At 34.5% G+C, this 72089-nt stretch overlaps 6 protein-coding genes and 1 pseudogene across 8 annotated transcripts; 6 read left to right on the forward strand and 1 right to left on the reverse strand.

The window, feature by feature from the left end:
- The first annotated feature begins 5023 nt into the window (after positions 1-5023).
- On the forward strand, positions 5024-10416 carry LOC108480211 (transcription initiation factor TFIID subunit 12). Of its 3 annotated transcripts, XR_008283320.1 has the most exons (10): positions 5024-5714; positions 5809-5964; positions 6541-7053; positions 7629-7703; positions 8294-8372; positions 8472-8536; positions 8645-8680; positions 8853-9046; positions 9773-9900; positions 10172-10416. XR_008283320.1 is itself a non-coding variant. In XM_053028877.1 (8 exons), the coding sequence occupies exons 1-8, from the start codon at positions 5226-5228 to the stop codon at positions 8994-8996; spliced, it is 1557 nt and encodes a 518-aa protein (XP_052884837.1). In that variant the 5' UTR covers positions 5024-5225; the 3' UTR covers positions 8997-9350. The 3 variants fall into 3 exon arrangements, 1 of the variants encoding a protein (XP_052884837.1); XR_008283318.1 differs by having other exon boundaries at positions 9773-10416; XM_053028877.1 differs by lacking the exons at positions 9773-9900; positions 10172-10416 and having other exon boundaries at positions 8853-9350.
- Positions 10417-14590: 4174 nt separating this feature from the next.
- Positions 14591-17581, forward strand: LOC108482943 (uncharacterized). Its single transcript, XM_017786057.2, has 6 exons — positions 14591-14676; positions 14792-14899; positions 15696-15949; positions 16041-16252; positions 16420-16684; positions 16974-17581. Exons 2-6 carry the CDS (start codon positions 14818-14820, stop codon positions 17268-17270), a joined length of 1110 nt encoding a protein of 369 aa, XP_017641546.1. The 5' UTR covers positions 14591-14676; positions 14792-14817; the 3' UTR covers positions 17271-17581.
- LOC108482946 (cytochrome b-c1 complex subunit 9, mitochondrial-like) lies at positions 17297-28313 on the forward strand. The gene is made up of 3 exons (XM_017786061.2): positions 17297-18149; positions 27058-27105; positions 28015-28313. Exons 1-3 carry the CDS (start codon positions 18027-18029, stop codon positions 28063-28065), a joined length of 222 nt encoding a protein of 73 aa, XP_017641550.1. The 5' UTR covers positions 17297-18026; the 3' UTR covers positions 28066-28313.
- Positions 28314-28779: 466 nt separating this feature from the next.
- LOC108482944 (iron-sulfur assembly protein IscA-like 2, mitochondrial) lies at positions 28780-31472 on the reverse strand. Its single transcript, XM_017786058.2, has 4 exons — positions 31129-31472; positions 30287-30417; positions 30059-30167; positions 28780-29055 (listed from the first exon to the last, which is right to left on the reverse strand). Exons 1-4 carry the CDS (start codon positions 31324-31326, stop codon positions 28990-28992), a joined length of 504 nt encoding a protein of 167 aa, XP_017641547.1. The 5' UTR covers positions 31327-31472; the 3' UTR covers positions 28780-28989.
- A 17-nt stretch (positions 31473-31489) lies between these two features.
- Positions 31490-32320, forward strand: LOC108482945 (glucosamine 6-phosphate N-acetyltransferase). Its single transcript, XM_017786059.2, has 2 exons — positions 31490-31630; positions 31737-32320. The coding sequence occupies exon 2, from the start codon at positions 31754-31756 to the stop codon at positions 32225-32227; it is 474 nt and encodes a 157-aa protein (XP_017641548.1). The 5' UTR covers positions 31490-31630; positions 31737-31753; the 3' UTR covers positions 32228-32320.
- Positions 32321-61037: 28717 nt separating this feature from the next.
- Positions 61038-61736, forward strand: LOC128280408 (DNA-directed RNA polymerase subunit beta'-like; annotated as a pseudogene).
- Positions 61737-63491: 1755 nt separating this feature from the next.
- LOC108480682 (uncharacterized) lies at positions 63492-67118 on the forward strand. The gene is made up of 6 exons (XM_053028885.1): positions 63492-63930; positions 64337-64472; positions 64572-65246; positions 65538-65721; positions 66566-66636; positions 66760-67118. The coding sequence occupies exons 1-5, from the start codon at positions 63854-63856 to the stop codon at positions 66589-66591; spliced, it is 1098 nt and encodes a 365-aa protein (XP_052884845.1). The 5' UTR covers positions 63492-63853; the 3' UTR covers positions 66592-66636; positions 66760-67118.
- The last annotated feature ends 4971 nt before the right edge of the window (positions 67119-72089 follow it).

A 72089-nucleotide genomic window follows, 5' to 3' on the forward strand; every position in this document is an offset into this window, starting at 1 on the left:
TTCATTCATCTGGTACTTCGACCTAATCACATGAACCCATAATGCCTCCTTGGCAGACACAATATTAAAACCCAGTTTCAATAAAAATGAGATATTCTGATCATGTAATTTCCTTATTCCAAGACCATCGCACTATTTTGGTTAACAGATAGAGTCCCACCCCATAAGAGACATATTCTTTTTACTGTCTGAAGACCCCTAAATAAATTGCTTAACCAAACTTTCAATTTCTTCACAGATTTTCCTAAGTATCATCATGGATTGCATGAAATAGCTAAGAATGGATAAAAGGACCGACTGTGCTAGAATAACACGGCCAGCGATGGAGATCTATCTGGCGTCCCAACTTTGTAACTTCTCATGCACTTTTTTAACCACAAAGGACATAATACTATTCATCACCTTCTAACGGAAAAGGGGAACTCCTAGGTAATGCACAAGATTTTGTACTTTTTGGAAACCAAACAAAGTACTGATCATATCATCTATTGGCTCTTCCACCCCTTTAAAAAAATAAATTAGTCTTTCTAGTGTTAATTTTGTGCCTAGAAAACTCATAGAAGTTTTCTAATATTTCTTTGAGTACCTATCCATGCTTCAAATCCGCTTTGCTGAAGATGATTAAATCATCATCCAAGAACAAATGTGAGATATTCAGCCCTAAACGAGAAAGGCGTATAGGACTCCACTATCCAACGAAAATAGCCAATTGAATAGAATGACCAAGCCATTCCATACATAACACGAAAAGGTAGGGAGATAGCGAGCACCCCTATCGGATTCCTTTGGTAGGCCTGAACTTAGACAAAGGGATTCCATTCCACATAACCTGCATGGTAGAATTAGAAATAGATGACATTATAACGTTTCTGAGATAGTCTGGGATACCTGCCGCTTGGAGGGAAGTGTTAATGAAGTCACATCTCACGCAGTCATTAGCTTTCTCCAAATCTATTTTAATCATCATCTACTTCCTTTTGTTCTGACATCTCATAGAATAGATTACCTCTTGTGCGATAATAATATTATCGGTGATGTTTCTACCTGTAATAAAATCGACCTGCTCCTATGCAATAATTTTAGGAAAGATATACTTAAATCGGTTAGTGATTACCTTCATCACCAGCTTGTAGAGGACAGAGTAGAAACTTATTAGACGAAACTGGGCAAAGCCCTCCGGATTCGACACCTTGGGTATAAGAATTATCAGGGTATTATTCAATTCGGAATCAATAATACCTCCATTAAAGACCATTTTAACCCAATCACGAACTGTTTCTTCAATTGTACTCCACTGCTTTTGGAAGAAGAGGACATGAAACCCATCACTATCTAGTGCTTTGAAAGGTGCCATGTCAAAGAGAGCTCACTTAATTTTTTCACTCGTGAGCGGCTTCCTCGAAAATCAATGTCAACAGGATCAAGCTGAGAAAAACTACTTGGAGGTAAGCTTTCCATAGACCTAGAAACCTTTCCATACAAATTTTGGAAAAAATCATTCGCCTCAGATTTAATGGATTCCGAATCATAAATCCAATCACTGTCGCAATTGCGAATAGCAATTATGTGACTATTTTTCTTCTTCGCAGAGTAGGGGTATGAAAAAACTTAGTATCCAGACCCTTTAGATTTAACCAGTTGCATCTCACCTCGCCATTTCCAAAGAGGTTCTTCATGATGCAGTACATTCTCCAACTCCTGTTTAAGTCTCAAATCCATCCGAGCTAACTGATTTGAACCAGAGAGGCCTATTTTCCTCTGAATATTGGCAAGTTTATGAATTAGATATCTCTTTCAAGTGGTGATGTGCCCACAAATTGATTTATTCCACTCCTTTAGGCTATGAGTGAGCTTGGCTAAAGTATCAAACATATCCCTCTAAACTTCCAATTATCACACACAAAATACTCAAAATCAGGATGTTCTGCCCACTCAGCCAAAAATCGAAAAGGTTGACCTCTAGGTAGAATAACTTCCAGGTTTAGGGACAAGAGAAGAGGCTTATGGTTAACTTAATCTTTAGAAGGTGGGTGATCAAGTTGTTTGAAAATTTGTGGGCCCAAGCTTCATTACTTGACTCATAATCTAACCTCTCAAAAAGAGCACATCTATGCCAAGTAAAATGAGGTCCTTTAAATCCTAAATCATGTTCCTCGACCATATCCACAAAATCACCAAAATGGGGACATCTTCTTCCATTAGAAAGACCACCTGATTTCTCAGTAGAAAATAAGATTGCGTTGGAATCACCAATAACAGCAATACATGGAATTTGCCCTAATGGAATCGAAGATCTCAAATCCTTCCAAAGGTCCTTTCGTTTCTGTCGATTAGGGCTTTCATACATAAATAAGATGAAAACTGGTGTTGAGGAAGACATATGCCAAACCCGAGTCAGAATAAACTGATGGTGACTATGAACCACCTCAACATGAATTGAATCTTTCCATCCAAGCCAAATACCTCTGGAATATCTTATCACCTCCACTCAGTATGAACACTAGAACCCCAGATTAGCGATAATGCTATCTGCTTTGGTACCATCACTCTTGGCTCAAGCAGACTAATAATATCATGTTTATATTCCATGTTGTATTCTCTGAAAACTAGAGGAAATTTAACACTTGCACAAACCTAGAAATTCCAAGAAAAAATTGTAAAATTCATGTTGTATTCCTAGGCATCATTCGCTGCTTTACCAGACACCTGAGAATAAAGGAGCTCTACCACAACCTTCATGGATTTTGCTAAAGGAATCCGCAAATTCCTGAAAATTTTAAAGCAGCTCTTTCTACCTCGTAAAGCGTTAGAAAGCTTTAGACCACTACGACTAATGATATCTCTATTGCCACTCTTGCTATCTTTAGGGCCTAAGGTATCCGCATCTAATGTCTTTATATATCAGTTGACTGAAATACCCTGCTGGTTTGAGTGAAATTTTTTCTAGAATATCACTGCTAAATATTTTCTTGGATCAAGGACTCCATCGATTATTGGGACTTCAATTCCTTCTAATTCTTCAAATGTGGATTATAGTGTGCCTTAATTTCCTCAAAATTTCCAAAATTAATATTTGCCCAAACCCCTGTATCATATCACCTTGACCATATACTTCAAGATCTGAGCCATCACTAGTCGAATTATCCTGTGCCAAACCTGCATGTCCAGTGAAAAAATTTTGAGTTAGATTTGGATATATCCTTATTAGCAGACCCCTCATTATCCTGGCCAAGTTCAATTGCCAGCATGGGTCTCTTTCCCATTATTTTTTCTAATAAACCATTAAATTTACGGCCCAAATTAACAGTCCTTGTACTACCTAAACTGGGATGCATAGTAGGCCCCATAAAGGACTCAAGGCCTGCATTTCCCCCACGGCCTATACCCTTACTAGAACGTAAACCTTCTTTAGGCATTTCCTTAACATTAGCCTTATTACCACCTAAAGCCTTATTCACCTTCTCCTTATCCTTTCCTCCCGAAATTCCTTCATCAGCATCACCATTACTATTTCCCATCTCCCCATTTAGCTCCATAAATCTGGATCCTTACGGTTCTTTCCTAGTTTTCACCGTGTCATTAGCCCGTAAATCTATTTAACTACGTCGCGATTTCCTTTCCACCAACATCCACAGTCCGTACTTCGATCCTATCCTTCATTCTATCTTGGCGATGGCTTCGCCTAAGTTAGCAACCACTGCTTCTACATTACTTTCCTAGGTTAAATCTACCATTATTGATAGGCACAAATCTTTGACATGTCTATACTTACCGCAAGAAAAACATATTGTTGGAAGTGCATCATATTCCACTCGTTAGACGACGCCGTCGACCATAACCTGAGAAAGAAAATGCTTGTTAATGTTAATAAACACAACCAGGCGAGCAAACTGGCCTCTGGTTCTGCTATCAGTTTGAAAATCCAGTTTTGCCACTTTTTCGACAAGCCCCCCGATAACCTTTATGATCTTCCGTTTGTATATAAATCCAGGGATTCTTGATGGCCGGGTTCAAGCCATCACCACATTGGGATATGGTTGTAACAGACTAAAATCTTTAGTCCAAGGTTGAATAGTAATGTACTGGCTATAAATGATCTATGATCCCTGAGTCAATACTTGATTACAATCTTCATTGTTTTGAAACTTAACAAAAAAAAAATTATTTTCTATGTCCATGAGATGGAATGGTTTTGTAGGTTTCCATAAGCTACTTATTTGATTATAAATAGCGTTATAACCAATGCTTTGCCTTAAAAGCTTGAGTCGACCGTCAATTCCATCTCTTTGAAGAGAATTTCTTAAATACTGTTTGAGAAGACAATTGCTGGAATCCCATTGACCATGGTCGTACTCACATCACCTTCTAGCAACTCAAAATCACTTTCATTTCCCTCGCTAGGATCATTACAAACCATACTAGAAATGACTGCTCCTCCCCTCAAAAGCTTGTCCTTCCAAGATAGATTCAGGGTCAGATAAAAGTCCACACCCACAGTAGCAATTTCCCTTTCGATTCCTTCCTTGAATCTCACTTTCTTAGTGTTCCAATCCCTGTCAGATCTGGAATCACCAAAACCTCCTTCACTGGAATTTTGCATATTTTAAGAGCTTTTTTCTTTGACAATTCTTTATGCTTTCTCGTCAATCCACTTTTTAAAACCGTTGATAAATTTTTACTTTTAACCCTTAATAAAATGGTCGAAAGAAAATTTCTAAATGATGCAAATGAGAATATTTAAGGAATTAATAATATTAATTAAATAACTTAGTAGTATCTAAAATGATGATGCCTATTTTGATGCATTAAGTGTATTAAGCAATGGAGATTAGATGCAGAATGATAGTTTGATGAACTTAATAATTGAAAATAAATCCAATAAAAGCAGATTACAATTATCCAATTTAATACAGATAATAAATAAATTTGAAGATTACAACTATCCAATCCCCATAGAAAATTTGCAGATATTATAAGCAATATTTATTACCCTTTCCTTATATTTAGTGCAAACATTTTCATTCAAACCCCGAAACAAAGAAATAGGATTAAATTGACAAATTTTATAAAATTAAGATCTAAATTTGTAGTTTAGCCGATAGCTTATTTTAATGTATGTTTTAAAAGTTCAGGGAAGAAAAAGAGAGTTCGTCTACAGTGGGTAAAACAAATCACCTTCCTCTTCTATCCTTCCATCCTTCCATCCTTCCATCCTTGCACTCCTGATGGATCAACAGCAACCACCTCCGCCAACCCCTAATGCTCCTCCTCCTTCCTCCGCCGTCGACCCACCTCCGCAACCACAGCCGCAGCCACAAATTCAACAACAAACAACGCCAACGCCCCCGTCAACATCCTCTACCGCAATCCCTAACCCTATCCTGAAACCCTTACCTTCCGCCATACCACCACCGCAACAGCCGCCGCAGCCTAAACCAGCTCTCCCCTCTCATCAGCCAAGACCCGCCGCTGCATTCTCGAGGCCATGGCAACAACACTCTTCCCAGTTCACTCATTTCTCTTCCTCTTCTCCTTCCGCCTCATCGTCTCCTTCCCCTTCACTTTCCTCTCAGCCGCGAGGCAGCATTGCCCTCGGTGTTCCTTCGTCCCATTCTGGCCCCTTGCCTCCTTCTCCTTCACCTTCGCAATCCACTCCGTTTACCGGTTCCTTTGGCCATTCCTTCGGTGGAACCTCTAGTTCCAATGTTTCCCAGGTTGGATTTTAAGCTTGTGGGTTATTTTCATTCACGATTTTGAGCTTTTGATGCTGAAATTTCCTCTTCTTGTGATATATATATTTTTTCATAGGCAAGGCCGATGATGCGAGGAATAGGGATGGGATCATCAGTTGGTTCAAGTTCACAAATGAGACCAGGTGGGATTTCTGCTCAGCATCAACAAAGGCCTTTGCAATCATCTCTTAGACCAACATCTTCACCAACTAGCCAGTCCGCTTCTACCCAAGTTAGTATTATTTTTAAGGATTAATGTATATTATTTCTTTTTATTAATTTAAATGACATTGATTTTTTGTCAATAATGTTCTAATGATGCTAAAAAATGTTAGTTGAATTTAAATGGTCGCAGTAATAACAGTTTTAGCATATTTTAATAGAGTTTTTAATAATGTTTTAGAATTTTAAGAATGCTTAGAACTGTTGGTTGAATCTAGAAAATACTAATCCTTTCTCCCTCACTTTTATTATTATTTTAATCTTAGTTTGAATATAGTATTGGTAGGTTGAAGTAAGCTGCTTTAAGGAGTTCGTCAAGAGAGCTAAGGTGTTATTATCTACTATATAACACATTATTGTTGCCAACAGCCTCTTGGCTTCATGACCAGATTCTTGTATTGTGTGGCATGAGAAATAGGGTTCGATCCTTACATACCAATCCCCATTCTCCTATCATCGAATGTGAAAGAAAAGAACGCATTATTGTCATCATGATTATAAATGTGGGGTGAATTTGTGTTTGATGCCTTTCCTTGAATATTATGTGACCTTTTTTTTCCTTGTTTTATTTTTCATTTTTTTGTAGAATTTCCAAGGGCATGGCCTTATGAGAGTGTCAGCGGTTGGTTCCTCTTCTTCAACACCAAGTACTCCACAAACTCCACAATCCCCTAATCAGCCGTGGCTATCATCTGGAGCGCAAGGGAAGCCACCTTTGCCACCCCCTTGGCATAGACCACAGATTAATGCACCATCCTTGCAGCCGAGGGCACATATACCCCAGCAACATCATTCATTGCAAACAATTTCACAACAGCAGCATGTATCATCTCCACAGGTGCCACCACAAAATATATCGTCGATTCAGCAGCAGGAACCTTTTGAGCAACAGTTTTCGCAATCAAGGGCCTCACAATCTCTACCTCATCAACAACAAGATTCCAGATCCCAGGGCTCTGCAAATCAAAAGCCTTCTTCTCTCGCAATGGTACAACCAAGCACAGTCCAGGTGACCCAAAACAAAGCAGCAATTACAGAAAGTGATGATTCTGGTGGTCGGATTCTTAGCAAAAGAAGCATCCATGATATAGTTAACCAGGTGAACTATTCTAGAACTAGCTTACATTTAGGATCCTTGGGATTATACTGCTTATATTACTTTTCTCCAACTTATTCTACGTTTATCTACCAAAATCTGTACCTTTTATGAAAAGATATCTAGTATCTTATGCCATGTAAGGAAATGATTAAAATTCTCTAAAGCTGTACATGTACAGTATGTAAAAAGGTTAATGGTATTGAGCAAATTTCCTCCTCCACATTTCATACCCGTTAGTCTCTCTAAATGGCCTTCCATTTTTTGGTTTATATTCAAGGGGTATTGTGTTATTCCATTTCAGTGGTTGTATGTTAGTCACCAATATAAGCTTTTATGATAATCAACGAAGATTCTAGTGACACAGGGATGTTCAGCCTTTATGTTTTGGTGAATGTAATTTTTAAAATACACATTTTCTCAAGGAGTTCATTGAATGATTTTTACAAGATGGGTCTTTTTTAATTTGCATTTCCTCATACCCTGACTATTACGTATTTCTATTGTGGTTTTTGTAGAATTCTTATGGAGTTTCCATGATTCTGTATCTTCTAATATGACATTATATTTTTGTACAGATTGATCCATCTGAGAAATTGGATCCTGAAGTTGAAGATATTCTTGTGGATATTGCTGAAGACTTTGTGGATTCTGTAAGTTGTTGAACATTTTTTCGAAGAAATCGTTATACATACATTTTGAATTGGGCAGATTCCAAAATACTTAAGGGCTCTTCAACTATAGTTTTTATTCTTAGATTAAGCCTATTTTGCTTTATGCGAAAACAATGTAAGTTTGGCTTATGGATTTAAAATAAATTTAACAATGTAAATTATGAACTCGATCCAAATCATTTTTTTCTTGTCCTTTTATGATTTGTTGTGCCAAATAGGTTGATCAGCTAATAAAAAGGTGAAAAATGGACCTTGATGAATCTTGTAGAAAGTTTTCAAAATCTTAATGAAAATAAGCTTAATTCCACATCCTAAATAGGGACATTATATTCCGGGCTTTCTCTTTCCGAACTTGGTATGAAGAGTTCAATTTTATGTTATATAGGACCTTATATTTCCTTGATTAATTAGGATATTTTGATTTTCTGTCTGTTGTTGTGTTGTTTTTTCACTGCATTTATGTGGGTATGCCACTTAATAGTTAATATGGTACTTTGTGCTTTATAATATAAACTTTTCAATATCTGATATAAACATTATGCTATCCTTTTCTTTTTCCTTCTAAATAGATCACAACATTTGGTTGCTCACTGGCCAAGCATAGAAAGTCAGATACATTGGAAGCAAAAGACATTCTCCTACATCTTGGTTAGTTATTATGTAAAATTACCCTCTTTAGTTTCTCATTCTTATTTAAAAACATCTAGTACTGTAACTTATATTACTTTTTTTTATGGCTTGATACAGAGAGAAATTGGAATATGACGCTTCCGGGATTTAGTGGTGATGAGATTAAGACTTACAAAAAACCGGTAACTTATTTTCTTTTGTCCATAGGAGGGTGATGTTAGACGCACATTTGTTCTTTATAGATTGAGACTTATGACTTTTCAAATTTTGTGGCTTTGTGTGTATTGCAGCTTACAAATGAGGTTCACAAAGAGCGGCTTGCAGTGGTAAATTTTTGCTCCAGTATATTTTGCATTTCATAACATAATGAACTAATTAAGATGTTTATGTTTTCCCTTTTACATTTATGTATGAGGAGAGATAGTATTCCCTTGATGTTATGGTAAGCTATTTTCTTCTTGTAAATTTATGTATCTGGTGTCTGTTTCTCTTTGGCAGATAAAGAAATCAATCTTAGCGAGCGAGGCAGCCAATGCTAAGCACATCATTGGACAAACTGCTGTGAACACAAAGGGTAACGTTGGAAAAGTGGCTGCTAATATCTTGGGCTCTCCAAATGTTAAAATACGAGAAGTATCATGAGGCTCTATTTATTTTTTTGACAACATTCAAGCTCAGAATCCTTTTAGAAGGTATGCTAGTTATCATGCGAGCATATGTAACTAATATTCATATACTCAGCATCAGCATTTATTTAATTGAACAGTCAAATGGTGCTCAAATTAGGCCTCTAATAAGTCCTTGCTATGCTAAAACCAAGGATAAAAAACTGTTGGTAGATTCTGTTTCAGCAATTGAACAAGATTTCTTGTGTGCTCCTATTTGTTCACTTGTTTATAGTTTGTTTTAAGTCACATGTGCAACCTTCGTTTTTTTTTTGCGTGTAATGTAATGAACCCCTCTTATCCTGCTATCCGAGAAAGATTGGATTTGAAATCCTGGTCGTATTCTATTAAAAAGGAGAGATGAACACCTCTGCAATCAGCATTTATTTAATTGAACACTCGAATGGTTCTTGACCAAGGCCTCTAATGATTGTTAGCTATAGTAAAAACCATGAATAGAAAACTGTTGGCACGTTGTTTTAGCAATTCAACAAAATTTAATCCTTGTGCACCTGTTTATTCACTTGTTTATAATTCGTTTTAGGTCACAAATGTGCAACCTGCGTTTTTCTTTGCAAAATGTAATGAGCTCGTCGTATCTTTCTCTCTGAGACGATTGATGTTTTATTAAAAGAGAGATGAACCCAGCATGGAGTGTCATAATGATTTGTGTGCTGACTGCTGTGCATAATTCAAAGCTTTCTTTTAAAGGTATCCTTTTTGTTGATGTCCATACTCGCTCATTCTATGCAGGGATCGGTTGCCTGAGAAGCATTATCGTCGATGGGAAGAACAAACCAAACTTTTTCCCCTCCTACATTGAACAACAACTTAATGATGCTCTTATTGCGCTTTGCTGAAAATTCTTTGAAAATACCTTGGTATTGAAATCCCGCTCTTGAATCCAGGTTCTTGAATTTTGTCGATAAAAACTAACCTCAACTGCTAGCAACAGTTGCATGTAATGGTTGTATAGATCTTTCTCCCGGTCACCATGTCTGTATCAGGGTTGGTGTTGTAGTTGCTAAATTTTCTGTCTCCTTCCTTTTCTCGCAAACTTCTGTGGAGATATCTCCATAAAAAATGTCTTAACTCTTCTAGCTTCAATCTGATCGCTTATCATTCACAATTACTCTCTGTCCAATTATGTAGCCAGAAATCCTTGCTGTTGATGATGAGTCCAAGTGAAAGCAGGCATGATCCTAGATAAGACTCCAATCCCAGATAAACAGTCTCGAAACTCCATGATATCGCCAGTCATATTGTAGTGAAACTCTGCTGCTAGCATCGATGGGCTTCTTATGTTGCATGTCGTGAAGATGATCCTGTAACATCCATTTCTTATATATATATTAAATGTATAAAAGTATTAAATGAAATTTTGGTTGATTGCTAAATTAAGATTTTACTAATGTAGTTGCTGGTTAAAAAAATCTAACTTATGCATATTTTTATATTGTTTTTAAATAAAATATTAAAATACCCTTTAATAATATAATTTATTTTACATATGAAAGTATATATTTCTAATCAATAATAACACAATGTTTAAATTAAATTATTTTTATACAATTTGTATAATGTTATCAAAAAGCAAATTGTATTTTCTAATCAGTGAACGGTATTTTACTCATACCATACATGATTCATTTTGGTAGGCCTTTAATTTTGTGGAGTAATATAAAACTAAATTTCTTTTTGTACAAATTAAACTTACATGCTTGCTTCTTAAGAGTCAAAGGTTGAAAGAAAAATTTGTTTATTTTATAAATACCCATTTAATCTTGCATTGAATTTAAAAACAATAATTAATTCCATCATTATAAAAATTTAAAAAGTCTAATATATATAAGATTGATAATTGAAAGTTGAAAGTTTTAAGTAGAGAAATGAGATTTAAACTTTACCATATTATATTTAAAAATTAGTTAATAGCTGAATTTGAAACAAAATGAAAATTTTAATTTGTTGGATGAGTTATATGAAGGACAATTAGCAATATCGTAATCTACTCATGGAGTCCAAAGAATCCTTTACTGGTAGTTTTAAATTGATGTTTATTAACAAAACAAATTGCCTTCCATTTACTTTGCTTTTTTTTAGGTAAATAATACAAAAATAAAATAAAATGTTAAAAGAACATCATAAATGGTTTATGAAATTTTCTCAATATATCATGTTTTTGTTCATGTTAAAGAGTTAAAATGATTAACAACATTTAAGGAGAAATTTTAATACAGTAGTGAATATCTTTCTTCCTTTTTTTATAAATAAGGTTAATATATACATATACAAAAATGCATATAATTAACATACAAAATTTTAAAACCAGAATTATCCATCTATCTACCTATATTTATTTAACAAATATAATAAATTCATGTTCTGATTTTTTTTTAAATCATCAATGCAACTAAATTAAATTATAGTGATCCAGTTGATGATTATTATTTCTTCTCCCTCATTTGTTCAAATATAACTAATCACAAATTATAAGTGTAATGTTTTTTTTAGTTACAAAAGGAAGCTGAACTATAACACTAATCGACAATAATAGATTAGTTACTCAACATTACATCTTGCACCACCAAAGGTGGTTGTGAGAGAATAAAACTTGTTGTGTATAGTATCAGCAGCTCATTTCTAACTCATAAATAGGATGATAATGTATTTCGGCGTACTTAAACCTACATCTTCTTGTATTTATAACAATATCCATATTAATTGAACTAATACCTGATTGGCGAATTTATATAATTGATCAAAGTTGGAATCTGCTTTGTAACCTGCAATATGGAAAATCCAAAGTAATCAAACACAAAAAGAACTTATTTGGCTATGCAATTCACCAAGTAAATGTTGTGCAAAATAGCTTTATTTTTTCTCAATTTGAAAGATTGTTGCAAATCTAAATTTTGAGATAATAAACTAATTTTTAAAATTATATTAAAATGTACTATTTTTGTTTTCGGAAAACCAACTATGATAAATCAAAAAATATCTTACCATATTTTTCAGTAGCCTATACATGAATGACGTTAAAAAAATAGATTTTATTGTTATAGATATGATACATAACACTCTTAATAATACATTTCAACATTACATTTTAAAAGCTTTCGTTTGCCTTGCATGTTGCACATCTAAAACTTCAATCCCTAAAAAAATATTTGGTTTTTTTTAAAAACAACAATTTTCAAGTTTCTTTAGATAATTTTGTTGAAAAATATGAAATTAGTCTTTAAACACCCATTTCCCTTGGTGGTAATTTCCATATTTGATTATTGGCAATTTATTGAACGGTTTGAATGAGTTATATTGATTATTTGGAGGATATATAGTCCAACAATGAATGTCACATGACTTGGGGAACTCATGTTGTAGATTAGACCGAATTAAATCATCCAAGTTAATCCCTTGCAACATGGACATTTGGATTGAATTGAAACTTTATGAGATTAACTGCCAAGTGTCCATATGTGTATTACTTATTATTATTATATTCAGTCTATTGTATTACTATTTTAATGGGATTATTATAGATATTCTATTTAGTAAGTCTCAAACATAATCGATTTAAGGGAGTGACTTGTATAGGTTATTATATAGAGAGTTTTTAGCACTTATCTTGTTCAAGTAAGAAACTTTTCTTACTTAGCAAATTGTTAATAAAACTGTTTGTACTGTGGTCTTGCTTGATGAGTTCACATGGGTGAACTTAATGGTGAGAGTATTGATCTTCAAGGTTCGAATGTAAGGAGAATTATCACAGGATGTGTGATAGGTTAGTTTTACTTGTTGTAACTATTGAAAAGAGTGGATATTTCTCATTGAGTTAGGCTTTGCAGACGTAGGGATATAGAACTATGTAAATAATTCCTATGTGTTTATCTTATTTACTTTTTCTTAGTTTGGTGCTAGAGAAGTGCCCACTTCCCTATCACTCCTTCCAAGCATTTTGTTTAGTTTTCTAGCAGCGATTTCAAATTTTCAATTGGTATCAGAGCTTATCACTTAACGTAACTAGTGGAGATCCTAAAAGTTGCTAAAAATAAGCTATGGAAGGCTTTTCTACATCTCGTCATCCTATGCTCGAAGTTGGAAAATATGCTTACTGAAAAGTAAGGATAAAAGCATACATTAAATCCATTGATGAAAAGGCATGGCTTGTTGTGCTAATTGGTTGGGAACCTTTAAAGATGGACACTAAAAATGGGAGAGTAATCAAGCCTAATGTTCAATGGACCATTGAGGAAGGAAAATTGGCCAATGCTAATAATAAAGCTTTATATGCTATATTTTGTGGAGTTGATCTTTAAGAATTCAAACGAATTGCCAAATGTACTGTGGCAAAGTCAGGCTAGGATATATTGAAGACTACTCATGAAAGCACTACAGCTGTCAAACAATCGAAGATGCAAATGTTAACATCCAGATTTTAAAGTCTTAGAATGTAGGAATAAAAAACTATTGGTAAATTCTATGCTAAGTTGTGTGATCTCTCAAGTCAAGCATTCACATTAGGAGAAGAGTACTTTAATACAAAGCTAGTTACAAAGGTTATTAGGTCTTTGTCTAAGAGGTTCTCTATAAAGGTTACTATATTGTGGAGGTAAGGATATGGAGAGGTTGGCTATTGATGAACTTATTAGTTCATTATAGACTTTTGAAATGAATTTGACTGTAGTAATAAATAACGATTCTAATTCGTCTACTCATCTTCGCCAAAAAAACATGTTTCACATGTTTAATATAGAATTAAAACAAAAACATTAAACAGAAAAATCAATGCTCATTAACCAAATTCAAACAACACACCAAATTTACTTGAACTTACTTTTGTTGGGTTGATTTTTCAACTTAAGATTTTTAAAATAAAAAATCATTGCCTTAACATACAAATCTTTTGCTCGAAATTTAATTGTGAAAACCTTTCCATATCAATCTTCATTTTATAGGAAATTCTACCACCGAATATGAAACATATTTCAAAATGTTGAAAAAGATCAGACATGACAATTAAAAAAGCTGCTTCTAACAATAAGCATTTTTTCTAAAATGTTTTTAAGATAATTTTCCTATTTTGCCACGGAAAAGATGACACGTAAATTTTATCCTGGGATTCTTGGGTTTTCAGAAAACTTTATCCCGACATTTTCTACTTTTAAAAATTTAATCTAACCATTAATTTTATTTTATTTTTTTAACTTTATTTGGAGGGTGTGAAAAGCGTTTGAGTGACGTGAGGAGAGAGGATGAAAGCGTGCTTCCTGAAAACACTTCCTGATGAAAGCATTTTTACCACTTGTACCAAAATTGACCTATTTCCACCGCATGTATACTTAGATATATTTTTTAAAAGTGGCATACAGTGACGGAGACAAGAGGATGTTGGTAGGGGCCTCGAACCCCCTAAAATAAAAAAAATTTCATTTAAACATTTTATAATTTATAAAATTTTAAATTAATAATGATAAAATTTTATCTTAAACTCTTCAAACATACTAAAAATTTAATTTAACTTTTAAAAATTATAAAAATATAAACTATTAAAATAAAAAATTTATTATTATCAAAATATATAATTTAATTCTACTCCAAATATTCCGACTCCTCCAATGGCATGTATGGTTAATTTTGCCGGCTGAAACCATCTAGTAATAATAAAACAAAAAACCGAGCTTCTCTGTTTTAAGCAAGAGATTCTTTTGCAGATAGAGCCATTTGGTGGGTTTATTTATTTTGTGAATTGGGTGATTGTATTTATTGCAGGATTTTGTTTAAAGAGAGATCCAAAAATGGCAGGGAAAATATCGGCTGCATCAGCTCGGGCTCACACTAGAAAATCTAAGCAAAACACTTCCTTCAAGCTTCTCTCAGGTGGATTTCATTTCTTTTTTCTGTTTAAAAAATTATAAAAGATCTAACCTTTTTGTTTGACCTGATTTGGGTTATAAACCTTGTTGTAGCATCCACATTTCTTTAAAAATCTGGGTCTACTTTGTTTTTTTTTTCTTTGCTGTTATAATTCTTGGAAAATCATAAGAAAGTTAGGAATTTGAATCTTAGATCTTCTGTTCTTGCTGATTCCTGAAATATTGGTTCATTCCATTGTAGAGACTTTTTGGGATTTTCTTTCTCTTTTGTATGGATTATTAGTCTTAGTCTTTGTGTTAAGACTTCAGAGTTGAACTTCTAGCTTAGCTTGATGTAATTCTTTTAAAATACAAAGCATCTATGTTACTCGAACTCGGGTCTGATTTTCAGATATGGGTATGAATCTGATTACGATTATGGCTAGAAGTTTTCTCTTAGTTGGAGATTCCTAAGTCATATTTTCATATTCATGTGTTGGACACAAGTGTCGGACACGGGTACTTTAAGAGCAGTGAAGAGTCCGAGCAATATAGAAGAGGACTGAGTGTGAGTTGAAATGTTCATTTTGAAATGGATGACTTTTGCATCTTTTGAATGTAAAATAAGGGCTTTATTGTTGCATTTCATTGATGAAATGATTATATTGAGATTACATATTGGCTAACTAATTAATCAACTTTTCAATACAAGGTTGCTGATTAACAGGCTATAATGGTATCATCTTGTTTCATAGATTATGTGTTGTCATTTGCAATTTATTTCACATGGATTTGTTTGAATTATACCCCAAATATTGCAGGGATATTCACAAAGACACTATTGGTCTTGTTTGTGGGAGCTTTGGCATGGGCTTATCAGGCCATTCAGCCGCCGCCACCCAAGACTTGTGGCTCTCCTGATGGTCCACTCATCACAGCATCGAGAATAAAGCTCATGGATGGACGGCATTTGGCCTACAAAGAGCATGGCGTTCCACTAGAGGCAGCAAAGTATAAAATCGTCAAAGTCCATGGATTTGATTCTTGTAGGCTTGATGCTGTTCCTCTGTCCCCGGTATTTGTTTGTTAAGGTCATCTTAGCTTTCAGCTATAATATGTTGAAGAGAGTGTCATTCGACTTCGTTGTTGTTTCTGCTTTCTACCAGGAACTCGTTGAAAGGTTAGGGATCTATGTTGTGTCTTTCGACAGACCAGGCTACGGAGAGAGTGATCCTAATCCGAAACGAACAGTGAAGAGTATGGCTTTAGATATAGAAGAGCTTGCCGATCAATTGAGACTAGGATCCAAGTTTTATGTAATCGGAATTTCTATGGGGGGACAGGTGATTTGGAGCTGCCTCAAGTACATCCCTCATAGGTATTCCATCCTTTTACCAAACTAATCAGATGCAACTTATGAGAGAAACCGAGTGATTGCATATAATGTTTGAAACTGAGAGATTGCGTATAATGTTTGTTCTGCTACTGTGTATACTGCTTTTTTTCTCACTTCTCTCATACAAGTGATGTTTGCAACTCTGACAGGTTAGCAGGGGCGACATTGGTGGCTCCAGTGGTTAACTACTGGTGGTCCGGTTTTCCTACAAACTTATCGAACCAAGCATATCAGCAAATGTTACCACAAGACCAATGGGTGCTTCGTGTGTCTCACTATGCTCCATGGCTCACCTACTGGTGGAACAGTCAAAAATGGTTCCCTAGTTCTAGTGTTATCGCTCACAGTATCGATATTTTTTCTAGTGAGGACCGAAAACTCTTGATGAAGATCTCGTCTACTAGGAACCATGCGGTATGTATCTCTAGGCCAAAAAGTTGTCACACTTTTTGCTCTCTTAGCAGTTTAAATATTGTCTGCTGCACTTTTTTTGGGAAATCTTTTGACTTGCACTGTGATTAATTGTATTTATAAGTTGCGGTGGATTAGTCATCAAAATCCGTTGGCATTATAAGGATTTTGTGGTGGTAACTGTTGCAGTAGATTAATGGTGGGTTTTTGAAATGTCGGTCTGTGTCGGTCAACGCATGAACTTCATTCTTTGCTATTGCTGCAATCATAATCTCATCTGTTCTTTCTTCAGGCACAAGTAAGACAGCAAGGGGAATACGAGTCCCTGCATCGTGACCTGATAGTCGGATTTGGAGCTTGGGAATTCTCTCCGTTGGAACTGGACAACCCATTTCCTAACAATGAAGGCTCGGTGCATGTGTGGCATGGAGATGAGGATAGGCTTGTACCGGTTACGTTGCAACGCTACATTGCTGAACAACTCCCGTGGATTCGCTACCATGAACTACCTGGTGCCGGACATTTGTTTATGGTTGCAGATGGGATGTGGGATAATATAGTGAAGACACTTTTGGTGGGAGAAAAGTAGTCTTCAGTTCATTTATGGATTTTGCCGTTTGTCCCATTATCCCCCATTACAACCGAACTTGATGCCTGCAATATTTAGATGAGAAATGCTGGGGTTGTAGTCATTGAGTTTTAAAGAGGAGGGCTTATTCAATAGTTGAGATCTTAAACAATGGTAGTTACCCTTCAATATATTTGTGTTTAGCATGCTTGCTGATGGTTGACTGAGACTTAAACACATCTGTTAGACTCAGTTCCATGAATTTAGATCAATTTACAACTGACAATGGTTTCATTTGTTACTTTAATAACCATATAACTTGTATTGGAAAATTAGAGAATCGGTTTTAATTGTTGAAAATTGGGAAAACTAATTAAAAACCAGTAAAATTGCTTTTGTTTTTTATTAAGTTTGGAAAATTTTAAGTAATTTTCCCGGGAATTCATTTGAAGTTTACTTTTGATTGGTATAGGTTTTTAAAGCAATGCTAAACTTGCAGGAAAGAATTAAAACTTGGGTGACTATCTCCTAGTTTACCCAAAGAAAATGTAAAGCATAAAGGAATAAAATAATTCGTCAAATTACCATTGGAGCGTTGACCCAGAAAATCTACGTTCATATCATTCGGTTTGACCCGGTGATCATTGCCCATTTTGGAAGGTGTTCAATAACAACAATTACAAAGCAAAATTCAGCATCCCTTGGGCATACGGCATCTCTGCAAACTTTAATCGCAGATCCCAGTTAAATACTCTCTCTACATTAACGAAAAGCTTCATGGATTACACATCTAGAAGGCGAGGTCAAGGTGGCCTTTTTGAATGTCTCTATAGAGTCATCATGCGACGTAACTCCGTCTACGTTACCTTCATCATCGCCGGCGCTTTCCTCGGTGAACGGGTATTTTTTAACTCCTTTTTGCCTTCAACCTCTCTCCTTTCTAATTTTTGATCCGTTTTTTCCTATTAAATTTTGCTGTTGAGTTTTAGAAAAAGAAAGAGGTTAGGGTTTATAAATTTACTGAATGGAAATTTATTGGTCCTAGGATTGTTAATTTTAATTGATTATTTGGTTTTTTATTGTAAGTGCTGAGTTTCTAGTAGTGTTTAAAATTAGCTGCTGTTTACTGATTGGAATATCATTGGTCTGAGGATTGTTAATTTTCATTGATTATTTAGTTTTCTTTATTGTAAATGCTGAGTTTCTAGTAGTATTTAAAATTAGCCGCTGTTTACTGATTGGAATGTTATTGGTCCGAGGATTTTTTGGATAAGTTGGTTTCAGGATTTTTTGGATAAGTTGGTTTCATTTATCCAAAGAGCAGTAGAACTGCTTCAATTACACAATTTGCACAGCTCATAAAGTTTTAACAATTCATTACAGACTACAATCAGAGCTTAACCCCATATCATACTAGACATCACTTAAACCCCATGCTTCACATAGCTGAAGGTTGATTCGGCTTGCAGCAACTCTCCCTGCTCTTGTTAGCCTTAGCTTGCCACTTTCTTTGATGCCTCCAATTATCACTTCTGCTGTGGATTCCACCTGTTTGAATAGTCTATATTTCTTTCTTGCCACACTAAGTAGAGAAATATATTCCATGCCAAACAAAGAATGATGCCTATTAAGGCTTTCCTCGAAGTATACTAATTGCCCATTCAAGCTTGGCTGCCCAGTCTCCAACTTATCTGTTCAGCTGACATATACAAAGTATTTCCTTCCATGTTGCTTTTGTAAATGCACGTCCAAAGAAAAGATTATTCCTTGATTCCAACTCTGAGCAAAAAGGACAACGGTCTGCTACATTCATCCCCCAGTGGATCAATCTGTTGTTTCTAGGAAGTCAAATACGGACAACCATTCTAGCAATTGTTGAATGTTTGGGAACATGGAAGGGAAACCGGATCAATCTATGCCAATGCACACCGTTTCCTTGCTGTCTCAAAGCATGCCAAACCTTGGTTACTAGAAATTTCAGCTCTGGAAGCCTTCCATTCTGAAGTATGGTTGCATGGCCAAATTTCTTAATTTTGATGGCTTCCTCCAACTCTAGCTATAAGCTTGTGATTCTTGTAGTGCCAAATAGTTTGTCCTTTAAGCACATAGGCATTTGACCAAGCAATCCATAATGAACCTGCTTGGATTAGGATAGACCATTAGTGTTGGACGGTGCATGCCTTGTTCCAAGTCACCAAATCTCAATCCCCACCCGCTTTCTGATTTTGGCTTACATATGTCAGTCCATTTCACTTGGGCTCCTTGATCCGACCCTTCTTGACCCTTCCAAAAGAAATTAGAACACAGCCGGTCAATTTTCCTCAAGACAACTTTGGGGATGATAAAGTGTCTACACCATAAGTTGTGAACATTGAGTGGGACTGACTTAGCTGCATTCTTCCTGCAAATGAGAGCTGCTTTGCTGCCCAACAGTGTATTTTCTTTGGAACCCTCTCAAGTAAGGGAAAACAATGCCTTTCCAAAAGCCTTCTTGATATAAAAAGCACCTCAAGGTAATGAACAGGAGGGTTAGCAAAGCTTAAACCCTGTCAAATCATGAATTTCTTGATCTCTGTTAGCATTCATTCATAAGGAATAGATCTTTTAGCTTGATTCTGCTGCAAGCCTGAATAAAGATAAAATTGACATTGCAGCCCTACAATAGAATCCAAGGTGCCCTTAGAAAAAATTAACAGGTCATCTAGAAAGTAAAAATGTGTTAGTTTTATTTTACAACACTTGTGATGATACTTACAAGAGACCACAATTAATCCCTACATCTAACATTTTAGATACTATACTCATTGGCAATCACGAATAAGTATGGGGAGAAGGGGGTCCCCTTGTCTAATGCCCCTTGCACCTTTGAAATATCACACAAGTCTGCCATTGAGAGAAATGGAAAACCTTGGTGTGCCAATCTCTGTTGCTCAAACTCAACAAAATGGGAGCCATACCCGTGTTGACACGACACAAACAAGGACACGGGATATGGGTTGATATGTCAGACTCTTATGACTAGGTAAAAAGAGAAAAAAATATCAGGCCCTATATATTAGTTTTGGGTTTTCATTAGTTTTGGGTTGAAGGCCCAAAATATTTTTAACTGAATATATAAATCCATATCAAATAGTATATTTTAAATTATATTTTATTTTCAAAATTTTTATAATCGATAATAGTTAAAAGAAATTTGATAAATATTTTTATAAAAATTAAAAATATTATTATTTAAATAACATATTAATTATTATTATATATTATGTGAAAATATTAGTGTGATGTATATATCATCAGATATATAATCAAATTAATAATTCATGTAATAACATTTATATATTATATACAAATACATATAAAATGACTAAACGAGTCCCCACACCCGTATCCTCTATCTGGATATTTTGTGCCATATCCCCACTTCTTGAGTTTCACTTAATTGACAAGTCAGACACCTAGACACATACCTGAGTCCAAGCAACATAGGTGCCAGTACAACTCTGAACCCAACTGATGAACATAGGAAGAAATTTTTATGCTGCCAAAACATAAAAAAATGAAGTTTCTGCTAAGACCGTCAAATGCTTTCTTGAGATCAATTTTCAAGAGACATCTAGGAGATAGAGTGGTTTGTCCATAGTCCCAGACCATCCCTTGAACCAGCATGATGTTATCCGAAATAGTTCTCCCAAGAACAAAATCACTTTGATTTTGACCTATAATAGAAAGAGGAAACTTTGCAAGCTTGATAGCCATGGTTTTTGTGACATATTTATAAATCACCATGCAGCAAGATACAGGCCTAGTCTTTAACGTTGTGAGGATTGAACTCTTAGGTCCAAGGTTATAATAACAGTAGAGTTGAAAGCTGGTAGCATAATTCCAGAACTGAGAAAATGTAGCACAGCCCTCACCACCCCTGCCTTCACAATCGTCCAAGCAACCTGGAATAAGTGGGCAGCATACCCATCAGAACTAGGTGCTTTTTCACCATTCATCTCAAATATTGCATTCTTTCTAAATCCTTCTGTAACGGCAACGGAAGGAGAGCATTGGAGCAATTTCTTAAGAAGATTCTTTGTGCATCCTGTAATCTGGCTGTCTGCAGTAGCCAACAATTGCTTGAAGAACATTGTGACTTCCCTTAAAATCTACTGGGAAGTTTCCAATTTATTTACCTCCAAATCAGAAAAAAATGTTATAGGGTCCCTAAAGTGCTTGCTTTTGACCATCATACGAAACAATTTTGTGTTGAGTTGCCCATTTGTATCCAGTCTATTATTTATTTCTGTCTGAAGAAACATTCCTCGGCCAGCTGCAACTCTTTGAATGTGGCCATCTGCAATAGCCAACAACTGCTTGAAGAACATTGTGACTTCCCTTGAAATCTGCTGCGAAGTTTCCAATTTATTCCCCACCAAATCAGTTAATATCCTTATAGTGGCCCTACAGTGCTTGCTTTTGACCATCATATGAACCAATTTCGTGTTAAGTTGCCCTTTGTATCCAGTCTATCATTGATTTCTGTTTGAATTCAGCCCTCAGGTTTTTCACCTTTTCTGACCTTTTCTTGACTCCCCGTCTGAGCAAAGCATAGTTGTTTGTGCAGTTAGAATTTCCTCCCTTTTGGTCTGCACTATGCCTAGGTCCATTTTCTAAGACCCAACCCTATTTCCAGAACTAGCAAATTGAATTATGAAAAAGTTTGGAGCAGCAAGTTTAATTCGTATAGAGCTATTTTTACCCTGTAGCATATTGGCAAATTTTTTAAATAAGCTAAAATTCAGGGTTCTACCTAGTACTTGAGCAACCAGAAAGTGATTCCATACCTGAAAACCCTCTTCCAACACATCCATTTGCAGTTTGACAACTCTAAAACCAGTTTCCATCTAAGGAGCATAATACTGCAATGGTTGGCCACAGCAAAAAGCTTTCACCAATCTAGCACTGTCTCCTTAGAAGTTGTCCCATTAGCTCCATTTGAATTATGATCTTTATTCCATCATCAGGTCCTGCAGATGAATTTTGATCCCATGGGTTAACTCAAGACCTCACAATTCCTTCTCCCATCATACCTTAACCAGATTTGATGTTCAATTCTCAATTTCAACTTAAACAAGAACACCCATCAGTGGAAAGAACAAGAATCAGGAAAGAATCAATTGAATTTAAAAGAAACAAGAAACTGAAACAATACTGTGAAATCAATGAAATTATTAAAATGGAGTAAATGTAACACCCCGTACCCGAGTCCGCTGCCGGAGTTGGACACGAGGGGTTAACGGCTTAAACCATTCACTTTCACAGTCCATTTTAAAAAAATTTTCCAGGCAATTGGCTAACTGCGTCACTGTCACTTTAAAAATCATATCTTGAGTTCCAAGACTCGAAAACCAGTTTTGTAATTTTTCCCTGAAACTAGACTCATATATGCATCTACAAATTTTTTTCTAGAATTATTGGTTAGGCCAATTAGTACAGTTTATTAGTTAAATTCTCCCCTGTTACAGGGTGCGACTACACTGACCTTCATACATTACGACCTGGATATCTCCCTGTACAGGGCTTCAATATTGATGCTGTTTGTTTCTATAGAAACTAGACTCAAAGAGGAATCTATAAATATATGGAATGACTCCGAATTATCTCTGGTTGATTTACAATGAATTTCCAAAGTCGGAACAGGGAATCCAGAAAAGGTTCTGGCCCTGTCTCACGAAAACTTAAATATCTCTTAACATACTGTTCATATGATCGTTTCGTTACTTTCCTATGAAAATAGATTCACCAAGGTTCGACTACATAATTTATTCACTATTTAATTCCCTTTCTACTATTTTTAGTGATTTTTCACATTCACGTCACTGCTGCTACCAACATCTATTTTAAGGTAAACTTTACCTATTTCATGATCCTCCATGGATCAGCTAGAGTTTGTCATACATATACCAAAAGTGATCATGAATGACCATTCCCATGGCTAACCGTTACCAACATTTCCATACCTCTTGACAAACAACATACAAACAATTATAAAGCTATGATCAAAGTATATCTAAGCCATTTTGCATGGCTATCCAAATTTACACAAAACCGAAGGGTACATGACCTACAACAAAAGGGTAGTCCTATACATTAACCAAGATATCCTCTCACTACTAGTCTATTCTATACATGCCATAAGATATTCCAAAACATAGCGGTACCAAACGGTGGATAGTGATAGTGTGACTAGTTCTTGACGATCCCCGAGCCTGTAGCTTCCAAATGAGATCTATAAAGCAGAGGAAACAAAGTACACAGAGTAAGCATTACAATGCTTAGTAAGTTTCAAGCAGTGTCAACAGATAACAATCAAGTTATAATATAGTTGTTCGTATTTTTATTTCACCCTTCCTTCGGGTATACCACCCCTTTATCCGAATATGCACATCTCATCATAATCATAGGAATAGTCTCATAGATTGCTCTCGTATACATCACATAACTACCTTATAGTTTAGTTTAAATCAAGCTCACATATAAACTTGGAGTACATACCTGTTTAACCTTTCGCATTGCGTATATTTATAAGCAATTCTTATTACGAAGTCTTACCCGGACATAATCTCCACACGTAGTCATCGGGTCTCACCCGAAACATATTCCAAGTTTCATGTACATTTAATCACATGTTACAACATTCACATTAGCCATTCGGCTTTACCACATATGCATATCACACATATATTTTACATTAACCATTAGGCCTTATCACATATATATACACTTTCACATTCACCACATCGGCCATTAGGCCTTATCACATATACATACACTTTCACATTCACCACATCGGCCATTAGGCCTTATCACATATACATACACTTTCACATTCATCACATCGGCCATTAGGCCTTATCACATATATACACTTTCACATTCATCACATTGGCCATACAGCCTTATCACACATATGCACTTTCACATTCATCGCATTGGCCATTCGGCCTTATCACACATATATGTATATCATACATATTTCATATTTTTCTTGTACATCAATTTCAGCAATAGCTTATAAGCAACTCAAATAGTTTCATCGAAGTTTACAACAAAATCACATATTCACTACAAGCAGTTTTCCTGACCAACAGTCACTAAGTTGTTTATAACTGGAGCTACAAAACTCAAAATCAATTGCCATTAATTTTCCCTGAATGTAGACTCATGTATCTTTCACCCATAAAATTTTCAGAATTTTAGGTTTGGCCAATCAATACCAGATTTTTCTTAAAGTTTCCCCTGTTTCACTGTTTGACTAATCTGGCCACTCTTCGCTCTGAATCAAATTTTTCATTGTACAGAATTCATAATGTGTTCTATTTGATTCCATTTGAAACTAGACTCATTAAGGAGTCTAAGCATATAAATCTTATCTTATAACCATTTTTGTACAAATTATAATGATTTTCCAAAAACAGAACAGGGATTCGAGTCATTCCGACACTGTCCCACACTTTAAATATCTCTTTATAGGAAATTTCTTTGCTTCCACGGTCTCTTTTATAAGAAACTAGACCAACTAAGCTTCGATTACATATCTTGTTCAGCCTATAATTCCACACCAACAATTTATAGTGATTTTCTAAAATCACGTTACTGCTGCTGTCCAAAGCAAATTATTACAATTTGCTCTTAAATTTCAAGTCCAAACACCTATGAACTTACCATTTGAGTTTAAGACATATCATGGCCACATCATATCTTATCAAATCAACTCATTATGTCCTATTATGATTGAATTTACTCAACGATTAATCGCTTAAAACTTACTTGAAGTGGTCGACGATTAGATGTCCACGGCTATTCGTTTACTTTCTCTTTTCCCCTATCCGACTTTGATCCTCTTTGCTCTTAAGCTTAAGTAAAACAATAGATTGCTTAAGTACTTAACTAATATTATTCACTTAACAATCACATTTGGCAATCACCATTCAAATTCAACTCAATCACAACATGGCCGAATACACACTTCTCCTACTTCCATTCTAAATAAAAGTTTATCGAGCTTCCATCTTCATTTAACTATGTACCATTTAGAACTATCAATACTTTACACCCTTTTGACAAATTATAATCAATTGCCAAATGCATCTTTGACAATTTAAACCACACAACTCAATTTCTTACAATTTAAGCTTAGAAATTTCTATTCATGAAAATTTTAGCAACATGGAGTCCATTAAACACTCCAAAATTTCATTTGAACAACAATTGTTCAACCTTCTAGCAAAATTTCAATCTGGACAGCAAGCATTATTTTCTTTTATTTCAAGCATGCAGCAGACCAATTTCTCCACATTTTACAGCACATTCAAATCAGCATTTACATGCTGGAACAATTTGTTTTCAAGCTGAAATTTCCAGCAGTCATTTATGCATTTAATTGTCAAATGGTTACGTCACTACTAACAATTGAAACTTAGTAAGATTAACATAATATTTTAGCTATTAAACTCAATTTATCAACCCCTAATCGGCATGAAAATAGAACCATTAATTTGTTCAATTTTTTGAACAGCATAACGAAGGCACAAAATTGGACGGTAGTAATTTTTTTTTACAACTAATCTAAGAGCTTTTCTTTTCTACAACCCACATTCATGCCTTCCAACCACAATCCATCATCATTTTTCTTTAAAACAAGGTTAAAGATAGAAGAGAGCTTGGAAAACTTACCAACTTAGGATACAACTCCTAAACAAGCTAAATCCTTAGTTTCCTTCAACATGCAAGCTGTCTCCATTTTTCTTTTTGTTGCAGCCCTCTTCTTCTTCTTCAATGGATTACCGAGTTACTTGAAATTTCAGCTACCTAACTAGCTAAAATCATAGTTTTTCCTCCTTCTTGCCATCTTCTAAGCTAAAAATTAAAGCAACCCAACTTTCTTCTCCCTCCCCCAAGTCACGGCAATGGAGGAGCAAGGTGAGACAACTTTTTTTTTTTTCATCATCCCTCTCTTTTCATTTCTTTAATACTAACCTCTTATTTTATTCTTTCTAACATAACACACTAACACAACATGTTTCCAACATGTTTCCACCCATAGCATGGCCGGCCACTATGCTTAATTTTGGGTAATTTGCCATGCAAACCCATCTTTTTCACAACATGCATTATTAGGCCACTTTACATTTGCCTAGCACATTTCTAAATTTTCTCACATAAGTCCTATTTGATAAAATTCACTTACAATTAACAAAATTCAAACATAAAATTTTCACACATGCATATGTACATATAATGAGCATCAACTATAATGGTTAATTATTTTTATGACTCGGTTTTGTGGTTCCGAAACCACTTTCCGACTAGGGTCACTTTAGGGGTGTCACAGTAAAGAGTGATCAAATTTGGCCTAGAATCAATCAAAGATGCGAGGAATCTCTAGCATCTGATTGGCCAGATATTGTGCGTTGACAGTATCTGCTTAACATGAGCTGAGAGCATCTTTTTCAGGCTCTTGATATTCTTGATCACTCATGTTTAATCTGTTGATAAATTTTAATTGGTGTGAGGATTGTTAATTTTCATTGGATAGTGGGTTTTTTATTTTAAATGCTGAGTTTCTAATAAGTCTAAAATTAGCTGCTGTCTAGTGATTGCAATATTATTGGTATAAGGATCGTTAATTTTCATTGATTATTTTGTTTTTGATTGTAAAAGCTGAATTTCTATTAATATTTAAAATTAGCTGCTATTATTGAGTTTTGTTCTAATGAAAAGGAATGGGGAAGATTCTTACTATAATTGTCAACTTTTGCAGGCTGTGGATTATGGAGTTTATAGGCTCTGGGAATACAACAATGTCGGGGTAAAGTTTCTATTCTTTGGAATATCGGTCCTGCTGCTTATTTTATTGCACATGCAGCTTATTTATCCCTGGATATCCGAAATATTAGTCCTGAATTTGATCACCAATATATTAATTTATGCCACCACACTACTATTTGTATTTGATTGCATTGTTGTTAGCATGGTTCCTACTCTTTGATGCAGATCGTTTAAATCTTTAGATACAGTAAGACAGCCCAGATTGCCAGTCCTTTATTTGGCTTATTCCTGTTTCCGAAATATGGTTATATTATTTATGGTTTTCTTTAGCCGAATACATTCAATGATGGATTTTGTGAAGTACCTTTACTCTTTAGTCGATGTCAATTTTTGTTCAAGAACAACCATCATTAAAATTCCATAATTCCATTAGTATAGTGCTATTAGATGCTCAAAAACTATGTGTTTAACAGTTTGAAACTGTGGGAATATGTCTGATCTCACTTAATTGTTTGGGATCGGCTTCCTATAGTTTCCTTGCAAACTCAAATATTAAGAACCGCTTTTAAATAGAAGGCTGAAACACCTGCTCATTAATTGCAGCACTTTAGGTTGTTATTTCTTGTGGGATCTCTTATGTTGCATTGGTATTATATGCTCTGCCAGTGTATGCAAATTATGTACTGCCAAAAATGAAGTATTTTTTTTTTTTTTTTTGCTTTTTCTGTTTCCTCTTTTCTATCTTCCTAAACAATGTAATATAATCTTTCTATATAGCCTTCTTTCAAGTCTTACAATATGTTTCAATTTGATAATTATTAAATGGATTTGGTTTGTATACCTTAGAAATTGTTGCATGTTTCCCAATCTTTCTCTGGCATAATCAGTTACTTCCAAAGCTTAAGTACTTTGTTTACTAATTGTACATTGATTCATTGCTACACAACAGAAACGTTACGAAGACATTCCAGTGCTAGGACAGAGGCAATCAGAGGAATGAAATCAATGATCCTTGGGGTATTTTTGAAGTTGTTATTGAGGATTGGGTTTGAGCTAGGTAGCAATGCTCGATGTTAGAATAAAATGGTATTTCTTTTGGCGGGACATATTTGTTCTCAACACTGAGTTGCTTGAATTGTCTTTGGAAATTTTGGATAATAAAGAAAAGTGGATGGGTAGCATAACCCTGCAATTTGTGAATGTTGATTGTAACATCAATCTCAGCATAAATGAGAGAAGTTGAACTCACATTTTCATCGTTTTTGCATTTGCCTCAAGGATTAGGTGATTTGGTTGCCAATAATCGGATTGTTTGAGTCGTGGTCTCAATAGATAGAGGTTAAAGTCTGGCAGGCCATGTTTGTTTGAGAGGGCAATCTTAGGTAACATAGAGCTCTCCTGGTCCAAGTTGGAGAAAACTTCGAACAAAGAGTATTTCCCTTGCTTGTTGCACCCTATTTATTAAGAATGTTGTTAGATTTTAGTGCTTTTAGATTAAATCACTTTTAGTTCACAAGGCAGTGTTACCATTCAACCATTTGTGACTGTAACTTGGAATTCATAAATTTAACCCAACCCCTTCTGGCCTATAAACTCAAAAATGTTCAATCGCCTCAAAACCAAACTTGAATCCTATATTACTCTCAAAACCAACACATATTTGATATTCAAACCCAAATACAGGTGATATTGAACTGGAAGAATGAAGTATCAATTTTAGAGAAAAGATTAAAAGAGTAACCAATCTCATTGAGAGGAAATTCCTCGTTACCAGATAATCAGCAGCCATTCTTACATTATGATATCCATCCCGAATCCAAACAACATAGAACTACGAGACCAAAGTATGCATATTATTTTGCAACTAAATAAATGTTATGACAAAAAAAAAATTGATTTACTATGAGCAATGTGCTTGAAACATCTACTGTTTCACCATGAATGAACTTTTACAACTGCACCCTCCAACTGCACTAGGATTTGTCGTCACCTGCACAAGAAATCAGAAATCAGACGCTACACCCTTGCTTAAAGCATGTCATACTCAGTAAAATTGTTAATGGAACCACCATAAATAAATAAAAAGGCAACAGTGTAGAACATCTACTACACTACAGCAGATCGCTACGTAGTTTTATTATGCAGAACAAAAGAGATCAAAGTGAAATAAGTGATTGACACAAATCTGGTGGGATTCATAAAAACCAGTTGATTTCGCATGTGATTTGTAATCTTTAGCACCATCTGGTTATGGCCAATCATATCATGCTGACGCATATTAGAAGTGATTCATATTTTCATGTACTTATGGATCAATAAATCTTCAGGTGTGTAAATGATTTGAAGTAAACATTTATGGAGCAATACATAAGCCCTATATTCTCCCAATGGTACTCCCTGCAATGTCGTTCATGTCTCATACGACAACCTTTTAGAATAAGCAAAAGCCTATTCAATGAATCACGGATACATTTAAACCTATTCAAGGTTTGACAATGTACTGAGAGGCTACATAGAACTTAACTCGGAAGATCATCTAATGGTTATACAAGGCATTACTGACTACAATGAGCTAATAGTATGCCTAAAGGAGCATATGAAATGTTTTCAAATCCTATAGAGAAATTAGGCATCTCAATTTCCGGTGTAGAACGAGAAAAAGGTTATCTTATCTGCCCAAACATGAGGAAAATTTGTCCGCTGTTTTATGGCTAGTCCTAGAGCTAACGTAACAATACAAACAATAGATTTAGTGGTGCCTAAACAACATCTACTGCATCGAAATTTAACATTTAACATTTCTAATGCAACCAGAAATGAAGAATATTTGCATCATATCGGAGTTCACAGTGGTTAATGCTAGCAGCATATCAACAAACTATTTAGAAAATTGTCATAGTTAATCACTTAGCTAGAGGGAAACTACTTGTCTTCTAGGATTTAAGACAACATCATCGAAAAATTTATGCACAGAAAAAGATAACACGGCTTACCACGAATGCAGAACGAATTAACTCCTCGACATAATCGATGGTTGCTCCTTTTACAAAATCATAGGAAATATCATCAACTACCAACTTTACCCCTTCCCTCACAAAAACTCTGCAAATAGAATATGATACAACGGGAAAATAAAAATGGTTAAAGCGGAAGGAAGAGAGAGAGAAATTAAGCATACTCTTCGTAAAACCAAAACGAAAAACAAAAGGAAACAAAGAAACCTGTCATCTGGGTTTGTTTTGTCATCCAAATCAAACACGTATTGAAACCCCGAACATCCACCGGTTTCTACACTCAATCGAAGCATCTTATGATCAGATGATTGCTCACTTGCTTGCAATTCTTTCATTCTCTGCAAGCCATGCTTAATGTCAGTGAAAAAAAAAAACAACTCTGGATTTTCTAAGGAGTTAACAAGGATATTTGCCACCAACCACTGAAGAAAAAAACCTTCAAGGGTTTTCATACAAATTTCAATGTAGTGGAAAACAAGGTATTGGCCTATTGGGTCTATACTGTCTCCTAAATTAAGCAATCTTAACAAGTTGAAAGTTTCTCTTTTTGAATAAACAAGTTAAAAAGTTAGAACCTTGCAAAAAAAGGGTAAGTTTTTTGCACTATAATTATAACAAGAAAATACTGAAAGAACAAAAATTACATAACTTTACATGAAAGGGGAAAAAATTGGGGCTGTGAGAGATGCCAGAACGTGAAATATGAATAAGAAAGAAATTGAATGAATGTTTCCATTTGAATGTAATCCTTATTCTCTCATAAGCTACATATTACACAAAAAGAAATTAAGAGAACTGAAAAGGTTCAATCTTTTCCTGCTCTTTCTCAGCATCCAAACGGACCTGTAGTCCCCAGTTAAATTACAAAACACACCCAAAAAAACAAACTTGATATGAGAAACCCAATAAAGCAATATACTAGACAAAATAAAACAAATCCCATATACAACAGAGAGTAGTAAAATAATACAAACGAAATCACAGAAGAACGATTCAGAAGAAAACATCAATCCCATACAGCAAAAAGGGAAAAGAAATCTAAATTTTACCTTTATGCAATTATCAGTCATGTGAACTGCATCGAGGGAAGGAGATGGAGATTCAGAAGAAGCCTCATGAAGAGCTGAAGAAGATGAAGAAAAAGAAGAGCTTAGAAGCTTATGGTTTTGCTTGATTCGAGCTATGAAAAATGGAGAAATGCGTTGAATCAATGATCTCGACATGGGAATTGAATTTAAAGCATTCATATAATGTTTTTCATGGCTCAAAGCTTCGATTTTTTTTCTTCCTTTTTTCAATGTAAATTTCTAGGTGTTTTTCTTTGGGAGGGGCAGATGAGGAAAAACAGGGGCTTGTGACAAGCACAATCTAAAACACCAACCAGACTCACGTGTCGTGTTTTCTTTCTTACAAGCTTCAAAAAGGGTCCAACTACAATTAATGAAAACTTAGGGGATTAATATGAAATTAAAAAAATCACAATACTCCTATATAACCATCCTGTTTAAATTAACTAGCCCTAGGTCAGAAATTGATCGAACACTACAACAGGTCAGAATTGTTATAACTCTATATTCCTTTTTATCTTTTTTTTTTCTGTTCATATTGAATGTTTTGTTCAATTAAAAGATACCCTTTTTCGTTTTGCCATGTACAGAATCAGAAAAAAAGGAAATGGAGAACTCTAATTCATCAATAGAAGGAAATAATTTGAGGGTTCGAAAGCTGGAACTTTCAGATAAAAGCAAAGGGTTTTTAGAGCTATTACGACAATTAACTGTTTGTGATTCAGTTTCTGATAAAGAATTCGAAGATAGGTTTAAGGAAATCAGCATGTATGGCGATGATCATGTTATTTGTGTGATCGAAGATGAAATTTCAGGTAAGATTATAGCTTCAGGGAGTGTGTTTATTGAGAAGAAGTTCATAAGGAAGTGTGGTAAAGTGGCCCACATTGAGGACGTGGTGGTCGATGCCGGTTCCAGAGGGACGCAATTGGGGAAGAAAATCGTGGGGTTTCTGGCGGATCACGCTCGTTCCATGGGGTGTTATAAGGTTATTTTGGATTGCGGTGATGAAAACAAAGTGTTTTATGAGAAATGTGGGTTTAAGAAGAAGGAGATTCAGATGGTTAAGTATTTTGTTTGAATGTAAGGGTTTTTCTTTCTTTACATACAATGCTTGTTTTGATGATGATATCAATGGCATTTTTCAGCTTATTTACAGCTGTTGGTGGATGAATTGTGTGCTTATGATGTATTACTGAACTGAGCATAGCACATGTGATGGGATTCGACTCTTCACTGTTCTTGAAATACCCGTGTTTGAGATACATTCCCACATTGGTATGTGTGGATATGGCTTCTGAGTAACATATCATTTTAGTGTTATATTTGAACTTTATGTAGGATCTTGTTTCTGATTATTCATGAAACCAGAAGCTAGATAACATCTTGTGGCTGAATTTTGCGAAACTGTTCATCTGGGTTTCAGCCTCACGGTAAGCTTCGAATGAGGCCTATTCTTTTTTCCTGGCAAAGTAGATGGTGCATCTTTCATGAATGTGTGTCATGGTGTTTTAAGGTAGCTTCAGCTTTAGACCTTTAGTGATCCTTGCCTTAATATGGACGGTATTTGTATATTGAATCCTACTCTAATTTAGGGCTAATTATGCATTTCATGTATACTCTTCTGCATAGGACAGCATTCCGTTCCGGAGAAACAATTTTCGGGTTAGGCTTAAGAATTGATAACTGTTGTTTGTTGATAGGGTGCCTTGGCTTATATAGATGAATTTATATATCGAGTTGTAGTGTTATTAAGTGGAAATTATGTGTTTTGTGTTGTTGGTTAGGCTTAAGAAATGATAACTGTTGTTTGTTGAGAGTGTTGGTTGCTTTAATATGGATGGATGGGACTATTGAATTGTAGTGTAATTAAGGGAAAATTATGCATGTATATCTTTATTCATCAGCATAGGACTTTGAAAACAATAGTTGGATAAGGCTTAACAGATGATACTGTGGTTGTTGAGAGTGTTACTTGCCTGAATATGGATGGATTAGTATATTGAATTGTACTGTAATTGGGCAAATTTTGGTGTTCATTTCGTTTTTACCTTGTGCATTCCACAGACAACCCGATTATCGGATTAGGCTTAAGAAATGATATTTTTGTTTGTTGATATTCTTGCATTGATTTGTGATGAAATGTTATGAAATATATCTTCATTCATCGTTCCTGCATATATTTACTTGCAACCAAATGACCTGAGTCTTATGCAATGGGACCGTAGCTGAAATTAATCTACCCTCGACAATGAACACTGCTAATATTATCATTCAGCTCATTTCATTTGCTGCTGCAAAATCCGGGGTGTATTCTATGATTACACCAACTTGGAGCTTAAACATAGTTTTTGAAAGATCTTATGGTGGATTTGGAACCTTAATTTTTTCATGTTAGTGAAGGGTTAACAAATATTGTTTTTCATGAACCCCAACCCGAAATTGACTTGAATTAGAAAACATAATTAACCCAATTGGTTATAGTTGTAATTGTGATTAGAGGAGATGGTAAAAGTAATGTCAATAAAGTAAAAGAAATTTGTATATTCATCTGATGTATGTATGTATGTTAATTTTTTTGTCGTTTTGGGTGTTAATGGCAGTGTACGGTTAGAGTATGTAAAAAGCAGCTTTCCTTTCAGTCGCTTGCATAAAACTCTACTTTTGCTTTAAAATAAAGAATGTTTAGCTTCCATTATTATGCTTGTTAAATTAAGTTCTAATGGAATTTATTATTCACTGTATTTTTATGGCATAATGATATATATATATATATATATATATATATGAAACAAAAATATTATACGTATTCATTAAAATTGGATGATTATGTGGTATTAATAAAATTATTCAACTTTTGTTCAAACAATCAAAAACCATTTTAATTTTTTGGGATAAATTTGAATAAATTGTGGTTTAATTCAAAAGGTTAAAATATGTTCTAACCCTTGTACTCTTCAGTATATTAGGAATTTAATATTTTTATTTTTATTTTAAAATTCAATCCTTTAATTTTCGGATTTAAAATTTCCTTTATTAAATTTATTCTTTTAAATTTGTTAGTGTGATAGTTCAATTTATTTTTTATAGCTTTGTAACAAAAAATGTTGTTATAATAAAACTAAAATTAAAATTTCTATTTTAATTGTGTTAGCAATTAAATTTACATTTTTAAATCTAAAAGAGTTAAAAGATGTCAAAACTATATACTAGTGTCACGGGGCTAGATCTTTCGTTTCGCAATCCGTTCGTCCAAACTTGTCTAAGTCAGCCTTAACTCAAGTGAGGGTTCCTTAAGAATTCCTCCAAGGCACCAATTTGTATAGTGAAAGCGGTTTATGCCAAAAAAAAGTAATAAAAGAACAACAGAAAGAGCGCACATAAGGTGTTTGAGTAAATGCTCTCAATATTCTCTTATTCACAAAGAATAATGAAACAATGAATGGAGTGGGTACAAATGAGGTGGAGGCTCTCTACTTATAGTTGAGCTCCCCCAAAACTGATAGTCAAGATTACAATACAGTGACGGACGAGATTCATCCTATCTCTTAAATTATGGGATTTACAAGATATGCCATATCAAATCTAATCTAATCTTTACAATATTAGTTACCAAAATAGCCTAAGTTGCCATATCTTTATTATTGGGCCTACCAAGCTTCAATTTAATAGGCTTCTCCAACAGGTTATCGAATAGGGCTAGTTCTTGCGAGCCAAATGATCCTCATCTACACAATAGACCTCCATCAGATGCATTTAGTGCAATGGTCACGGGCTTTGAATTGTGGCCTATGACATTCTCTCCCTCGCAATGCCTTCGTTGTGACTTTCGAATGGCACTGACTTGATTCGCCTCAATCTTGTCTTGACGCCTTAGCTTTTCCCTTCCTTCGGGACTTCTGCTTCGGCTTACATCACTTCTTAACTCGAATCGCCCTACTCGTTGCATTTACTCTAGTCAACTGTCCAACTTGCATCACTTCTTTTTCCTTAAAGTCTGAAACACTACCACCTCTCTCATAGGTGGAAGCCTTGTCGATGGCTTAGCCAACTTAGACGCTTCTCTCTAATTGAGCCTCATTAGTCCCAACTTCACTATTTTCATCACAACTTTTTCCTCTAAGTTCGATGACAAACTCACCTCTTCCTTGGGTAGAAGCCCCTCCGATGACTCACCAAGCTCAGACGTTGCCTTTCCTTTGACTACATTTGAACAGTTCCGCAACTCATGCTGACCACGGCAGAAGAAGCACTTTACTTGCTTCTTTTTGCTCCTCTTTACTCTCTTGGCTTCGAATTTTCCCTTGCTCGAACCAAGCTTCTTGAGCTCCTTATTTGCTCCATCGTCCCCTTCGATGACAAACTTCTTCGGACACTTCCGCAACCTATGCAGACCATGACATAAGAAGCACTCTACTGGCTTCTTCTCGCTTTCGTCGTCCTTGACTTTGACACCTCTTGCGCTCGAACCAAGTCCCAAGGTTTTACCTACCGGCTTCTCTTTCTTAGAAAGTGCGAATTTCTTCAGACATTTCTACAATATATGTGGACCGCCGCAGAGAAAGCATTTTAACTTGTCCATTTTCTTGTTGGGTTTCTTCTTCCCAACTCGTGGTTTCCCATTACCACCATTGTCACCGTTGCAATTGGTATCAACATCTTCCTTGTGATCCTTTTCACATACGCCCCTTTTCTTGGGCTTGGAAGACCCAGGCTTGTCTTTCCCTAGACTAAGCTTGACTACAGACTCTACTACCATCATGGCTTCTGACAGCTTTTGGACACCTCTTTGTTCCACCTTCTGTTTGACCAATGACTTCAATCTATTCTGAAAAGCAAGAAGTTCTTTTTTCTCAGTCACATTTGAAACTTGGAGCATAAGTTCCTTGAACTCTCGAACATACTCCTCCACTGCGCCTTGTTGCGTTATCCCTTGCAACTTTGCCCGAGCTTCTTCCTCGATAAATTCTGGGTAAAATTGTCCCTTCAACTCACATTGGAACTCTTGCCACGTTCCAATCTCACATTGCATTTTATCTATGGTCCTGCCTCGCCACCATAAAAACGCAATATCAGTAAGAAACATTGAAACAATGTTTACCTTAACCACATCATCCACGATGCTTTTGGCACGAAAGTAGTTTTCCATCCTCCACAAGAAATTGTCCACGTTGCATGCAGACCTTGTCCCCACAAACTCTTTTGGCTTTGGGACATCCTCGTAATTGAGTGCTACACTTGACACTCGTTTCCCAACGATTGTTTGGCACAAGGTCAGCTCTCTTTCAAGCTCCTCTATTCTTGTGCTTAAAGCCATCGTCGTGGCCATTATTTCCTCCTTCAAAGCCATCACCATGGCCTCGAAAGCATTGTTCCTCTCTATCAGCTTCTTCCTTTGGGAATCTAGTAACTCTTGCATGCTATCCCTATTGGAAGTGAGACACATGGTCACAAAGTCTCTAGATTGCTCCTTCAAGTCCTCAATGCTTTCCCTAAGCACATTGTCTGACTCTTTTGCGCCCTCCATGGATTCCTCAAGTTTATCCACGCATTCCTTAACAGTCGACAACATCTCCCTTAAAGACTTTCTGGCCCACCTTTGTTCAAACCCTTCTTTCAACATCCTAATGGTGCCTTCGAACCAATAGCTCAGATACCACTTATCACGAGGCTAGATCTTTCATCTCATGATCCATGTGGCCTTAGGCGATTTGTTCGTCCAAACTCGCCTAAGTCAGCCTTAACTCAAGTGAGGATTCCTTAAGAACTCCTCTAAGGCACCAATTTGTATAGTGAAAGCCATTTATGCCAAAAGAACTCCAAAAAGAGCACACACAAGGTGTTTGAGTAAATGCTCTCAATATTCTCTTATTCACAAAGAATAATGAAACAATAAATGGGGTGAGTACAAATGAGGAGGAGGCTTTCTATTTATAGTTGAGCTCCCCCAAAATCGACAGTCAAGATTACAATACATTGATGGACGAGATTCATCCTATCCCTTAAATCATGGGATTTACAAGATATGTCATATCAAATCTAATCTAATCTTTACAAGATATGGTTCTATCAATCTTCTAAGATTAGTTACCAAAATAGCCTAAGTTGCCATATCTTCATTATCGGGTCAACCAAGCTTCAATCTGACAGGCTTCTCCAATAGGTTACCGAATCGGGCTAGTTCTTGCAAGCCAAATGATCCGCATCTACACAATAGACCTCCATTGAATGCATTTGGTGAGATAGTCACGGGCCTTAAATTGCAGCCCGTGACACTAGAAGGCCCTCTAGATGGAATAAAAATTAAAAATTGATTATTTATAAAGCTTCAATAAAAAATTTAAATAAAAACACAACAAAATGAAAACTCTTTACGTTATAAATAATTTATTTTTAATTAAAATTTATTATTAGTCCTTGTATTATGCATAGGTTGTGGATTTAAATTATTTATTTTATACTTTTTGAATTTAAGATTTCAATTTTGACCAAACGGTGTTTATTAAATTTATTAAGTACTGTTATTTCCAAAATTCGATTCGACAAATACACTGTCACACGTACAATGCCATGTCAACTTTGCTATTTTCACATATTATTCACAAAAACCAATTAATGGACTTATAATTTATTGTTAGTATCAAGATTGAAATTTTAAAATTCAAAAAATATAGAGACTATGAATGATTCAATTGGAGAACAATGACTAAATCTACAACTAATACCCCACACCCGACCTAGTCGTCGGATCCAAATATGTGCATATTACGTTGTCAAAGCAACTCAAACTAACTCAATGTGTCTCCACAAATTAAACTTATAATATTGTTAAAATCAAATCAAACATCATTTGTATCCATATACATGCATTATATGTAACGCCCCTTACCCACGTCCTACGCCGGGACGAGGTACAAAACATTACTGGCCTTTAACATATACTTTAACGCAAACTGGGCCTTACAAATTCATCCGATCTTAAAAATATTCAAACATAAACACCATGTCCCTTCTACGGCCCACGTGGCCTTTAACATGCTTCAAGGGTGGTTCGGGACTAAACTGAGAACTTCTAAAAATTTTATTTTACAACACTTAGGAAAAATTTTCCACGTTGAGAGAGTCACACATCCATGTGGGTAGGCCGTGTGGATTTCACACGCCCGTGTGGATTTTACACACCCATGTGGTTAGGACACGCCCGTGTCCTCAACCCTTGTAACTCTTTGTTTATGATGTCAACATTAATTAAAGGTCACACGACCAAGTCACACGCTCATGTGCTAGGCCGTGTAGCGAATTAAATTTTTACATTTAAGGTGCAGACTTCACACGGCCTGGGCACATGCCCGTGTCCTGAGGCCGTGCCTTCCACACGGTTAAGACACATGGTCGTGTCTCTTCCCGTATATTTACTACCATGCATACTGACTTGCAAAACTAGGGTGCAGGGGACACATGGCAGGACAACACGCCCATGGGGCTGACCGTGTGTCACACACGGCCTAGACACATGCCTGTGTGTCTACTCATGTGGATAACTTTGAGGCTATTTTCCAAGCCCTTTTGTCACCCTCACTAACACCTGCACACTCATATATGTCAATGGTGATTATCATGGGATAAATGGGTTACTTAAACATCCATAGCTTTAACTCATGCATGACAATTACATGCCAAAATATACATATTTGGGACTCCATAACTTATTAGGTTCATTCAAAGCATTACCTTACTTTAAACCATGCTATAACTCAACCGAGTGACATCAATCATCCATCAAGCATAGATTTCATATTTTTATCATCCGATGTCAGCAACCAACTCATCACACACCTTAAGGGTAATAACACATTTCATACATGCATCAATATCTAGGGTTACAACCCAATAATCAATATGAGTCATACTTTATAGCCATATACAAAATGAATTAGTATACCAATATGAGCCATCATTTTGGCTAACCAATATGACACATATAAAAAAATACTAAGTCCCCTATACATGCCATACTCAAATGTATTAAACAAATATACCCCAAAAGATTTGTTGATAGTGTGATTTGAGCTCTGACATCCACGATTCCTGAGCTAGCTTGGTGATGCTAAGAAAAAGGGAAAAGAGAGAGGGGGTAAGCATAAAGCTTAGTAAGTTGTATGTAACTAATAAACAACGTAGATTATAAAATTTCATGAATTAAACATACTACTAATAACCACCACATTAGCAATTTACACACAATGGACATAGTGAGCATTGACAATAAATGTCATTGAACTTTATAACTTATATTACTCTTTCTTACTATGCTAAATTTTTCTATCATGAATCGAATTCCATACTCATGAGGTTTACGTACATACTTGTACTACTCATAGCTTGTTCATATTTCTCCATCTCTTAACCTTGATTTTGAATGGCCCGTTGAACCACTTGGAATACGGAAGGACGTTTGGGATTATCATACACTAAATAGGGTGCCAAAGCCATGATCCAGACATGGTCTTACATGGAACTACACATCGATGCCATATCCCAGATATAGTCTTATACGAAGTCTCGAATCGGTGCCGACGCCATGGTCTTACACGGGACCTTATATCGATGCCAACATGGTCTTACACGGGATCTCATAAATCATGGTCTCATGATATCCAAATCCTAAGTATTCTTTAGGGTCACTTGGGATTTCCAAGATACAAAGCTATCATCAAATTGTTGTTGAATCATCTCAAGTCAAATTCCATAAAGGCATATACACACATTTCATACAACATCAAGCATTAAAAATGTGATAATGAAATTGTTGAATTACTTACACACAACTTACCTCGGTCCCAAAATAGTACTAACTTTACGTTTTAGTCCAAAACTTTACTTTTCCTTCGGTTTAGGTCCAGACTCCGTTTTTCTTGATCTATAATACCAAATTTAACTTGTTTAATAATCACATTGTTGAAATCGACCCCTAATTCATACTTTAGTAAAATTACCTTTTTATCCCTAACTTTTCACTTATTTATAATTTAGTCCCTAGGCTCGTAAAATGAAATGCATGCATTTTCTTTGTTACTCAAGCCTAGCCGAATTTTTCTTGTACTCATAACAGCCCACATTACTCATTAAAAATAGATTTTTATCACTCAATTTACACCTTTTTCAATTTAGTCCTTTTTAGGTGTTTTCATGCAAAATTACTTAGTAAAAGATGTTAAACACACATCAAGCTCACATATTCCTTTATTAAACATCAAAAAACATGCATGTCACACATGGGTAAATTTTTAAACATAAACCCTACTTCAAAATAAGGGTGGAAATAGGTAAATCAAGCTACGAGATCTTCAAAAATGTAAAGAACATTAAAAACAGGCTAGGGAACACTTACTATTGAGCTTGAAAATGTCAAAAACCCTAGCTATGGAGAGCTTAGAAATTTCGGCAGCCATATGAAGAAGATGAGTCAAATTTTTCTTTAATTTTCCCTTTTTATTCTTTTAATTACTAATTGACCAAAATGTCCTAAGGCGTTTCTTTCAAATTTTTCCTATACATGCCCATTTTTGTCCAAAATTTTAAAAATTAGTCAAATTGCTAATTAGGACCTTCTTATGTATAATCTAAAACAATTTCATGCTTGAAGCTTCTAGAACACAATTTTTGCATCTTATTCAATTTAGTCCTTAAGGTTCAATTAGACATCTTATGCATAGAATTTCTCCATGAAATTTTCACACAAGCATGCATACCTATCATTGACCTCATAAAAGTCATAAAATAATTATTTCTATCTCGAATTTGTGGTCTCGAAACCACTATTTCGACTAGGCCCTAATTTGGGATGTTACAATTCTCCCCCTTAGGGATTTTCTTCCCCGAAAATCTTATCGATAAACAAGTGCAGGTATTGGTTTCTCATGGCCTCCTCGGGCTCTCATGTAGCCTCTTCTAACCCATATCTATGCCATAACACTTTTACTAAGGCAATATTCTTGTTTCTCAACTGTTTGACTTCTCGAGTCAAAATCTTGATCGACTTTTCACCATAAGTCATATTCGGTTTGATCTCAACCTCTGTCGGTGAAATAATATGTGAGGGGTCCGATCTATAAAGGTGCAACAAAGGCACATGGAATACATTATGGATCTCCTCCAACTTAGATGGCAAAGGCAACCTATAAGCTACCGGTCCTAACCGTTTAGTGATTTCATAAGGTCCTATGAAACGAGGACTCAACTTGCCTTTCTTACCGACTCTCAGAACCTTTTTCCATGGGGATACTTTCAAAAATACCTTATCGCCCACTTGATACTGAATTTCTTTTCTTTTTAAATCCGAGTAAGACCTTTGCTTATCTGATGCCTCCCTCATACAATCTCTAATTACTTTTACCTTGTATTTTTTTTCTTTTACCAAGTCAACCCCGTGGATTTGATTTTCCTTGAGCTCTGTCCAATACAAGGGAGTTCGACACTTTCGACCATACAATACCTCATAAGGTACCATTATTAAACTCGTCTGGAAACTATTGTTATAGGCAAACTCAACCAAAGGTAAGTACTTTTCCCAACTACCCTGGAATTCCAGAACACAACATCTCAACATGTCTTCCAAGGTTTGAATCACTCTCTCGAATTGGCCGTCGATTTGTGGGTGTAAGGCGGTACTAAAATTCAGTCTTGTGCCTAAAGCTTCTTACAATTTTCTCTAAAATCAGGAGGTAAACCTCGAATCTCTATCCGATATAATCGATAAGGGTACTCCATAAAGTCTCACAATTTCAAAAATATACAACTTTAGCCAACCTATCTAGTGAGTAGTCGGTACGTACCGAGATAAAGTGAGCAGACTTCGTCAATTTATCAATAGCCACCCACACTGCATCTTTCTTACTCGACGTCAAAGGTAAACCTGTTACAAAATCCATGGTAATTCGGTCCTATTTCCATTCGGGAACCATGATAGGCTATAGTAATCCTGAAGGTACTTGGTGCTCAACTTTCACTTGCTGGCAAATTAGGCATCTCGCAACAAACTCGGAAATATCCCTTTTTATACCATTCCACCAATATATTTTCTTCAAGTCGTTATACATTTTAGTACTACCAGGGTATACTGATAGACTACCATTGTGTGCCTCATGCAAAATCTTATGAATCAACTCGGTATCCTTAGGAACACAAATCCTATCTCGGAACATCAAGCGACCATCAGAACCAATCCGAAAATCAGATCCAGTGCCTGACTCGCACTGGGCTCTCTTAGCTTGTAAATCATTGTCACTATTCTGAGTTTCATGAATCTCTTAGAGAAACATTAGCCTAGCTCTCAACTCTGCTACAACCGCACCACCATCTGATAAAGCTAACCGTGCACCCATGGCTCTCAAAGCAAATAAGGATTTTCTACTTAGGGCATCAGCGACTACATTCGTCTTTCCTGGATGATAGTCGATTACTAACTCATAATATTTTATCAACTCTAACCATCTCTGTTGCCTTAGATTTAAGTCCCTTTGAGTCATCAAATATTTCAAACTCTTGTGATCGGTGAATACTCGGCACGTCTCACCAAACAAATAATGTCTCCAAATCTTCAATGCAAACTCAGTGGCGGCTAGTTCCAAGTAATGTGTCGTGTAATTTTTCTCATGCGGTTTTAGCTGTCTAGATGGATAGACTATCACTTTGCCTTCTTGCATAAGTACACACCCTAATCTATTTAAGGATGCATCACTAAAAATCACAAACTCCTTTCTCGGCTCAAGTTGAACTAGTACTGGAGCCTTAATTAACAACGCTTTCAGTTTCTCGAAACTCTGTTGGCACTTCTCTGTCCACTCGAACTTAAAATCCTTTTGTAATAGCCTCGTCATTGGAGTAGCAATCATTGAAAACCCTTTGACAAACCGTCTGTAATAATCGGCCAAACCTAAAAAGCTTCTAACCTCTGTCACATTCCTCTACGATTTCCAATCAACAATGGCTGAAATCTTATTCGTGTCAACTCTAAAATCGTCCCCTGAAATAATATGTCCTAAAAACCCGACTTTGCGAAGCCAAAATTCACTTTTACTAAACCTAGCATATAATTTCTTATCTCTAAAATTTTGCAAAACCGTCCTTAAATGCTCAGCATGTTCAGTCTCATCAAGAGAATAAACCAATATGCCATCAATAAACACCACAACAAATTTATCCAGATAAGGCCGAAATATTCTGTTCATTAAGTCCATAAATACAGCGGGAGCTTTGGTTAACCTAAAAGGCATGACAAGGAACTCATAATGACCATACCTGTAACACCCCTTAACCTCGAACCGTTGCCGGAATAGAGTTACGAGGCATTATCAGACATATCAAATAACTTACGAATAATTCACAAATAAAATAGCATTCATAGTATAATTTAATAACTAAGGCCTTACAATGTACTCTCGAAGTCTAAAACATGTATTAAAAGTGAAACGGGACTCATTCAAGTACTCCAGAAATTATTTTTTTTATAAATTTCGACAGCATTTCTGCTTATTTTTCCATAAAACCCCCTGCAATTAAAACCGTATCCATTTCAAACATAACCAATTCAACCAACTCATTTCACATACTCATTTTCTATTCTAAATACCTTCTAATCAAACTTAATCAATATAATATCAATTTAAATTTATCAATGTACTAATTAAATTGAAATGGATAAACTTCTTTTATTATAATTCTTAGACTTGTAATACTAACATTTTTAACCATTTATATTCAAAACATAATAATCTCTATACACATCCTATGTACATACCACATTACCAAAAGAAAATATGCATCACCAAAAGTTTGCTGAAGTTGGGTTTGGCTTTGGATGCTGGTTTGGTACTTGACTTCTACAACCTGAACACAGAAACAACCGTACGCTGAGTATGCATATACTCAGCGGTATCACTATAATTCAATTTATAATTAAATACATTAAATCACACACATACTTCTACATTACAATTATCATCATTTAATGAACAATTAAATCTTTTTATGTTATCATTTGGATGTATATATACCATTCTTATTTCTTTATTTCAATTCTCACCTTTCACATATGCCAAATCATTAAAATTTAGTTTTATCAGTAAATTATTTCATTTGTCCCTATTAACTTGACTCGGACTCTGAGAATACACAGATTCCAATCAACACACCAGTACGGTACATTGTGCCTTAACGGTACACAGTACCTAAACAGTAATTAGTAACAGTAGCAGTAACAGTAACATTAACAATATTCAACACACAAAGTACTGAACATCTAATAGTAACGGTAACAGTATTTGACACACAAAATGTCGAATCGGTAATAATGATAATGGTAAATGATAACGATGAGCGGCATATAAGTGCACGATCGATGGCCGGCAAAAACTCGTACTCTTCCATATCATATGGCATGCCAACTATATCCGATTAGCCCAACTAGTTGATAGGGTATTTAATTCACTTTTTAGTACAATTTCCATCTAAGTTCGGTATAAAAAATAATTCTTTATTTCAGTCAGTTTCACAGTATTGCAGTAATTCATTACTTCAGTAATTTCACAGTTCAATGCAGTACACATAACAATATTAAGTAACTTCACAATTCAATTTAGTACTCAAAACAATATTCAGTATTCCATAATTCAGTTTAGTATCAGTCTCAATTTCAATACCCAATCATAAATTTATCATTTTACTAAACACTTACCTTAAAATACTTACCACACATAATTAGTAAATTAAACACATAATAATGATAAAGTTTGAATTATAGTGATACAAACCAGAATTCTCTTCAGATTTAATCCTCGACGATCTTTTCTTTTCCTTTTTGAGCCGATGCTTAAGGCTCGATATTAGCCACAAACAATTAAAATAATTTCACAAACATTAACACAACACAATTTAATTGTTGAAATTTTTATCTAACTTTTACTTTAATTTCAAATTTAATCCTAACTAAACCTATATATTTTTCTTTCTCAATTCATACCTTTTTGCTACTCAATTTCTTGCCAAACTCACATTTAAGTATTTAATTTTTATCATATTTTCATAATTTTGAATTTATTTCAATTTAATCCCTAAAACTCAAAACTTATAGCTTAGTTTACAATTCAATCCTTTATTCAATTCCAATCAAAATTTCTATCAAATAAACCCCCAATTCCATCATTTGTTCAACATAAACCCTACTAAAAAATCTATTAACTTTCAAAATTTCAACTTAAATTCAACAAAACTTTATTCTAGAGCTTCTAAAACATCAAAATTAAAAAAAGAAGAAGAAGGGATTAATTGACTTACCTATTAAAACTTCAAACCTTAAAACCCTAGTTTTTCCTTTTATTTTTCTTTCTTTTCTTTTTCTTCTTTCCCTGCTCTGTTTTCGAATAGCTATTCTGTTTCTTCTTTACTTTGTTTTGTTTCTTTATTTTATTTTATTTCATTTCTTTTATTCTTTTATTTTATTAACTTAATAATAATAATTATTATTATTATAATAAATATCTTATTTAATAATAAATATATATATTACAGTTGGAGACACATATATTTTACACTTGCCTATTATCATCACCATCCAATTGTCCTTATTTTATTTATTTTATATAATTTAATATTTTAATATAATAAAAATATCTTTACTTAAATAAAAGTAATTAAATAAATATATTACAAATGTATAGATATATGCATTACACTTGTATAATTTAATCACCATACATTTGTCTTTATTTAAATTTATTTTTAATAATAATAATAATTTAATAATATAAATTATAATTTGATAGAATAATAATAATGATAAATAATAAATCATAAATATCTATTTACTTAAATAAAAGTAATTAAATAAATATCTTACAAATGTATGCATACTATTATTACATTTGTATGTATATATATATTTTTTCATCATCATACACTTGGCTTTAATTTAATTTAATTCATAATATGATATTTATAATTAATTAATTTAATAATATATTTTATAATTAAATTATATATATTTACATAATTAAAATCTAAAATATCTTAGATTTTAACATATTTACCGCCTCAACTTATGCTAAATGGCTTAATTGTCATTTTAGCCGTTTTTACTTTCTTTTAATCTATAATTAGACTTTCACTCTTTATTCAATTTAATCATTTTTCCTAATTACTTTAAATTAAGCTAAATTCACTTAATTAAAGCATATTTAGACACACAACTAGACTAAAAAATATTCTTAATAAATATTTACAGACTCGGTTTACTAAGACGAAGGCTCGATAATGTACTTTTCTGATGTCCACGGATTTTGGGTCGTTACATTTCTCCCCCCTTAAAAAAGTTTTCGTCCTCAAAATTTTACCTGAAAATAAGTGAGGATACTGTGTTCTCATAGTTTCCTCCTGTTCCCATGTTGCTTCTTCCACACTATGGCTTCTCCACAGTACTTTTACCAGAATGACCCGTTTGTTTCTTAATTCTTTCACTTCTCGAGCGAGTATTTGAAGTGGTTCCTCTTCATATGACAAATCCAGTCTAATCTCAATGTCTTCAGTAGAGATAATATGAGATGGATCTGATCGATACCTTCGTAACATGGAAACATGAAAAACATAATGAATTTTCTGTAATTTTGGACGTAAAGCCAATCGGTAAGCAACTGGTCCAACTCTCTCTATAACTTCAAATGGCCCGATAAACCGAGGACTTAACTTTCCTTTTCGGCCAAATCTTAATACTTTCTTCCAAGAAGAAACTTTGAGAAACACTTTATCCCCGACTGAGTATTCAATGTCCCGACGTTTCAGATTAGCATAAGACTTTTGTCTGTCAAAAGCTACTTTTAATTTCTGTTGAATCTTCTTAACAGTGTCTTCTGTTTCTTGAATTAATTCTAGCCCAATCATTTTCTTTTCATTCAATTCTGTCTAAGACATTGGTGACCGACATCTCCAACCATATAAAGCTTCATATGGTGCCATTTGAATATTTGATTGAAAACTATTATTGTATACAAATTCAGCTAACGGTAGATAACGTTCCCAACCTGATTCAAAATCAATAATATAAGCTCGAAGTATATCTTCTAAAATATGAATAACTCGTTCTGATTGTCCATCATTCTGTGGATGAAATGCTGTGTTAAAATTAAGTCAAGTACCAAGAGATTCATGCACTTGCCTCTGAAATCTGGATGTAAACTGTGGATCTCGATCAGAAATTATTGACATTGGAATACCATGTAATCGTACTATCTCCCGAATATCAGCAAGTTTCTAAAGTGACCAATCTGTTCTGACTACTATAAAATGAGCTGACTTTGTAAGCCGATCAACAATCACCCAAATATCATTTTTCTTACTTGCTGACAATGACAACCTTGTTACAAAATCCATTGTGATACAGTCCCATTTCCATTCAGAAATGTTAATAGGCTGAAGTAAACCAGTTGGAACCTGATACTCTGCTTTGACTCGCTGACATGTCAAACATTTAGCCACAAATTCCACTATATCCCTCTTCATACCTAGCCACCAATATAATTCTCGTAAATCACGATACATTTTTATTCCTCTAGGATGTAATGCAAAAGGACTGTCATGTACTTCTCGAAGTATTAACTCTTTCAATTCTAAAACATTTGGAACACAAATCCGATTCTGAAATCTCAGACAATCATGCTCATCAATACTAAAATTCCCTGCTATGTCACTGTGAACTATTTCTTTTTTCTTCATTATCTTATCATCTTCTAATTGAGCTGACTTGATTCATTCAAACATCACTGGTTTAATTCTTAATTCAGCCAATAAACCTCCATCATCATTAATACTGAGTTGTGCAAACATCGCTCGCAATTTAATTGCTGTCTTCCTACTCAATTCATCAGCTACCACGTTAGCTTTACTTGTATAATAATCAATAACACAATCATAATCTTTTAGAAGTTCTATCCATCGATGCTGCCTCAAATTCAACTCTTTCTGTGACAAAAGATACTTAAGACTTTTATGATCTGTATAAATGTAACATTTTTCACCATATAAATAGTGTCTCCATATTTTCAAAGCAAAGATCACATCTACTAATTCCAAATCATGTGTCGGATAATTACGTTCATGTGGTTTCAATTGCCGAGAAGCATAAGTTATCACTTTCCCACTTTGCATCAGTACACACCCGAGCCCATTTAAAGAAGCATCGCTATACAAAATAAAATCATTTTATGATTCTGGTAAAGTCAAAACTGGTGCCTCTGTCAACATCTACTTCAATTTCATAAAGCTTTCTTGGCATTGATCATTCCAGACAAACGAAGCATTCTTTTGCAATAATTTTGTCATCGGTAAAGCTATTTTTGAAAATCTATTCACAAACCTTCGATAATACCCAGCTAATCCAAGAAAAACTACGTACTTCTGACACATTTTTGGGAGTTTTCCACTGGACGATTGCTTCAATCTTCTTTGGATCCACTCTAATACCATCTGCTAATACCACGTGACTAAGAAATATCACCTCTGATAGCCAAATTTCGCATTTACTCAATTTCCCATACAACTGTTTCTCTTGTGACATTTGCCAAACAATTCGGAGATGCTGCTCATGTTCAAATTCAGACTTTGAATATAACAAAATGTCATCAATAAAAACTACCACGAACTAATCCAAGAACGGCTGAAAAATTCGATTCATAAGATCCATAAAAGCAGCTGGGGCATTTGTTAACCCAAATGGCATCATTAAAAACTCGTAATGACCATATCTTGTACGAAATGTTGTCTTCGGTATATCACTTTCTTTCACCTTTAACTGATAGTAGCTCGATCTTAAATCAATCTTTGAAAATACTAAAGCTCCTTTCAATTGATCAAATAAATCATCAATACGTGGTAATGAATATTTATTCTTGATTGTCACCTTGTTCAATTGCTGATAATCAATACATAACCGCATCGAACCATCTTTCTTTTTAACAAATAACACTGGAGCTTCTCACAGTGAGGTACTAGGTCGTATAAAACCTTGTTCTAGTAAATCTTGCAGTTGTACCTTCAACTCCTTCAATTTAATAACTGACATACGATATTGAGGTATCGACATTGGATCTGTACCCGGGTATACTTCGATCACAAATTTAACTTCCTGATCAGGAGGTAATCCAGGTAACTCTTCAGGGAATACATCAGGAAATTCACATACAGTTCTAATCTGACTACACTGACTTCTGACTAAATCAGAATTAATAACATATGCCAGATATGTTGTACAACCTTGATGAAGCAACTTATTAACTTTAATTGCTGATATAATTCTAGCTAACCCACTGGTACGGATTCCATTTACCTTAACACTATCACCATCTTTAGTCTAAACACTGAATTTCTTTTTATAACAGTCTAAAATTACCCCATGTTCAGCTAGCCAGTCTATACCCAGTATAACATCAAAATCCCCAAAAGGCATTGTTAATAAATCCACCGGAAAAGTTTTATCATATATTATTAGCGGGCGTCTTGGGCACACCTGATTAACTAATATTGTTTGCCCTAATAGACTTGATACTTCTATTAAGACTTTAGACATTTCTGTTTTTAATTTTCCCGACTCTACTAATTTTGAATTAATATATGACTATGAAGATCCAGGATCAATCAAAGTATAAACAGGCTCAGAATAAGTAAAAATATACCTGTCACCACATCGTGAGCATTGGCTTCTTCTTCTGACTACAAAAGCTCTAGCTGGAGCTCTGGCTTCAGATTGTTGTGTAGCTATATCACTACCTCTACCAGCTCCTCCTCTCCTCGAAACAGAACCTCCTCTGGACATTCCTCTACCTTTGGCAGTCGATATCGATCTATGAGATGTGGCAGGTGTATTACTCTTAGTTCTTGAACAATCTTTAACAAAGTGTTCAGTAGAGCCATAGCGAAAATATCCTCTGATTTTCTTCCAGCAATCACCAAAATGTCTTTTCCCACAATAATCGCATTCAGGATTTTCACTTTCCCGGGGTGGAGCTTTTACACTACCGGTGGAGATAGTAAATTTTTTTCCTCTGCTTCTGTCACCCCTATCACACCGAAAGCTTGATCTCCAACCACTTCTTGATTCTTTGAATCTCTTCGGTAATGGATTAAAACTGGTAGTTCCCATACGTTTCCCAGCTGATTTACCCATTTCTGACTTTTTATTCAGGCCTAGTACTTGTTCTATCATTTTCGCTCGCTCAACCAGATTAACAAGTTCAGTAATTCTGAGACTTACCAATTTAATCTTGATCTCATCTCGCAATCCCCGTAGAAATTGTTTATAACTATCAGCCTCGGTTGGAACATATTTTGAAGTATACCTGGACAGTTTAGAGAACTCTCGCTCATAATCCAGTACTGACATATTACCCTGTTTCAACACTAAAAACTTTTACTTTTCCTCTTCGATGTACATTTCCCCAACATACTTCTTCTGAAATTCTTTTTGAAATAAGTCCTAGGTTACCTGATCATCCGGCAAATGCCTAACCACAGATTCCCACCAGAGATACGCTTCTCCTTGTAACAATGATACAACACATATTAGACTCTCTAAGGGGTGCAATCTAATTGTTGCAAAACTCTTTTTGTTGATTCCATCCAATTTTTAGCAGAGGACGGATCAATTCCTCTTAGTCCCAAAAACTTTGTGGCACCATATTTCCATAGCTTTTTAATCGGGGCCCGTCTGACAGTAGGTACTGATGTAGTAGTAGGTATTGATTTAGTAGCAGGTACAATTCCCCTTACACGCTGTAATGCATCGGCTATAGCTCTTAACAGTTGTGAGTCATCTCTCTTCCTACGTTAGGAGGTTGATTATCTAACGGATTCACACTAGGTGTAGCAAATTCAGTTTCTTCAAATTCTCAACTTCCAGTATACATTTCCTGTTCAACATCATCCATTCTTTCATCTGACATTTTATCTATAAAAAAATATCAAATAAATATATTAGCATCCAAAAACTCGACTCAGTTTTGACTTAAATGTGGCATGTACTTTTAGACTCATTTACGAGCTTGATTTAGTCCGAAAATCGGCTAAACCTTAACTCTGATACCAAAAATTGTAACACTTCCTAACCCCAAACCGTCGCCGGAACAGAGTTACAAGGCATTACCAGACATATCAAACAACTTACAAATAGTTCACAAATAAAATAACATTCATAGTATAATTTAATAACTAAGTCCTTATAATGAACTCTCGAAGTCTAAAACATGTATTAAAAGTGAAACAGGACTCATTCAAGTACCCCGAAATTTTTTTTTATAAATTTCAACAGCATTTCTGCTTATTTTTACATAAAACCCCCTACAATTATAACCATATCCATTTCAAACATAACCAATTCAACCAACTCATTTCACATACTCATTTTCTATTCTAAATACCTTCTAATCAAACTCAATCAATATAATATCAATTTAAATTTATCAATGTACTAATTAAATTGAAGTGGATAAACTTCTTTCATTATAATTCTTAGACTTGTAATACTAACATTTTAACCATTTATATTCAAAACATAATAACCTTTATACACATCTTATGTACATGCCACATTACCAAAAGAAAATATGCATCACCAAAAGTTTGCTAAAGTCGGGTCTGGCTTTGGATGCTGGTTCGGTACTTGACTTCTACAACCTGCGCACGGAAACAACCGTACGCTGAGTATGCATATACTCAGTGGTATCACTATAATTCAATTTATAATTAAATACATTAAATCACACACATACTTTTACATTACAATTATCATAACTTAATGAACAATTCAATCTTTTTATGTTATCATTTGAATATATATACCATTCTTATTTCTTTATTTCAATTCTCACCTTTCACATATGTCATATCATTCAAATTTAGTTTTATCAGTAAATTTATTTTATTTGTCCCTATTAACTTGACTTGGACTCGGCGGATACACGGATTCCAATCAACACACCAAGATCTTGTACATTGTGCCTTAATCGCACACAAGATTTAAACGATGAATCGATAACGACAATAGTAACGAGAATGAAGAATGATATTCAACACACAAAGTGCTGAATCTGTAACAATAACGGTAACAGTATTATGCACAAAGTGTCGAATCGGTAACAGTAACGGTAACAGTAACAATAGTCGGCACATAAGTGTCTGATTAGTAAGCTGACAAAAACCCTTACTCTTCCATATCCTATGGCATACCAACTATATCTGACTGGCCCGACTAGTTAATAGGATATTTAATTCACTTTTCGGTGCAATTTCCATCTAAGTTCGGTATCAAATATAATTCCTTATTTTAATCAGTTTCACAGTATTGCAGTAATTCATTACTTCAGTAATTTCACAGTTCAATGCAGTACACATAACAATATTCAGTAACTTCACAATTCAATTCAGTACTCAAAACAATATTCAGTATTCCATAATTCAGTTCAGTATCAGTCTCAATTTCAGTACTCAATCATAAATTTATCATTTTACTAAACACTTACCTTAAAATACTTACCATACATAATTAGTAAATTAAACACATAATAATGATAAAGTTTGAATTATAGTGATACAAACCAGGATTCTCTTCAGATTTAATCCTCGACGATCTTTCTTTTTCTTTTTGCGCCGATGCTTTAGGCTCGATATTAGCTACAAACAATTAAAATAATTTCACAATCATTATCACAATACAATTTAATTGCTGAAATTATTATTCAACTTTTACTTTAATTTCAAATTTAATCCTAACTAAACCTATATATTTTTCTTTCTCAATTCATACATTTTGCTACTCAATTTCTTTCCAAACTCACATTTAACTATTTAATTTTTATCATATTTTCATAATTTTGAATTTATTTCAATTTAATCCCTGAAACTCAAAACTTATAGCTTAGTTTACAATTCAATCATTTATTCAATTCCAATCAAAATTTCTATCAAATAAACCCCCAATTCCATCATTTGTTCAACATAAACCCTACTAAAAAATCTATTAACTTTCAAAATTTCAACTTAAATTCAACAAAACTTTAATCTAGAGCTTTTAAAACATCAAAGAAAAAAAAATGGCTTAATTAACTTACCTATTAAAACTTCAAACCTTAAAACCCTAATTTTTCCTTTTATTTTTCTTTCTTTTCTTTTCTCCTTTCCTGCTCCGTTTTTGAATAGCTATTATGTTTCTTCTTTACTTTGTTTTGTTTCTTTATTTTATTTCATTTATTTTATTCTTTTATTTTATTAACTTAATAATAATAATAATTATTATAATAAATATCTTATTTAATAATAAATATATATATTACAATTGGAGACACATATATTTTACACTTGCCTATTATCATCACCAACCAATTGTCTTTATTTTATTTATTTTATATAATTTAATATTTTAATATAATAAAAATCTTTTTAATTAAATAAAATTAATTAACTAAATATATTACAAATATATAAATATATGCATTACACTTGTTTAATTTAATCACCATGCATTTGTGTTTATTAATTTATTTTTAATAATAATAATAATTTAATAATATAAATTATAATTTGATAGAATAATAATAATGATAAATAATAAATATCTATTTACTTAAATAAAAGTAATTAAATAAATATCTTACAAATGTATGCATACTATTATTACATTTGTATATATATTTTCATCATCATACACTTGGCTTTAATTTAATTTAATTCATAATATGATATTTATAATTAATTAATTTAATAATATATTTTATAATTAAATTATATATATTTACATAATTAAAATCTAAAATATCTTAGATTTTAACATATTTGTCGCCTCAACTTATGCTAAATGGCTTAATTGCCATTTTAGCCCTTTTTTACTTTCTTTTAATCTATAATTAGACTTTCACTCTTTATTCAATTTAATCATTTTTCCTAATTACTTTAAATTAAGATAAATTCACTTAATTAAAGCATATTTAGACACACAACTAGACTAAAAAATATTCCTAATAAATATTTACAGACTCAGTTTACTAAGACAAAGGCCCGATAATGTACTTTTCTGATGAGCACTGATTTTGGGTCATTACAATACCTCGTCCGAAATGCAGTTTTCGGTACATTTGACTCTTTAACCTGCAACTGATAATAACTGATCAAATAGATCATCAATCTTTGGCAAAGGATACTTGTTCTTTATCGTCACCTTGTTGAGCTGTTGATAATCTATACATAACCTCAGCGAACCATCTTTCTTTTTCACAAATAACACGGGAGCACCCCACGGTGAAAAGCTAGGTCTCATAAAACCTTTGTCAGTCAACTTCTATAACTGAACTTTCAACTCTTTTAATTCCGTCGGGGCCATCCTATACGAGGCAACCGAAATAGGTGCAGTGTCGGGAAGCAAATCAATGCCAAACTCTACTTCCCTAATAGGAGGTAACCTAGGCAATTCTTTCGAAAACACATCCAGATACTCACATACTATCGATACCAACTTAATCTTTGATTCAGACTCTTTAGTGTTCAATATAAAAGCAAGGTAAGTTACATAACCCTTCCTTATGCATCTCCGAGTAGACATGGAAGAAATCACTATAGCTATGCTATTTAATTCACCTGGTTCAACCCGAAGAACATTACCATTCTCGCATTTCAGTTCAATAAGTTTTCTTCCACAATTCTCTACAACATCATGAGTGGTCAACCAATCCATACCAAGAATTACATTAAATTCGTCAATTGGTAATAGCATAAGATTAGCCGGAAAACAATGACCTCTAATCATTTAAGGGCAATTCTTACAATTATCAAATAACACATACTTGCCTAACGGGTTTGACACTTTTATCACGAATTCATTAGATTTAACAAGTAAGTTCATATCAGATACCAATTTCATGCAAATATACGAATGAGTAGATCCCGGATCAATCAAAGTAACAACAGTAGTATCATAGATAGAAAATGTACCCGTAATTACATCAGGAGACGAATCCTCTTCACGAGCGCGAATGGCGTAGGCCCTTGCAGGTGCCCTGCCCTCGGGTCTCACAACAGACTCCTTATGTGCACCCTTACTACTCGTTCCACTACCCGGATTCTTCTGAGGTCTCCTCTTATTAGTAGTGTTATCTAATCTTGTTCCTTGAAAATTTCCTCTTTCTGTCCTCTCGGAACAATCCCTAATAAAGTGGTCAAGGGAACCGCACTTAAAAACAAGTCTTATCACCCCTTTGGCACTCGCCGGGGTGACGTCTCCCTCACTGAGGACATTCTGGTCTATTGGCTCGGGCATTCCCAACACTAGCTATTGAAGTGGTCTGAGCTTTCGAAATTGTGTGCTGTTTACCCTGATTCTTGCTCAAATACCCAACAGAAGCATTAGATTGAGTAGTGAACTCTTTCGACTTTTTGGATGAAGATTGAAAAGATTTACCCAGTTGCCTCTTCTTCAAGTCTCAAGACTCCAGATCGGCTTTCCGCTTTTCTTTAGCCAATTCTTCGGCCTTGCATGCTCTCTCAACCAGCACCACAAACTCTTTTAGCTCAAAGATACCAACCAACAATCAGATATCTTCCTTTAACCTATCTTCAAATCTGTTACACATGATGGCCTCAGTAGATACGCATTCCTGAGCATATTTCTAAGCCTCATGAACTCACACTCATATTCGGTAACTGTCATCTTACCCTGTTTCAACTCGAGGAACTCTTTTCTTTTTTGGTCCATAAACCTTTGACTGATGTACTTCTTGCAAAATTCATCTTGGAAAAACTCCCAAGTCACTTTCTCCCTCGGCACAACCGACACGAGGGTGTTCCACCACTGATAGGTTGAGTCTCTTAGAAGCGATACAACGCACTTCATACACTCTTCCAGTGTGCACGACAGATAATCAAATCCCCAGATTGTGTTCTCAAGCCAAAACTCCGGTCTTTCCGGATCATCATCTATATTTGCTTAGAACTCTTAAGTTCTTTGCTTTCTAATTCGGTCAACCGGAGGTCTTTCCCTTCTTACCATCTCAACAACTTGGGGAGCTACAGGGGTAGGCTGAGGAATAGGGGGTGGGGGAGGTTGAACACCTGGCCGGACAAACTCGGTGTACCAGTTATTCATCATCTTTAGGAAGGCTTCTCTAGCCTCTTCTCCAAGACTAACGGTCTCGGGTCTACTATCGAAAGGCGCTACTTCTTAAGCGGGAGCCGGTGCATTACTCTCTACATCGTCAGCAACTGCATGTTCGGGATCCATTTACTATATATAAAACACAATTTGAATTGTTAGGAGTTGCCACACTATCATAATATACGTATGGCATGTATATCTAGACTCTTACACTCGCTATGTAGTCCTAGAACTGACTAAACCGTAGCTCTGATACCAATAAATGTAACACCCCTTACTCGCGTCCTACGCTGGGACGAGGTACAAGGTATTACCGGTCTTTAATATATACTTTAATGCAAACCAGGCCTTACAAATTCATCTGATCTTAAAAACATTCAAACATAAACACAATGTTCCTTCTATGGCCTACATGGCCTCTAACAAGCTTCAAGGGTGGTTTTGGACTAAACTGAGAGCTTCTAAAAATTTTACAACACTTAGGAAAAATTTTCCAAGTTTAGAAAGTCACATGTCCGTCTGGGTAGGCCGTGTGGATTTCACACGATCGTGTGGTTAGGACACGTCCGTGTCCTCAACCCGTGTAACTCTATTTTTATGATGTCAGCATTAATTAAAGGTTACACGGCCAAGTCATACGCTCCTGTGCTAGGCCGTGTGGCGAATTAAATTTTTACATTTAAGGTGCAGACTTCACACGGCCTGAGCACATGCCCGTGTCCTGAGGTCGTGTCTTCCATACGATTGAGACACACGGTCGTGTCTCTGCCCGTGTGTTTACTACCATGCATACTGGCTTGCAAAACTAGGGTGCAGGGGACACACGGCCGGGCAACACACCATGGGGCTGACCGTGTGTCACACATGGCCTAGGTACATGCCTATGTGTCTACCCGTGTGGACAACTTTGAGGCTATTTTCCAAACCCTTTTTGTCACCCTTACTAACACCTACACACTCACATATGTCAATGGTGATTATCATGGCATAAATGGGTTACTTAAACATCTATAGCTTTGACTCATGCATGACAATTACATGCCAAAGTATACATATTTGGGACTCCATAACTTATTAGGTTCATTCAAAGAATTATGTTACTTTAAACTATGCTATAACTCAACTGAGTGACATCAATCATCCATCAAGCATAGATTCCATATTTTTATCATTCGATGTCAACAACCAACTCATTACACACCTTAAGGGTAATAACACATCTCATGCATGCATCAATATTTAGGGTTACAACCCAATAATCAATATGAGCCATACTTCATAGCCATATACAAAATGAATTAGTAGACTAATATGAGCCATCATTTTGGCTAACCAATATGGCATATATAACAAAATACTAATTCCCCTATACATGCCATACTCAAATGTAGTAAACCAAATATACCACAAAAGATTTGTTGATAGTGTGACTTGAGCTCCGACGTCCATGATAAGAAAAAGGAAAAAGAGAGAGGGGGTAAGCATAAAGCTTAGTAAGTTGTATGTAACTAATAAACAACATAGATCATAAAATTTCATGAATTAAACATACTACTAATTACCATCATATTATCAATTTACACACAATGGACATAGTGAGCATTGACAATAAATGTCATTGAACTTCATAACTTATCTTACTCTTTCTTACTCATGCTAAATTTTTCTATAATGAATCGAATTCCATACTCATGAGGTTTACGTACATACCTGTACTACTCATAGCTTGTTCATATTTCTCCACCTCTTAACCTTGATCTTGAATGGCCCGTTGAACCACTTGGAATATAGAAGGACGTTCGGGATTATCATACACCAAATAGGGTGCCAAAGCCATGTTCCAGACATGGTCTTACATGGAACTACACATCGATGTCATATCCCAGATATGGTCTTATACGAAGTCTTGAATCGGTGCCGACGCCATGTCTCAGACATGGTCTTATACGAGACCTCATATCGATGCCATGTCTCAAACATGGTCTTATACAAAATCACTTAACGATGCCAAAGCCATATCCCTAATATAATCTTACACGGAATCTCGTATCGATGATAATGCCATGTCCTAGACATGGTCTTACACGGGATCTCATAAATTATGGTCTCATGATATCCAAATCCTAAGTATTCCTTAGGGTCATCCGAGATTTCTGAGATACAAAGCTATCATCAAATTGTTGTTGAATCATCTCAAGTCAAATTCCATAAAGGCATATACACACATTTCATACAACATCAAGCATTAAATACATGATAATGAAATTGTTGAATTACTTACACACAACTTACCTCGGTCCCAAAATATTGCTAACTTTACGTTTTAGTCCAAAACCTTACTTTTCCCTCGGTTTAGGTCCAGACTCCATTTTTCTTGATCTATAATACCAAATTTAACTTGTTTAATAATCACATTGTTCAAATCGACCCCTAATTCATACTTTAGTAAAATTACCTTTTTATCTCTAACTTTTCATTTATTTACAATTTTATCCCTAGGCTCGTAAAATAAAATGTATGCATTTTCTTTGTTACTCAAGCCTAGCCAAATTTTCCTTGTACTCATAGCAGCCCAAATTACTCATTAAAAATAGATTTTTATCACTCAATTTAAACCTTTTTCAATTTAGTCCTTTTTAGGTGTTTTCATGCAAAATTACTTAGTAAAAGATGTTATACACACATCAAGCTCACATATTCCTTCATTAAACATCAAAGAACATGCATGCCACACATGGGTAAATTTTTAAACATAAACACTACTTCAAAATAAGGGTGGAAATAGGTAAATCAAGTTACGAGATCTTCAAAAATGTAAAGAACATTAAAAACGGGCTAGGGAACACTTACTATTGAGCTTGAAAATGTCAAAAACCCTAGCTATGGAGAGCTTAGAAATTTCTATAGCCACATGAAGAAGATGAGCCAATTTTTTCTTTAATTTTCCCTTTTTATTCTTTTAATTACAAATTGACCAAAATGCCCTTAAGGCCTTTCTTTCAAATTTTTCCTATGCATGTCTATTTTTGTCCAAAATTTTAAAAATTGGTCAAATTGCTAATTAAGACCTTCTAATTTATAATCTAAGTCAATTTCATGCTTGAAGCTTTTAGAACACAAGTTTTGCATCTTATTCAATTTATAATCTAAATCAATTTTATGCATAGAATTTCTCCATGAAATTTTCACACAAGCATGCATACTTATCATGGACCTCATAAAAATCATAAAACAATTATTTCTATCTTGAATTTGTGGTCTCGAAACCACTATTCCGACTAGGCCCTAATTTGGAATGTTACGTTATATGTGTCAAACATCCTTATTTAATTTTTTCAAATCCCGGAATTGCACAGATTCAAATACGGAATAAAAATTCGAATCCAAACTCTAATACCAAAATTCATAAATGTGTCTCGAGACAATGAGATCTTGTCTCGATACTAACCTTTCCTGTTTACTATTTACTTTGATGTAGCTATGTCTCAAGATTGGGCCTTTTGTTCTCGAGACACTCTTCCCTTATTTTATTAATTTAGCTTGAATGTTTAGATGTCTCAAGACAAAAGGTTGGTGTCTCGAAACTCGATAATGAATGTCTCAAGATCTGTTCGACATGTTTAGAGTCCTAAATCCAAAAATGTATGAAATGATAATTTTTATTCATAATATCTGTAAACATGATCATAATGTCTCAAGGCCAAAATACCAAATTGTACAAAATGTAACAATTCAAGCATAGAAATGGTGTCCAAATGTTAACTAACTTATACAATACCAATGCATACACAATTAACAAACCAAAAGCTCATGCAAACTACTTATAATTATTTATAATTAAAGCATTCAAAGTATCATCACATCAATTGGCCTATTTGAACAAGTCATCAACCAAGCAAAACTATGGAAATAAATATTAAGATTAGTTTAACCCGATTCAACTTTAAGACACAACCAAGTACTAAAATGGCTAAAATAGCATATAACTACATAACTCAGCCTAGGTACATGCCTTTAACAAATTACAAGTAAAAGATTATCAACTTGATCCGAAATGAGCCTTGAGCCTTAGATATATTTTGAGTCCTTATTTTAATAAAACATGCTTAGATCGTGCACGAAAAAAAAATCATACATTAAATATGGTATATCCAATGATGCTAATATAATTCAAATTTCATTTATAATTGATTTAAACAAATAACAAATATGCAATATATAACATTAAATAACATTACTCCATTCTTTCTTACATTGTAGAATTAGTTTTTTTTTACATCATAGAATCAATGTATATGTAAATGTCAAGCTAAATAGAACTATATCATCATCATTTAATTTAGTTTCAATAGGCTAATGAATCATTCCACCCTCAATGCTTTATAACTTATATTTTTATTTTATTAATATTCACATATACATATTTGTGTCATAGGTTGCAGTTCAAAACCCGTGATCATTGGACAAAGAACGTCCCACGGAGGTAAACTATTCAGTGAGCTTTAGGAATTGGGACTGTTTGGTCTGCATATCAATATATGTCCACGACCTTTTGGAAATTGGGACTGCTCATGACACTTTGAAAATTGAGGCTACTCACAACCCTCTAAAAATTGAAACTAACTATTACCTTAAAACATGCCAATTGTACCCGAATTATGTCTAACATCATTTAATAAGATATTTTTCATTTAGTTAATAATCAATATTCATTTCAAAACTAATGAGTTCGGATATTAATGAACTCTATAGAAGAGTTATCTATCGAAATAATACTCTTACCGATCTATTAACAACAAGTAGATCTACGCCAGGGGAATTAGTAATGTGTCAGGAAAAATTGGTACAAGAAGCCGTGGATACACTTCTTGATAATAGAATCCGTGGACAACCAATGAGGGACGGTCATAATAAGGTTTGCAAGTCATTTTCAGATGGAATTGAAGGCAAAGAGGGAAGATTTCACGCAACTTTGCTTGGCAAACGAGTCAATTATTCGGGACGTTCTGTCATTGTTGTTGGCCCCTCACTTTCATTACATCGCTGTGGATTGCCTCGCGAAATAGCAATAGAACTTTTCTAGACATTTGTAATTCGCGGTCTAATTAGACAACATCTTGCTCCGAACATAGGAGTTGCTAAGGGTAAAATTCGGGAAATACTGTAAGAAGTTATGCGGGGACATCCTGTATTGCTGAATAGAACACCTACTTTGCATAGATTAGGTACACAGGCATTCCAACCTATTTTAGTGGAAGGACGCGCTATTTGTTTACATCCATTAGTTTGTAAGGGATTCAATGCAGACTTTGAGGGGGATCAAATGGCAGTTCATGTACCTTTATCTTTAGAGGCGCAAGCGAAGCAATATTCATTTCAATGCAACATTTATCATAGTAGCATAATTTAAATTATAGTCAGTACAAATTCAATTTCATGAGTGAAATTAACAATCACCAATATGTTACCAAAGTCTCTAATGCAAATGCAATAACTCATATCATCATAATTAGCACCAAGCTATTGTCACTTATGTTTCAAGTACATATAAATATATTATATATATTTATCTTCAATAGCACAATTTATGTAAGCGTAACACCGAATTCATCATCACAAAGCGTAGTTACCTCTACGTTTATTCCACATTTGATTATATCAACTAGCTATTGAACGAAACAAATAATTGAAAGAAAATTATAGTAGCACAAATCGTGATATCAATTCTACCCTCGTTTTTTTTTTGTCTTTATTGTTTCGGTATCTTCTTTAATTATACAATAAATTTGATTACCGAAACAATATTAATTCCTCATTTAATAAGTACATACCGACAACCAAACATATTTTACATTCTTTACAAATAAGTCCCTTTTTTAACCTAAAATGCGTGTATCTCAAAAGTTACCCGGTTGAATCTTAATCTGTTTTCATAAATATACTACAGGTACATCAACTTATTGTTATTTATTAACCAACCTCAAAATTCTTATCCTTTTCATTTAGGTCCTTTCATTGACAACCACCTATCTTAACATATATTCAATCTCACCCATCTCTTTACAAACGTGTATATATATAAATCTAAACCAAGTCCATCAAATACTACATAATTCTATTTGAACTTAGAAAATCTAGCTAATGGGTCGATTTTACTAACCTAATTAAATTAGAAATTCAAGAAAATTATTAGAGAAACTTCCTTACCTTTGATGTAATTGTTGGACGGTATGGATGGATGAACTCAAGCATGTACGGCAAATGAAATTAGAATGCTTCTCTCTCCCACTTAATTTACTTAAGGGTAATAATTTTATAAATAATCAATGTCCACTATTTCACTAAACTTAAGAAAACGGAAATGAGTGGCTATGATAGAGCGGTGCTTGTCATGGTCTAATTGCATTTAGACCCCTTGGAGGCCATGCAGTCTTTAGTTTATGTGATTAAGTCCTGTATCACCTAATAACTTCAACTACAATCCACATTTTGATGTCTTCTCTACATCACAACTGAATAAAACTTTAATGACACTCAATTCCAAAAAATTAATCCCCAAGGAAACGTGAGTTAATGTTTTGGAGTGTTATCATTTTGAATTCTAAAAACAATATTATTGGGAGGGACAGTTACGAACCTAAATATGAACAATAAAATGCATAATATAAAAAAATATTATCAATCATCAAATTGTACCGTAATCCATTAGGGACATATTTAGTTCCTACTTAATTTTCTCTATTTCAATCATCTTACAATTGGGTCCTTGTACTACTTAAATAAATAAACTTCTAATCTAGTCCTGTTCTATTCATTGTGTATTAAATAATTTTAATTAATAAAATTCCGTACTTGTTTGATAACTAAATTGATTAAAATTTCAGACAGCTCGATTTTATAAATTTTGTCTCATAATTGATTTTTTCGACACCGACAAAAATTGGATTGTTACACTACAACTTTATACATAGTACAAGTCTAATAGCAAAACTTAACCAAACATATTTAATTGATACCGTTTGGGTCAAAATTGAAATTTTAAATTTGAAAAGCTCAAAACTAAAAATTAACCAATTTGAAGAGTAAGGGACTAAAATTAATGAAATTAAAAGATAAAGACAAAATACACAAATTAAGCAGAGTACAGGGAATAACAGCAAAATTAAACCTCCTTTTTTCCCCCTACCATCATTGCTTTGCGCCATTGTTTTTTCACGTAAATTTAATCTTGAAAAAAGGCTGTTAATAATTGAATTTCATCAATTTTTTCCTCTGGAACCCTAAAACCCTAATAAATCCCCAAATCACAGCAAAAATAAGATAGAAAAATTCATTTGTAGTTCTATTCCACTTCCAATTCATTTAATTTTCATCTAAAGAAAATGCCTTTTTGTTCGCTTTTCTCCTTCATTTACTTCGTCGATCATTGTTTCAGAATTCGTTTTCTCTTTGAAAAGCGAAAGTTTTAATTATTTAAAATTCGTATCACGTTTATTTCACTTTGTATGATTTGTATACAGAAAAAAAATGGAATCAAGCTTGCTTCAATGGGAATCCGACCCCTTATTCTCAGCCGCCGAAGTCGTTCAAGATTCAGCTGACAGGTTTTTCTTTTTCATCCCCTAAGAATTAACAATTTTACTAATTTTTAGTTTTCTTTTTTCTTTTTTATTTAATTGTAGAATTTAGTTGTATTGCTTGGTTTTCTTTTTAATTTCTCTCCAACTACCTATGAAATAAACAAATGTTAGGATTTGTCGCTTCTTTTGTCCTTTTTTTTGGGGGGGGGGAATAGTGGTAGCTAAATTAGTTCTGATTTTCTTACAATGAATGCCCTCATTGCATCTACTGAAGTGAAATAAAAAGCTATTTTAATAGACCTTGACTTATGCTTTTAAATTGGCCTAGTTTTCTGTCATTATATTAACGTGGAGTGATTTACTATGCTGTGGGTTATATTCTTAGTAAAGTTTCTTCAAAACTAATGATCTTTTGGTTTGGTATTTTCAGGATGGAATCGTTTTTTCGACTTCTTTTGCACGAAAAAACTCTTCTTCAAAGTGATCTTCCTGACCCAAAGCTGCTTACTTCAATTGGATATCATACGCGTGATCTCGCAACCGTACTCGAGACAGCGAAATGGCAGGTATTAATTCGTATTTACTCTTGAGTTTTATATCCTTTTTGCAGTTTTTGTTTTTTTGAAATTCTCTAATTAGGTTACTTTATTGTTTGCTTTAATTAGTTGGAAGATTTTGAAAGAGCAGTTAACTCATCGGCTAGGATGGACCAGTCTCACTCTAGGGAGCATGTAATTTCTAGACATAAGCAGTTTATTATAGCCATTAGAGGAGAGATAAATGATGTTGAGAAAAGCTTGGAGGACATGGAATTGGGAAATCCCATGAAAAACTCCAAGTGGGGAAACTTGAATCAACAAGATAGAGATGGCTTGGCATTGTTTCTTTCTGGTGGGAATCATAATGAACACGATGTTGGTTTTGACCTGGATCCAGTCTCAGCATCATGCTCAACAGATGCTGGAATTGTTGCAAATGGATGTGGAGAAATTGAAGAAGTAAATACAAACGGTGTTGCTTATAGTAGCCATTATTATGGTTCCATGAAGGAGAATAACTTAAGGAAGGTGGGTTCTCATTATTCTATAAAATTGGGAGTAGATGCAGCTAATTCTTGTAACGGTAACAGTCAAGATAGAAGTTTGGATTTAGAAGCTAGTGAAAGCAAACCTAAGAGCTCCTTGCATGAGAATAAGTTTAGAAGTTCTCCCAGCCAAATTAATCTCTTTAGGTTCTTCAATAATCTATGGAGTAGGGTTCCTAGCAATTATACGAAGCGATTGAAAGATGGTGAAGAAGTGCATACCCCTTTGCACATTGATACTTCTCTTGCGGCACAGGTATGTTTCATCGCCCATGCTATCACTTCAATCCATATTAACAGTAATCATTTCAAGGTATGGCAGTGAAGTAGTTAGCTCAGGATTCTGCTCTAGCATTAAACAAAACTGATTTCTTAACTAAAGGTATACTATCTAAAAAGAAGAACCAAATTTGGAAAAATCAGCACTGTAGTTTTGGTCCTTCTTTTTTGTGTCTTTAATTACTAACCTTACTTATTGCTTCCTCTATAGCACAGCCTTGTTGCATTGGTCAGTAACCTCATCTTATGGTCTGAATCTCTTTCCCAGGGTCAGCATATTGGGCTGAGTTCTGCACCTGGGGACAATAGTGGGTTTCTGGTAAAGGTCATGCACCTACGAAGGAGGCTTGGGGCATGTGATTCCAGATTTGCTAGGTTTTCATATCTTTTTAAACTTAATCGGCGATCTGTTCAAATGATACTGACAATTGTGTTTGCCTTCATGCTTTTAGGTAAGCACCTGAATTGTATCTGCAATCTTTTCATTATAGTCTTCAGTGCTAACTCCAACAATCTATCTGTTAGATGTATTTTAGATCATTGAATGTATTTTCTATATCTTTAACTTTTTAGGCATTCTTTGATAAATCTTTTGCGTGCTTGTTTGTCTGATCACCTTTGAGGTGCTTACATATATTAATCTGCTATGGATTGGAGATAATATGACTAGTCTTCTAGTGAATGGCGACCAAAGTACTGTATCTTAAATGTCTTTTCTGATGATGTTTTCTTTAAGAATTTAAAGGCTTCATTTGGTTTTTGAAAATATTTTCTATTTTCATTATATGAACCAAGGCCAATTCATCAATTATTAAACTTGAAAAACCCTTGTTTTCAACTTTATTGATTTTGCGAAGCTTTTTTAGTTAAAACAATGTTTTTTTCTTCTTCTAGTTTTCACATTTTTATTTTCATTTTCAAAAAATCATTTTTAAATTTTCAACTGAACATGTTTTTTTTTAGTGTTCTCCATTTCTCCCCAAAAAAAAAAGAAAAGTGAAAATTGCATCTGTTTCTTGAAACCAAATGGAGCCTAATTGTCATGCAACAGATGGAAGAAAAAGGTTAAGCTTTAATATATAAATTCCATGAAATCAAGTTGTTTATAACTGGTCGAATCCCTTAAAAAAGGTTTTAGCATGCCGAATGAATTCAAGTAATTAGGATATCACATGACTTGGTTTCCTCTTACATCTCAGTAGCCCATGCGCCATGAAAGAAATATATGCTTTGCTTATTAAATTAGGGCCTGCAGGAGAATAAACTAATCTTTATCAAATAACTCTATTCATGCAGGTATATTGGTCTCCCATGTCACTTGAAAACGGTTGTTTGCAATTCGAGAAGATCATCATTGCATGCCTGAAGTGAGTGACAATTCTGTTGTTTGTGTGTGCTGATATTCTCCAGTGTAGGGGTTGTTTCTTGTAACAATTACTGAGCATATAATCACTGATCATGACTCATGAGTAAAACATGCTTCTGGTTAGCAACAATTCTTGGGAGTATTTCGTCGATTCGATTGTTCTCGAAGGTTTCATGTCAAACTGCTAGGAAGTGGCTAGTCGCTGCCGTTTGCTGAAGCAAGTCTGAGCAGCTTGCTATTACAAAGTAGTCTCTGAGTTTGGTAAGCAAGCCTTGAGATCTATTCTCTGCAATAGAGAACTAGCTGTATCTGGTGTACTCTTAAGAGCAACTAATCGGTGAATTTATTCTCTGCCATTGATATACACTATTGGGATTAGAGGTGTATTATTCATCTGCTTACTTTCTGAGTTTAATAATCGTTTTTAGCTGTGATTCAACAGATTTAGATGTCTGTTCTGTTTATTTAATTGATTCAGAGAAATTTCCATTATTTAATTTAAGCCCAAGAGACTCCATGGATTATATATACAGAGAAAACATGTTTGATTTAACAAAATCATGTCAATATTATTCAAACATCAAATCCGGAGGAGTTACAGGTAGCTTGGAGGATTTACAGATGGCCCGGATGACTTTATAGATGGTCCTGAGATGTCTCATAGATGAGTAAAGGACTTAGTAAAAACTCCGTATTGCTCATAAAAGGTGCACATGCATTAAGTGTTTTTGGTATAACAATGAAGCAAAGAAAGCAAGTGTTGGTGACAGACGAAACACGATCATTGTAATAGTCATATAATGTGATAAATGAAATGACTCATGGATGATGCAACTGCAACTGTGCTTGCTCCAAACACTTCTCCAATAAAGCGTCACTCCTTTATTCTTTTGGGGCTTATTTGATTGCCACGTCAATGAATTATTATTAAAAGAATGTGTGGGTCACATTATTGATTTCATTTTAAGTTTTTTTTGTAAAATAAAATAAAATAATTAATTACATGGAGCATGTAAGTTAGAAATTTCATCACATGTTTGCATGTGGAAGCAAAAAATTTAGAAAATTGATGCATGTTTAAAAATATACAATTGTCGATAGGTGGAGGTAGTAGAGCGTACATTATAAATTTAAAATGTGTAAATAAATCAAAATATGGTTTTGGTTGAGTAATAGATTTGGCTTTTTTTTTAATGTAATTGACAAGGGTTCAGACCTCACTACATATATATATATATATATATATATATATATATATATATATATTAAATTAAAAAGAATAAAGTACTCTCAAATAACATAACTTATTTTAAATACGGAAAATCATTTTTGTAATTTTCTAACTAAGTTGGTGTCTAGTTGTCTCGTGACACCATTTAAATCAAGGATTTTATTAATAGTATAGATAATTTACATAATCATACTTTTTAGGCATATTTACTAATTTAGTCCTAACATTTACCCATTTTGTCACTTTGACTATACCTTTTTTAATTATTTTGGCATTTAACCTTCAAAATTTAGTTAAATTACACTTTTTTAGATGGAAAAATTGATTAAATTGTTAAAATTTTAAGGAAATTGACAAGGCAACTCATGTGATTGTCCAGGCACACTTCATAAAAATTCAACAAAACCTAATAAAATACAAAAAATAATAAAAATATTCATAAATTCTTAAAAAATTTCTTAAAAATAATTTTTTATCCAAGTCACTGAAGTACAAATAAATTGCAAATTAATTAAAATTTAAAGATTGAGGTCAAAATAATCAAAATAAAAAATTAAGGTGAAAGTGATCAAATAAATAAATATTAAGGATTAAATTAATTGTAATGTTAAAAAAGAAAAGAAAAAGAATGCATTAATAATCATCCACATTTACCATAAATAAAAAGTTTGTAAAAGCTTTTAAATATTCATATTAACAAAATAAATTATTTTATTTTAATATATTAATTTTGAATTAATTTATTTTATTTGTAAAATTTTAAAATTAATATGAATCAATCTAATATATTTTAATTATTGAATATAAGAAATTCGTGCGCAGTTGTATAAAAATTGAAACTAATATAGTGTTTTTAAAATGAATAAAATTTCTTTTGAAAATGATAAAATAAGTAAGGATTGGACATTGAAAAAAAAAGACCAAATAATTCATTCTCCACATTAGAGGTAACCTTAATCTACAAATTAAATCAAATTGACATTATTTCATTATTAATTGCCAACTTGCACTTGCACGTAAGAAAACATTGTGCTACGTATTTAATATTTATCCCGTCTTACTGTTTTACATTTCTATTACTCCAAAATTGTTCTTCACTATCTTATCATTTCCTTTTCAATAAAAGTAATTAAACTCTTAATTTTTTTTTGATTTGAGGAGATATTTGCTTGAGAATTTGGTTTGATTTAGATTCAAATGTTACTAAGACCTTATCTTGAATTAGTAAAGTCCACTTCAAGATAATCTTGAATAGTTTTCCAGATTTGATTTAATGAAGTCCACTTCAAAGATGATTGAGATTTAATCTTGAAAATGGATCATGTCGCATGAAGGCCATTAGAAAGACTTTTGATCACTAGTAAAACATCACCTCGGGAACGGATGGAGACCTCTCTCTCTGGAAACTTTGGTTCTAACAAATCTATTGTGGAAGAGTTGATCCCTAAAAAGGTTAGATTCAGAGACAAGGATGGTGGATCGAATAATGACACGAAGGTGGACTCGCCATCTGCTCATTCCATCTCTTGGAAAGGTATGCTCATTGGTCCTATGGTGGGGGATTCTTCTAAAAGACTGGAAGAGAAGGAAGACATTGATTTTTTGGATAGTGACATTTAGAAGACCTTTGTAAATGGAGTGCCTTCTATTAACTTTTCTGACAGGATACACCAAATTCTCTTTCAAGGTATGGAAAACACTGTGGTCTTAAAATTACTTGGTCGCAACATTGGTTTTTTGGTGTTGCAAAATAAAATCTACAGTATGTGGAAACCATCAGCTCCTATTCACATGATGGACATTGAGAATGGCTATTTCTCAGTTAAATTTTAGAACAATCATGACTACGAAAAGGCTCTCTTTGAAGGGCCATGGATCATTTTTGGTCAGTACTTGACCATTCAGCCTTGGACGAGGGTTTTTGACCCTGTCCAAGCCTACCCAAGTGTCGTCATGGCGTGGATTAGATTCCCTGCTCTCCCTACTTATTTATATAATCGCAAAGTTATCACAGAAATTGGGGAGTTAGTCGAGAAAGTGGTCAAACTTGACATGAATACAGACAGTAGGACACGGGATCGCTTTACCAGAATGGCGGTTTACGTCAATCTGGACAAGCCATTGGTTTCTCAAATCCTGATCAATGGCCGATCGCAGAAGGTGGAATACAAATCTTTATCTACCATTTGCTTCAATTGTGGAAGATATGGTCACGTTGATAATATATGTCCTTTTAGAAATGTTGAGCCACTGGTTAAGAAGGGAAATAAGTCACCGGAGGTGGTTTCGGAAAATTCAAAGTCGGTCAGGGAAGAATCGAAGAAGAAAGACAAGAGTTACAGGTCGTGGATAATTGTAGAAAGGAAATCAAGGCGGAGGGCAAGGGATAACGGTCAGAAGGCTGTTGGATTTCATGGGAAAGATAAGGAAGGTCTTCGTGTTATTGGGCAAAATAATAGTAATTTCAATAAAGAAAATACTGATCGAGATCTTATTGCCTTTCGGAACTCCAAAGGGAAAGAAATCATTAATGGAAATCAGCATGGTCATAAATCTGGGGTTAATTCCAACGGTCAATCTAAATTAATGGGAAACAAGTTTAACGCAAGCGAACTTCCGAGAGTGGGTTCTAGTATGGATTTTGGGCTGATTAATAAAAATAATACTGGGCTAGTTTTGGGACCGAGTCTGATCCAAAATGACTACTTACAAGTTTTGAAAGAATCCAACATGGACTTGGACCCGATTGATTCTACGGCCTGCGAGTAGACGGAGCAGACCGGTTAGGAGGGAGTGGCCCAGAAATACTTTGCTGCTACTGGAATTGGCAGCCAAACCATTACAGCAGAAGCTGCTTCCAGCACTTCCATCGATGGAAATTCCTATAAAGAACCAGGCGAACCCTCGATTTCTCTCATTCCTATTGAAATTTCGAAAGGGAATGAACCCAAAGCAGTGGTAGTGGCTGTGGGTCATCTTGATTCCGATAGGCATTTAGCGGTAACTTTTTTAGAGAACAAAAGTGAAACTAATCGAAAAAGTCTCTCTCATAAACAGTCTTTTGGTCTTGCCTCAGGAGAAAGATACTAACTCGGGAAAAAAAGGAAAAATTAAGAGAACTTATAACCTCAACAAACATAGCAAAACCCTTCATGGCAGTATCACTCAATTCAAGAACTCCGGGTCTTGGAAGGTTTCGTTAAAAACGTCCATGGAGGAGCTTGATGAAAACATTGCAGCATCTTCGAAAGAAAATTTGGATTTTGGGGCTTTCTCCAAAGCTGATAATTATCCTGGGGGTAGTAGTAACCCCGAACAGTAAGGGATTTTTTTTTTTTTGTGTTGTTTGTTTTTCTTTGAATTTATTTTTGAAGTTTGTTTGTGCTTTTTAATCATCATTTTTAATGGATTTAAATCTTAAAATTTTCTCATGGAGTTGTCAAGGGTGTGTGAGCAGGAACTTTATTCGGGCCTTTCTGGAGTATAAAGTCCAGCATAATCCTGATATAGTTTGTCTGGTTGAACCTAGAGTGAGCGGTAAAAAAGCTAATCTTATTATTGAACACTTGGGTTTTAATTTTTCTCATCGGGTGGATTCTGCTGGTTTTTTAGGTGGTATTTGGGTGCTCTATAGGGATTCGGTTAGAATTCGTATTATGAAAAATCACCCGTAATTTATTTCTTTATGTGTTGACAATTTTATTCCTAATAAATCCTTTCTCATATCTTTTGTGTATGGAAGCCTGGACAGATCGAAACGAAAATTTCTTTGGGAAGGATTAAAAGTTTTCTCCCTAAATCATTCTATTGCTTAGCTTATTATGGGAGATTTCAATGCCATCTTGTCTCCTGAGGATAAGAGGAGTCCCTATACTATTGGTAAGCGATGTTGTTTTTTTGGAAATTTTATTGACTCATGTAAATTGCAGGACATATGGTTTTGTGGACCCCCTTTCACCTGGCAATGGGGGGATACTTTTGTTAGATTGGATCGGGCCTTAGCTAATAATGAATGGATGTCCTTGTTCCCACAGTGCTTAGTTCATCATCTCACCCATATTAAATCCGATCACCGACCTCTTTTATTGTCTATGAAACCTGATTTTGAGGTGGCTTCTAGAAGACCTTTCAGATTCCTTGTAGGGTGGACGGTGCATAGCACTTTTCCCACCTTTGTTAAAGAAAAGTGGAATTTCTCAGGTAACATGGCTGACTCTTTGAGT

This window comes from Gossypium arboreum, chromosome 1 (assembly GCF_025698485.1).
Source record: "Gossypium arboreum isolate Shixiya-1 chromosome 1, ASM2569848v2, whole genome shotgun sequence".
Lineage (NCBI taxonomy): Eukaryota > Viridiplantae > Streptophyta > Magnoliopsida > Malvales > Malvaceae > Gossypium > Gossypium arboreum.

Coding starts and splice junctions, on each gene's coding strand:
- LOC108480211 (XM_053028877.1), top strand. CDS start 5,226: ATGGATCAACAGCAACCACCTCCGCCAACCCCTAATGCTCCTCCTCCT. Junction 5,965..6,540: donor GCCAGTCCGCTTCTACCCAA/GTTAGTATTATT, acceptor ATTTTTTTGTAG/AATTTCCAAGGGCATGGCCT. Junction 8,681..8,852: donor ACAAAGAGCGGCTTGCAGTG/GTAAATTTTTGC, acceptor TCTCTTTGGCAG/ATAAAGAAATCAATCTTAGC.
- LOC108482943 (XM_017786057.2), top strand. CDS start 14,818: ATGGCAGGGAAAATATCGGCTGCATCAGCTCGGGCTCACACTAGAAAA. Junction 14,900..15,695: donor TTCCTTCAAGCTTCTCTCAG/GTGGATTTCATT, acceptor CAAATATTGCAG/GGATATTCACAAAGACACTA. Junction 16,685..16,973: donor CGTCTACTAGGAACCATGCG/GTATGTATCTCT, acceptor TTCTTTCTTCAG/GCACAAGTAAGACAGCAAGG.
- LOC108482946 (XM_017786061.2), top strand. CDS start 18,027: ATGGATTACACATCTAGAAGGCGAGGTCAAGGTGGCCTTTTTGAATGT. Junction 18,150..27,057: donor GCGCTTTCCTCGGTGAACGG/GTATTTTTTAAC, acceptor CAACTTTTGCAG/GCTGTGGATTATGGAGTTTA. Junction 27,106..28,014: donor GGGAATACAACAATGTCGGG/GTAAAGTTTCTA, acceptor GCTACACAACAG/AAACGTTACGAAGACATTCC.
- LOC108482944 (XM_017786058.2), bottom strand. CDS start 31,326: ATGAATGCTTTAAATTCAATTCCCATGTCGAGATCATTGATTCAACGC. Junction 30,418..31,128: donor TGACTGATAATTGCATAAAG/GTAAAATTTAGA, acceptor CATGGCTTGCAG/AGAATGAAAGAATTGCAAGC. Junction 29,056..30,058: donor TAATTCGTTCTGCATTCGTG/GTAAGCCGTGTT, acceptor TTTCTTGTGCAG/GTGACGACAAATCCTAGTGC.
- LOC108482945 (XM_017786059.2), top strand. CDS start 31,754: ATGGAGAACTCTAATTCATCAATAGAAGGAAATAATTTGAGGGTTCGA.
- LOC108480682 (XM_053028885.1), top strand. CDS start 63,854: ATGGAATCAAGCTTGCTTCAATGGGAATCCGACCCCTTATTCTCAGCC. Junction 63,931..64,336: donor GTTCAAGATTCAGCTGACAG/GTTTTTCTTTTT, acceptor TGGTATTTTCAG/GATGGAATCGTTTTTTCGAC. Junction 65,722..66,565: donor GTTTGCCTTCATGCTTTTAG/GTAAGCACCTGA, acceptor CTATTCATGCAG/GTATATTGGTCTCCCATGTC.